The sequence below is a fragment of the Ananas comosus genome, linkage group 22 (genome assembly GCF_001540865.1).
Source record: "Ananas comosus cultivar F153 linkage group 22, ASM154086v1, whole genome shotgun sequence".
NCBI classification, from domain to species: domain Eukaryota; kingdom Viridiplantae; phylum Streptophyta; class Magnoliopsida; order Poales; family Bromeliaceae; genus Ananas; species Ananas comosus.
Window position 1 is genome coordinate 7465951 of NC_033642.1, and position 66479 is coordinate 7532429.

At 34.6% G+C, this 66479-nt stretch overlaps 4 protein-coding genes and 1 pseudogene across 7 annotated transcripts; 1 reads left to right on the forward strand and 4 right to left on the reverse strand.

Annotated features, from left to right (window-relative positions):
- LOC109727483 lies at positions 2384-11182 on the forward strand. Its single transcript, XM_020257622.1, has 12 exons — positions 2384-2710; positions 3893-4218; positions 4721-4813; positions 4896-4986; positions 5892-5985; positions 7397-7491; positions 7732-7801; positions 8228-8340; positions 9071-9187; positions 10177-10253; positions 10334-10378; positions 10475-11182. Exons 1-12 carry the CDS (start codon positions 2540-2542, stop codon positions 10998-11000), a joined length of 1818 nt encoding a protein of 605 aa, XP_020113211.1. The 5' UTR covers positions 2384-2539; the 3' UTR covers positions 11001-11182.
- On the reverse strand, positions 12338-20305 carry LOC109727452 (DNA-(apurinic or apyrimidinic site) lyase 2). 4 transcript variants are annotated; one of them, XR_002220777.1, is made up of 11 exons: positions 20083-20305; positions 18564-18675; positions 17169-17405; positions 16939-17024; positions 16317-16432; positions 15602-15682; positions 14877-15077; positions 14651-14802; positions 13388-14154; positions 12946-13105; positions 12338-12735 (listed from the first exon to the last, which is right to left on the reverse strand). XR_002220777.1 is itself a non-coding variant. In XM_020257586.1 (10 exons), exons 1-10 carry the CDS (start codon positions 20188-20190, stop codon positions 13028-13030), a joined length of 1938 nt encoding a protein of 645 aa, XP_020113175.1. In that variant the 5' UTR covers positions 20191-20305; the 3' UTR covers positions 12338-13027. The 4 variants fall into 4 exon arrangements, 1 of the variants encoding a protein (XP_020113175.1); XR_002220776.1 differs by having other exon boundaries at positions 12338-12780; positions 20083-20304; XR_002220778.1 differs by lacking the exon at positions 15602-15682 and having other exon boundaries at positions 12338-12780; positions 20083-20304.
- On the reverse strand, positions 27235-29806 carry LOC109727433 (annotated as a pseudogene).
- On the reverse strand, positions 45259-46138 carry LOC109727039 (chaperone protein dnaJ 11, chloroplastic). Its single transcript, XM_020256899.1, has one exon. It carries the CDS (start codon positions 45986-45988, stop codon positions 45458-45460), a length of 531 nt encoding a protein of 176 aa, XP_020112488.1. The 5' UTR covers positions 45989-46138; the 3' UTR covers positions 45259-45457.
- On the reverse strand, positions 49458-55767 carry LOC109727261 (endoplasmin homolog). Its single transcript, XM_020257304.1, has 15 exons — positions 55611-55767; positions 55367-55493; positions 55099-55252; positions 54929-55009; positions 54731-54842; positions 54506-54632; positions 54250-54388; positions 53138-53264; positions 52838-53025; positions 52383-52598; positions 52125-52290; positions 51900-52041; positions 51659-51809; positions 50444-50848; positions 49458-50024 (listed from the first exon to the last, which is right to left on the reverse strand). Exons 1-15 carry the CDS (start codon positions 55675-55677, stop codon positions 49758-49760), a joined length of 2469 nt encoding a protein of 822 aa, XP_020112893.1. The 5' UTR covers positions 55678-55767; the 3' UTR covers positions 49458-49757.

Here is a 66479-nt window from a genome sequence, read left to right on the forward strand (position 1 = left end):
GAGAGGATCTGCTGATCTTTCAATAATTTGGAATCTTTAAATGTCAGTCTGAACATAAAAAATATTTCACACCTGCTTTTCCCGACCTGCACCTGATTTTCAAAAAGCCAGACTGCCATCCCCCACGCGCCTACTGGGCCCAGACTGTCGTTCCTGATAAAAACGGTTTCCGTGAACCCGGTCCACCACATTGTTTGTTAATAATTATATCCCAAATTGATCTATTACCAGTATCTGAGAAGGCCAAATGATTAAATCCTATAAATATGCACGTTCAGAGCTATTGCGCGCAGTAGAGCATGGTTCTTACTATGAATCGCATTTGTTTAAAACGTAATATTAAAATAATAAAAAAATAAAATGTTGGCTGAAATAAATTATAGTATGCTATTCTGTGGCGGGAGGCCGGATTTGGTCGAGTTACATTCGATATGGCGTGAGACTGATTGGACCGAGTCATAATCGAGATCCTGAACGTTGTGTCTGTACGCATTAAATAAATTAATTGTATATTTCTAATAGCTCGAGCTTTTGAATTAACGGTTAGCACCAACGATCCAATACAAAATTCTACAATAGTTATGATAATTTGAATCAATAAAAAAAAAGAAATTGAAGGTTATGTCCGTTCATTTTACTATACATAAATTAAATTCATAAAATTGAGTAACACTAAGTTAGAAATTAATGATCGGATTTAATAAATTTCTCTATATAAAAATTATTTAAGGATAAAATATTATTAATAGTATTCTAGCCTAGTTTTAAAAGTGCAAATGGTTGTAATATTAATTAGCCAATTTTGTGTTTTTTGTTTTGCTCGGTCTATAGACCTGGTCCAGGGAATACTCTCTTTTCTCCTTGGAATATAATCGATTGGTCGTGTGGGTCCCACGTCACAACAGAGACTTTCTTTTTTTCCAGCTTTGAAAAAAAAACAAAAATTTGGTTGGGATTGTCCAAAACGTCAAATTGTCTCATTCATTTTTCATACAGCTTTGAGATTCGTACTATTTACATGATTAAGATAAATAAAATAGTCCATATCGGAAAGTGGATATATATGGTCGAGACCGAACCACATCCGAAACCGCGAGTACCGTGCACGGATGATAATGGGTTGGGTATGGATCCGATAGCATTCAATTCATATGCATATCTATATCTATATGTTTAAGGAAAAAACTTCAAATACCACCCTGTGATTTCGTATTTTTTCATTTTAGTATTCTGTGGTTTAAAGTATATCAATTTAGTACCATGTGGTTTTGTACTTTCTCACTTTAGTATCCTGTGATTTAAAGTGTATCAATTTAGTACCATGTGATTTTATTTTTCACTTTTCGTCGGTTCCTCTGTTAATATTTCATTAAATTATATATAAAAAATTTCAGATACCCTACCTAGGTTTATCGAATATTTACTTTAGTACCATTTAGTTTTAATTTTGTTACTGATTTTTTTTCATCCGTTAATATTTCGTTAAATTATATACAAAAAACTTAGGTACAATATATAAGTTTATCGAATATTCATTTTAGTACTCTTTGATTTTAATTTTGTGACCGATTTAACGAAAAAAATTAGTGAAATGAATAATAAAAAGAGAAAAATAAAATCACATGGCACTAATTTAATACACCTTAAACCACAAGATACTAAAGTGAGAATATGCGAAACCACATGGGCTAACTTAATACACTTTAAATCACAGAGCACTAAAGTGAGAAAGTGTGAAACCACAGGGGATATTTATAGTTTAATTTATTTTTAATTCCAATCCGAATACGGATTTAGATATTAATTAATGGGATACCAAAAAATAGGTTAAGATTGGATCAGATACTCGGCGGGTACAAATATAGATTGAATATTTAAAAAATATATATAGCACTAAGAGCAAAAGATATTTATCAAGATATTTCAAAATCTATAAAAGAATCAAAAAAATAATACATCAAAATATGAATTTAACATGGACATTGCATATTAAAAATATACCAAGTTCGGTGATTCGGGTTTGGATAATTCGAATCTGAATCCGAATCTGAATCCGAATCCGAGCGGGATAATAAAATTTCAATCCGTATTTAAATATTTTCGGATTTGGGATCCGACCCGTTTAAACCCGCGGTGCCGTGCCGCAACGGTTCTCGGGTCCCTTTCCCTCTCCGTGGGGCCGAACACCGTATCACGGACGGAGGGGCAGAACCGTAAATTATTTGAGGGTGAGGGGGTAAAATCGTAAATTCCCGCCCGCCAAACCCGACCGCGGATTCACACCGAGTCACACAACTCGGCGCGCGCGCGCGCGCGCGAAATGAGTCAATTCTAAAGCACGCAAGATGACGGAGACGAGGAAGAAAAAAAAGGAAAAAAAAAAAAAAAAAGGTGTCGAAGAGGGTGTGAAGAGGGGGGCCGCATAATGCGTACATAAAAGCGGACCCCAATCGGGAGCGAGGAGGGGGAATTTCTAGGGTTCGATTTCTCGGGGAATTAGGGTTTCCTCTGCGAGTTCGCGAGAGGAATCGCGAGAGGAATGGGGTGCGTTTGCTCGAGGCAGAGGGAGGCGGCGGTGGAGGTGGAGGGGGCGATCCCCGCGGTCGAGGATGGATCCGAGGTCGGCTTCGCGGCGACGCGGAAGAGCGCGTGTCGTGGCTACGACTCCGGCGAGCTCGCGATCAAGCCGGCGAAGGCCGGAGCCGGAAAGGTGGTTCCTTTTTCGCCTTTCTTTGTGCTTCCTCTGTTTGATCTTTTCGTTGTGCTAGGGATCTTTTGTTCTAGTGCGATTTGAAGCTTTGGGGAGCTTGGGAGATGATTTGAAGTATCTTTTTCTAGCTCAATTATGGAGGTGGGATAGAGATGTAAGCTTAATTATCCGGATACGGTTTATCTTAGTGAAATAGCTATGGTTGGATTGGATTGGATCGCCATAAAGTTGAGAGAATACGAGTTGTTAATCCAACATGGAAGCCAAAAAAGGGTACCGGAGCTTGAGAATTTAGTAGCTTTATTGATTAAGGATTCATGGTGGAAAGAGTGAGAAATAAAGCACTCACTGATTAAGGATTCATGGTGGTAAGAGTTTTTCAATTGGTGAACAAAGCATACGACATCTATGGAATTGGCCATAAAAGCTTCTATTTTCATTTAAGGAAGTTCTTTTGTCACTTATTTGTGACTTGACTATGGATGGAAGCCAGGTACTAGAGCAAAATAGTAGGTATCCTGAGATGTGGAAAATTGGATTTGGGATACTAAAGGAAAGTTGTTCTTTTATGCGCTCTGGTTTTTTCCAGGTTAATAGGATACGGAACTTGGTGGCTAAGAAGCATGTGATAATGAAATATCAAACTATATTGGATGGACCAGAATGTGCCTTGAGTTGAGAAGATGCTAGATGCACACTTTTTTTAGTTACTTCACTAGAACTTGTAATTCCGCCATGGCTACCTTTCCGAGGTTTTGAGTTGGACGAGGCAAACACCATCACCTGGATGCTTTTGCATGCATGAGTGTTATTGCTGAAGTACTTTTAAAAGGTGCCTTTGAGAGATTTGGACAAGTGCATCAAGATGCAGCTTATCCAGAATCTATTGAAATCAGTAATGTGTTGAAATCGTTAGATGGATAGCATGCATGAAGTTAAAATATGCAGAAGGATAGCATGCAAGAAGTTAAAAGTACTTAGATGATAGCATGCAACAAACATCTCTCAACAATTCCTCTTGCTATGTGGAACAAGACTTGATTGGATTTACTTAACAATCCTACTGAAAATTATGTTGTTCTTTTAAATTATGTTATAGTTACAACAAGCAATTTGCAATGTTTTCAGCAAATGGAAAGAAACTGTAATTTCACAGGTACTAACATGACATGTTTTGCTCAGTTGTCAGAAACAACTTCAATTTTTGGGAGAGCTGGAATTGCTGGTCTCGAGAAAGCTGTGGACGTTTTAGATACGCTTGGGAGTAGCATGACAAGTTTGAACCATAGCAGTGGATTTGTCTCTGGAATTACTGTTCGAGGAAATCAAATATTCATCCTGGCATTTGAAGTTGCAAACACAATTGCTAAAGCTGCCAGTTTATGGAACTCCTTTTCTGATGAGAATCTCACATACTTGAAGGAAGAAATATTGCAATCAGAGGGAGTACGAATATTGATCTCGTCAGACGACAACGAGCTACTACGAATTGCCGCTGCTGACAAGAGGTATGCTTTGAATTTGGACTGCAAGGTTTTTTTTGTTTCTTTAAAAGAATCGGTGTTTCTGCATCTATAATTCTCATAATTTACATGTATTTGCATATGCACCGCCAAAGATGAATACATGGATACCCTTAAAGCATATGGTATTGGCGTCTTTACCCTCTTCCTGCATTAGTAATCCTTAAAGCCACTGGGTGTGAAAGCTTTTGTCCAAAGGACATTAGTGCAGACTATTTAGGGCCATAATGATCTATAACAAATTTTCCATTATGGTTCCAATGTTTTGTAACAGAAAGTTGATTGGAAGAACATCTTTGCTTATGTGGGCTATTTCTAAGCAAAGTATAACAGAAATCTTGATTTTAGATGGATACATGTGCAAATACATGTATTGAGGAGTTTATGTGTAGAAATCCCCGCCAAAAAAATATTTCCATTCTATTATCTTAATTGTGTGAATGACTGCTAAAGTGCTAATATGGCCTACAAAATGTCACTTTTACAGGGAAGAACTAGCTGTTTTCTCCAGGGAAGTGATCAGATTTGGTGACCTCTGTAAAGATCCTATATGGCACAATTTAGGGCGTTATTTTCAGAAGTATGTCATGTAGTGCAACACTTACAGTTCTCCTAAATTGACAACAGTTCTTCTTGATTTGATATTTTTATTTTATATTCAGATTGTGCTCAGATCGTTCACCTCAGGACCATTCAAAAGAAGAGATTGAAACAACAGTGCAACAATTGATAAACTTGGCTCAGAATACCTCTGTACGTATACTGTGAGAAACATAAATCTCATTGCTTAGTGATTCTTGAACTTTTGAATTGAGCTAAATACTGTAACATATCATGACTTGCATACTCTTTTCTATTGTCCTTTGCTGCTTGTTTTAGCAAATTATACTACAGTTAGTTACTCACAGAGATGATCTTTTCAGTCCGATCTCATTAATCTTAGGACATTTATGACTTGTAGAGCTATTAAAATGGTGGGCAGCCTATAGAAGGATATGAGGATGCACATCTTTGGCACTTCAATCTGGAAATCTCTCACTTTAGGAGTTGATAATTAAGTCTTTTATCTTCCTGCTTAAACATATGTTCTACCATATGGTCATTAGACTATGGCTTTGTTGTCTATTCTGCACCCATAGTTTGCCTTTTCAGTTAGAAACTAAAATATGTTGTTTTGCGATTTTCCCTTTAGTTAAATAGATTTGTTGAGATTTTTTAAGCTACAAGCTCTGAACATGTTGCATCAATCAAATTGTTCTCTCTGCGAAAGGCAAGATATTTTGTTATTGGTATCCTCTCCTTAGTGTTGTTCTTGTGGCTTCCCCTTTATGTACATCAAAGCCACTCAAAGCATGATTATCTGACAAAGACAACTAACTAGTCTGGTAAGCAATGGCCAGAGAAAGTATTCGTTTATTTAACTATATGCATAGGCTTTAATAAAACAAAACATTTAGGAATAGTGAGATTTAATGGCTGATTACTTACTTTTCATGGAATTAACCTATATTTAGCACACTTAAATTTATAAACTTCATAATGGCCAGTGCGTGCACTCCTGTTCTCGAGCTTTCCGTATAGGCCGTAATGAATTACAATGAGATTATCCTCTTTTTGCTCTTTTATTTCTTGCAACTGACTCATCTTATATGCAATAGGAGCTCTACCATGAGTTACATGCGCTAGACAGATTTGAGCAGGATTACCAAAGGAAGTATCAGGAGGAAGAATCTCTACCTACAGTTAGAAAGGGTAAACATAATTTTTAATATTCGGACTTTGTTAAAAGTTTTTTTTTTTTTTCTTTTCTGTTGAAACATTAAAATGAAACCTTAGGGCCTGCCAAGGACCAATTAAGAAACGGTATTGTTAATAGAAAGGACTAATAATTCTGCAGTCAGGTTCCAGCTCAATATCACGTGGTCTATACTGGAAATCCGTGGGTTGCGTTAGAAGAACGAGTTTAATTCCCTTGTGTTGGTTCTTTTACTTGTGCCTTCACACATGCACAGCAAAATGACTCTTTGACTAATGAATATTTTTGTTTTAACTTCAATCATTATTGATTTCTATACTAACCAAACTACTGTTCATCATTCACCACTATATGCTTTACTGTGTTATCATTTTATGATCGAGAAATTAAGTAACTGATTTTTCTGCTCAATTTTAAATTCTTTCTAGAATCGTTTTCCCTAAAATTTCAGGACTAAATTGGATTTAAAATTTGATGTCATTAACCTCGAGGACTTAGATACTTGCTATTGGAATTAAGAGGTGAGATGGTTCATGGAAACTGGACTACACTTGATCTTTTCTATGCATCTTTGAAAGATTGTTCCTTGGACAAATACAGGCATGATTAATCTTCATTTTCAAAGGGTGTATTATGTAGGGACCAATTCAAAAAGAGACTTTAGATAAAATTTAGTAAGCTCTTTCTTTTCAAGTCAAACCTTTTTTTTTTCTCTTATGACTTTGACAAAAGATTTTAGACATGAGTATTTTCAATGCCTGCCCTCTTACTTACATATTAACTAAGGCCTTCTTTTAAAGATTATATTTCTTGTAATAGAAGGTGAGTTTAATCAGATGTAAATTTCCCTAGAAAGACACCTATCTTACGGAAGGAATTCGATGTCCAAAAAGCATTTTCGTTTCAGATGAAGGTTCTCATAATAGTCAAGCTTATGGTGCTTTGAGGTTCAAAGAGTTGATAATTTCGGGCATGAAGGTTAAGTTGCTGGCTTCAAATCACATGTATATGATTAATCCAATAGAAATATTTACTGGTATATTTATATCAACCTTCGCTTTTCTCAAGCGAAGCTTTTTCTTAAGCTTCATCCTTACCATAGACTAAATTTTCTTTTTTACTCTTGGTTCTTTGTAGCACAATGTTCCTCCTTAAGTTAGTGCTAAGATGGGCCTATACTAAAATATCTATGGATGACGCTTTATTCTGATAATTATCTAATCCAGTTCTTCTGTATAACTTGATAGAGGAACTTTGTCTTTCGAGTACTTTTTATTTTTCTTTTCTTTTTTTTTAATTCCATATTTGCGTAGATCATAATTCATGTCGTAGTGGTTTTTCTTCTTTTAATGTATTCACTACTTATCACTGAAATTAACTCATTTCCTTTTACTTTTCTTTTGGCAGAAACTTTTATGATATTGCAAAGTGAACTGAAACGCCAAAAGAAACTTGTAAAGAGTTTGAAGAAGAAATCTTTGTGGTCAAGAAATTTGGAGGAGGTAATTAACTAGTATGGCGGTAATTATGCCATGCCATTATGAATATAGATTTAGTCTTGATGGTGCTCTTATTCATTTGCACATTACTTTGATTTTTCAGAAGTTATTAACTATTTATTTGTCTGATTTTTTCCACTGTTAACATTTTTTTAATTACTAAAGTACAGAATAAATTGAACTTGGATGTCTATATTTCTCCATGATACTAATGTCAATTATATTGTGTGGGATTCTCTGCAGGTTGTGGAAAAACTTGTTAATATTGTCATATTCTTACACAAGCAAGTTACAGAGGCATTTTGTAATTCTGGTGCGTGTGTCAACCTTCAGTATATGATCCTTAGATAAATATATTTTAGTTTTCCTGTTCATTGGTTATATGACTTTATAGAAGCTGACTTATCCTTGTAGTCAATTTATAAATTATTCGTAGGTTGTACTAATAATGCAAACTGTTGACTGGGTATCATACAGAATGTCTTCTAGCTAGTTGTCTTGTCATGAAAAACTTTGCAAAATATTCTCAATTATTTGATGTTTGCCAAACACCTAGTGAAAAAAAAAACGACATAGCTGTTCTATTTTCTTACAATACTGGTAATCCTTATCTCAAGGTAGTTTTGTGCTTGAAAATTTAGATTATAGACATATAATGTGTGTTTTCCTTGTTATAATCTGTATTATACATATCCTCTATCTTCCTAAAAATTTGGTATTGTATCATTTAACTGGGCAGGTATTTTGGCAAGTGCCAACTTTCTTGACAATGAGCCAGTTCAAGATAGACGATTAGGTGCTTGCGGCCTTGCATTACATTATGCTAACATCATCAACCAAATTGATAACATAGTAAGTATCAACGCAGCTGTTTGATTAAAACATAATGTTTACTAATTGTTTTCTTTCATTTCTGACGTCATTACATAGTTTCACTTGTAACGGGATTGTGTTGTTTATTCAATTGTTTAATATTCATGTGTTGCTTCGCAACTATTTGAATGAGGGTGATGTCTAATAACCTTACATTGATAGATTGGATTGATGTCACCACTTTTCCTGCAATGATGTTTATTTATTAGAGCAATAAGGTCTAATTGCACTTGTATTACTGTAGATTTTAAACTTCATATCTTAGTTCTGAATTATAATAAAATTATTTTCATGTTCCCCCTGTAAAATGGTGAAATAACAGATAAGAGGGTAATGTTAAGGCAATCAACATACTAAAGTCTTACTAGACTTGACATGCTTCACATAAAACTGTTTTGTGCTGGTAGAATCATCCTGGAATACCATCTTTCTAAAATAATTTTAATTGTTAATATTCTTGTTATTGAGGAATTTAGAGAAAATATGGTGTTCTTGAGCTCAAATACACTTGCATGTTCTGAGACATGCATAAAGTAGAAAATGCATACAGGTGCATATATGTCTACATTGGATTGCGCATAGTTCTGCTGGATGCACACTTGCCTATAATTGCATTATGTAATTTGAAGCATCTATGTCCTCTTTTTTTTTTTTTTTAGGCAAAAAGCTTTTTGTTTGATATGATGGTCCAAATTATTTCCTCACACAGGTTTGTCGACCACTTTCCCTTCCTCCTAGTACCAGGGACAACTTATACCACGGTCTACCGACAGCAGTGAAGTCAACTCTGCGTTCTCGGTTGCAATCGTTTGATGCTAAAGAGGAGGTATTGTCACGTAATCTGTTTCACATTCCTTAAAGATAATATTCTCGCTTAGTTTTTCTTTTGTTTTTTAGTGAAAAAAACAAATTTCAAAGCCCATTTGCTTACGCATACAAATGTCACCATACTGTTGCGAGGTGTATATACAACAAATCCTAACCATAAGAGCAGTCACTACTTTTATAGCATGCCTTAAATGCGTGCCAAAAAGCCTTTCCTTGCCGAAGCCCAATAGACTCTGGAACAAGCACATGAAACACATCTAGAGTCAGTAAAGCACTTAGCCTAGCAATAAAAGGTAAATATATAAGTTTTTGCTATCAAACATTTAGTTGTCTAGTAGTTTTACAGGGTAAATTAGGTCGCTAGTCGCTGAACTTTTTTACTTTACTCGACAATCTTTGAAGTAAGCGTTCACCAACATGATCTCTTTATAGTTGTTGCCATTAGCTTCAGAGGGGTTTGCCATAATGCACATGTGGCTTATCATACACGATGAAACAGTATCAATTGATGTCAAACTGCAAAGAGAATAAAATGACCATCCGAACATGAACATAGAATTTGGGTACTTGAGAAATTTATCGTTTCTGAAAGATGTACACCTGAAAATTGTAGGCAAAGACTAGTGTTTCCAGGACCGTTTGAAAGAAAGTATTTCTAGATTCAAGTAGGAAATATAGAAAGTTTAAGGCTTGAATATTGTGGTATGGATTTCAAGGATATCTTACTGCTTTTCGTTGAAAGAGAAGCAAAAAAACAAAAAAAATATCTTGAGCACTGTCAGATTTGATAGTTTGACAGTCTGGTGGTTGTTCGTTGATCAATATCTTGCTTAAACTGGAAATATTCTGCGTACCTTTCTGTAATATTACATTGAACAAATTTATAACATCTAAGAAACTCCGAGTGCATGGGTAAAGAAAGTTGAAAATGTCATTTCTGGGATGAGTTCTTTTCATGATTTATAACTTGCAATTTTCTTTCTGCAGTACACTGTTGCTCAAATCAAAACCGAGATGCAGAAGACTCTTCGTTGGATTGTACCTATAGCAGAAAATACAATCAGGTAAGTTGTACCCATAGCAGAAAATGTCATTTCGCTTCAAGTTTCCCACTTCCTCATGATTTTTCATCTGAATTGGACAGAGCACATCAAGGTTTTGGATGGGTTGGAGAGTGGGCGAACATCGGGTGAGTTTTAAGCCTTCTCTTACACTTCCATTTGATTCCTCTAATGAATTAACACCGGACAGTATGAGTAAATTACTGATTATCTCTTATTTGCAGGACTGAAATAAATAAGAAGCCCGTCCACCAAAGCACTGTTACTCGCATCCAGACGCTTCATCATGCGGATAAGGAGAAGACGGAGCAATACATACTCGAATTGGTGGTATGGCTCCACCATCTTGTCCTCCAGGTCAAAACGAGGGGATATGGGCTCAACTCCATAAAGCAAGCTTCGTGTCGGCTCCAAAAGGGAGATTCGCTGCCTGAAGAAGCCAACGAGGGCTCATCTATGGTACGCAGCACGAAAGATGATTGCGGTACAAGTCAAATTTGCGAAGGGGAGAGAGAATTGTTGGAATGTATTGGTGCAAACAAGTATATACACAGAAGAAGCAGAAGTTTCGAAGGTACGAGAAGGGAAGCCGAAAGAGCGCATAGGAATAAGGGTTTAAGCAGGAGTTGCGGGAATTCTCCAGCAAGAGAGTTCATTGAGGCCTTGAATTCGCACCTCGAGAAGAGGATGGTGTTGGATGTAATGGATGGGCTGGATACTATGAATCCACACTCCGCCCCATTTTGTTAGAGCTCCTCATTTTGCCTTTTCTCCCCACTTGTAACAAAGTGATGTATTTTTTATAGTTTACCATGTATATGTAATATTGCCGCACCTTAGATTTCTTTTGCTGTACATATTACTAAGTACAGAGAGAGGTTTTGTTCATAATTGGAGCTAAGGCAGCATTCTACAGCAGTCTGACATCCCTATTTCTGCAGTCTCCTGCATTTTTCTGGAACTAGGTCGTGCTTTATTTGGTAACGAAATGTAAGATTAATGGTTTCAGGTTACACATGCTCTTACCCGAAGATAGCGTCGAACTACCGGGCCTTAGATTGGACGTCGGCCTTTCTAAAATAAGAGATGGATCCAAGAAGAAGATGAAGGAAAGGCCAATGTAAGCTGCTAAGTTCGTTCCGATGAATTTAAAACCCTTCTGATCCTGTAGGAGCTTGCAGGATAATGATGTTTGAGTTGGTTTTGTGTAAACGCGTGCACATGCACACACAAACAAAAGAAAAGAGACGTATAGACCAATGTAGGCCATAAAGTTGTTCGAATGAGCATTTGGACACTCATGGCTCTATAGAAGCTTTTGTGCAGAGCTGTTTAAGTAGAACAGTAGAGTTGTTCGGTAAAGAAAAAGAAGCTTATTTTTCTATAGAGCTGTTTAAGCAGAGTTGTTCGTTAAAGAAAAAAAAGCTTATTTTTCTATCGAACTCCATTGCGCTTTCAAACTAGACTTTCTTTAAAAAATTAGGCTAATCAAAATTTATATTTGTAAAAACAGACTTGCGCCTTATAAGCAGTCGATAGTACCAGCTGAGTAATGTACAGCGTGGTCAACACGGTAACGGTAATGTGAAGATACAAAAACAGTAAATTATTTACCGCATTCTAAATAGACTACACTACCAACACACAAATGCATCTGCTTACATTTGCAAATTAAAATTTCAATAAAACCTAATCGTAGAAAAAGCCCTTTCCAACCATTCTTTTTATAACTTCGTACTCAAAAGAGTACAAAGAATTTCAAACTCTCTATGCCCTATCTCAGTAAGCAGCTACAGCGTCCCTCTCTTATTTCTAAATCAACGGCACCTTAATAGAAATTACTTGTTAAAATCTGAACATCTCTAAGTTCACAGGAAACTATTTGCAACAAAATGCTATGTTTAGAATTCCCTAACTACTGATGGAATACATGAATTATTTCCAACTGCTTTTGATTGCAAATATATACGGCTGCTGTATAAAAATTAAAGTTTATTTAATATTTCGACACACAAGAAGAAAAAGAAAAAGTGTGGTGTAGAAACGAAGTGAAAATACACTCACTATGAGACAATGGAGACAGATAATAATTCTCGGCCAATGAGTAAACAAAGAACAGCTATAAACACCAGTAAATATATAGTGTCTACTACTACAAGCTATTTTGCAATCAATACATAGTCAAAAACTAACAGCAAGGGAAAAAAAAAAAGAAGGAAAAAGACAAGCACTCCTCACAAGTTCTTTCACTGGAGGAATTGGGTAGATGATTGCCTACATTTTTTTTGTACAGAGCTAAAATTATCGACTGTGGGAGTAAGCTACTCCCACTGCAATGAACTTCCTGATTTCTTTCACCTCACCATATCTGTTTTCATCAAAATTCGCTCTATTGCCGATGGTCGCAATTGATAAAGAGATGCAAACCCAACAGAAGCAGGGAGCTCTCAGTATCTTGGCCACATATTGGTCAGCCTGAAATATTCTGCACAAACCCAAGAAATTGTCGCCGCGATGGTAATCTTTTAACCTAATGAACAATATTTACCGACAGTTTATTTCAACAGAATTTACAAGCATTAAACAAAAAATACTATCCTCATATATGTGTGCTCGATGAAACAAAGGGGCAAACCATACAGGTGATGTTGTAGAATACATATAAAGTTGAAATAAAGGAGTGATGCTAACTTACTGGGGCAATTGAGGCAGCGAATTTATTGGTGCCATTGAGTTAGCAGTGAAGAAATTGTGAAGAAATAAATCCGGCAAATCGTTCACCTTCGTTTCTCTTTAGATTTTAGAGATGCCCATTGGAAGTAACCACAATTTGCTTCCGGATTAGATGCAGGTCCCTGATACAAGGCATTTAAATCATATTACTCATACAATGTGTGGTTGAAACAATCAAACAATGGTTAAGTACATAAAAGCATGGCAAGTATGAGGCCGACCGATTCTCAGTCGGATGCCTAGTTCCAATGGCAACATCATGATGACGAACTTAAAGGGAGTTTATTGAGTTAACTATCGAATGGGCAAAATCTCATCCTCGTGATTTACTTTCTCTCTTAATTCCTAGTTAAGAGCTAATAAATAATAACATCAAGCACTGCACCAAGTTATAAGCCAAGTACCTGAGCACGAGCACAGACGTAGAATAGGCGACCTATATTGGGACCTTTCTTGACGGATCTCGGAACACAAGGCTCACCATGTCGTTTGCAGAGTGGCAAGCTCATCTTCATTTTATCTTGAATTCTTTGCCACTCCCTACTAGCATAATTATCCTTCTCCGTTTTCAGAGAACAACATTGATCTCCATTCCCCTGATCTTGAACAGTTGATCCATTGCTATTGTCCTTGCGCATTGAACAGCTACTGCTTTCAATATCTTCCGGATTACTTTGATTTCTATTTGGTTCTATTTTGCCAGGTGATTCATCACCCTCTTTTCTAGAATCTGATGGAGGAAGTGAAGCACCAGTGTTCTTGGGTTGCTGAAAAAAGGACTTAATTGTAAGTTGAGAAGATGCAGTTTTTCTAGCCCTCTTATTCACTGTCAACTTGCAAGGAGATAAGGAGGCTTCTTTCTCACTTTCCACCATCACTTTGGTTGTTTCAGAATTGCTAAGAATGAGGTTTAAATCGTCATCGATGCTTGGATCAATTCTTAAATCGTCATCGATGCTTGGATCAATTCTTCTTTTGTAATTTGTGTTAGGAAGTTCTTGAGCTAAAGAGAAGCGAGATGCACCAGGTACAACTTCATGCTTGGATGTTATTCTACAATCTTGAGTTGATGTTGGGCATTCACTGCAATTCTCAGTTGCTGTGTTCTTGACTGATGATGTATTTGAAGTTAGCTGATGTTTGGATGTTTGTCCTTTCACAAGGAATGACACTGCATGCACAGAAGGAAAATAAACTGAAATTAAAAAGCAGAAAATATTGATAAAGTATTTATCAGTCTGGCTCCTCTTACACAAATAACACATCAATAATGACATGGGTAACGTATACAGCATGCTAATTAGTATATTCAGAAAATGAGATTGAGCTTATCAAAAATTTTATCTTTATCATGCTTCATGTAATAAATAAGATAAATGTGTAACGAATAAGAAAATGTAAATGGCAACTACAACGTACAGCTTAACAGAGTAATACCAAAATATCAAGTTCCTGGCATTCATAGGAAAAAAACTGTAATCTTTCCTGCAAGACTACAAGATTGAATACACCTACAATTAACTGTTTGACCTACTAAATTATAAATGTTTTGACAGTTCATTCTTATCTGAACTTCTCACAAAATCCTTCGGCCAGACCAATTTACTCAGGAGTCAAAGTCATATAAAGTTGGTTTGTTTTGAGAGATACATTAACAGTTTTCTCACCAATAGTTTGTTGCCATCCGCGAACCTCAGGGATATATCTCACGGCTAGAGGCGGAGTGTTGTGCACTGGAAGAAGAGGTAGACCACTCAATACAACATAAACAGGCACATGATCAGATCCTTCTAGTTTGGTAGTCCTCCCACCTTTCCACCTGCAGGTAGCAAGGAGTATAATAGACAAACCGTGGAAAACTGCACACATTCAATATATCGGCATTGACTTTACTTTGGGGTATTGTCGGAATTTCCCCTTTTAAACTGAGCCATTATGTCACAGTCTTTCACATGGCAATTTAGAATGTTATGGCCCTCTAGATCATGATCTTGGTGCAGGCACGGTCCGGCCATAAGAATATGATCAATTCTGGAACCATAATTGAACTCTTCAGCTCCAATGCGTGGCGAAAAACAAGTGTACGCTCCCTCTCTGAATCAGATTAATGGAAACAGAAACATTTATCATATTTTACACAATAAGAAGCGAGATGGTGATAAGATTGCATACATGATGGTTACCTATTGAACATAAAGGTTAAAGAAAATCTAACACTTCTATTGAAATGGTAAAGCTAGATTTAAGGTACATTTAAACAAGAGGAGCTATAACATAAAGAGAAACAAGACCAGAGTTCCTGATAAATTCATTTTATCAACTTTTGGACAGGAATATATTGCTAAAAAGAGCACAAAATGATTCGAAATAGATGATGAACTGCAGAGCCACAAGCTCGTGTGGCTCGAATTGCTCAATTGGTGTCCATATGGACAAAAATGTCAGTAACTGTATATAGTAGAAAGTGGTGAAAATTCAGTTATTACCATATTAAAACTTCATATTAGAGCAAAATGACATTAAGTTGGTCACATGGTGACAATACATTACTCCTTTCTATTATCTTCTATAGCCACAAAAAACAAAACTACACTTCATGAGCAGGTAGGACACTATACCTGCCAGGATGTTTTGATCTGAAAATATCAAAAAAGGAACCTCCATAATCTCTTAGCAAAGATCTTAACCATTTCCGAAACCTAGAATGTGGAAGAAAATGCTGTTACTCATCTAAGGTGAACACAGTATTGCAGGAACTGGAATAGATTTGAAATTAACTTGTTTGACTAAATATATTATAATTTACTAGCTAATGTGATATACTAAATATCAAAAGGTTAACATTTGATATTTCAAATGAAATAAAAGCATATTCTCCATCACCATCTGTGCAACAAAGAAAAGAATCTTCGTAATTATATAGATATATGTACAAGAATCAACTCAATTTTCACTTCCACTACCAGCATGCTAGGCTTACAAGTGTAACACCTACTCATTGTGATATAGATAGGCATTTTCATTGATTATTATGATCTACTAGTTGAAGGCTTTACAAGATTCATGTATTTTGTTTGTTTCAAAACAAACATTTAGAAAAACCATGTATTGAAAGACTGTATCTACCTATATGTTGATGCATAACTACTCCACATCAAAAGGTTTCCCATTAAATGAAAGATAATCGAAATGTATTAGATCATCATGAAGAAATGATGTGATCTTCAATTTCGATGGTTTGTCTTCAAATACTTGACTTCTTATGGTTGACAGCAGATTAGGCATAAAGTGACTAGACTAAAATGCCTGTACAGGATTTAGAAAGAAGCTTACATGTTGTTCTCAAAGCCTGGTTCTGCATCACACCTATCTATAGCAGCAGGAGCAATATTGAGATCACCAACAACAAAAACTCTCTTTCCCTCAGCCAAGAGAAATTCCCATCTTTTCTAAAATGAAATGTTACAAATGTCCTTGTTAGAACTTAGAACTAATGTCTAAAGAAACTGTAAAATCAAAAGAAAACCTGCACTCACGTGCCAAGCAACATGAAGAAGATATCAATTGCCTAGAAGTCCTTGATTAATTTAACTGATCTGCAATTATTTCTTTTAACATGCTTTGTTACCATTATGTGAAAGCTGTATGTGAAAGCTGCATCGTAGGAGAATAACAATCTTGACAATGCACTTCCCCCTTATTTTGGACTAAGTTCATTACACATATCCATAAGTAAAATATGTACGCAAGAGGAAGGCATACGAAAGGCTCACGACCAGAATGGAAAATATTTAACAGCAGCCTACTAATAATTTAACTTGTAAGAGCAACTAATAGGGCGGAACCTTTTGTGCAAATTCACAATATTCTAACCACAACCAAATAGCAAATAATAACAAGTCGGTCAGTCCTTTATCATTTATGCTACAAATTTGACTAGAAACAAGAAGATTACCTGTAATATCTTGTAAAATATCAATTTGAAACGGACTCGTTCATCATCATCATGTTCCGCTCTCGGGCCATATATATTAAAAATTACTGCAGAAATAGCAGAAATAAATTTCAGGAGACATTTGATACGTGAATAATCAAGCCTAGATGCAGAGCATGGAGTCTATAAGACTTCTAGTTTCTGTAGTACAGTAAGTATTATATTTCTTAGTTAGGCAATAGCAGGCTCACCAAAATATCCATGATCGGTGATGATGCAGCGCCCCTCACTGTCCGCCTTTAGTAAATCCTCATTTGTTATATCCTCAAGATCCTCCAGCTTCTCTGCTGTTTCTAGGAGGAAATCCCTTGTTATCTCCCTATTTCTTAAACGCTCAAGAAGTCCTGTAAAGCCCTCTTCTGCCGCAAGTGGTAAAGCTACCTCTTGGCTAGAAAATGCTGAAGTGACTCGGCAAAATGTTGCAACACCTATAAAAGCTTCAATCTATTAGAAAGCAGATACTATAACTATTGGTATAGTCATTTTAAGCAAATTTTACAAAAAAAAAAAAAAACATGGCTGTTGAACTTACATAGTAGACAGCTATACTTATCAGCATGGTTCAAGAACTGGCTTTAGTCCTTAATCAAAAGCATATGTTTCAGTGGTTTGATGGTTTCAGATTACGTTTCTGTAGTTTCAGATAAGAAACTTTACAAACAATGGAAAACAAAGATAATGAATAAAAAAAATCGAGATAAGTATGTGGAGATATTGCCAAAGTTAAAGAAATGTCTAGTGTTACAGGCATACAGCTATAAACTAAGGTGTTTATTAGGTAATACATACAACAAGCCATAATTTTAGATAACATATGTCAATGATTGATGGAAGGATGATAAGATACTTATATCAATCACAATGACAGTATGGCATCAATTGTATGTGTTCTTGGCTCCTTAGCATCATCAGGCAACACCACGTACTGCAACAAAAGGCAACACAGAGAACTCGGGAAATGCAATACAACCTATAAAACCGCTATGTGCACAAACTGACAAACCACTTTCCTATACAACAATTTTTTTGTCTTCTCCTAGAGCTTTTGATCTCGGAAGAGAAGAAAATTTTACTAGAACCTGGTTATATCCAAGTAATCAACATTAAAGTTCAAAAGTTATTCCTTTTAGAATTGCATCGCTGAGTAGCTACATGTAAATACTCAGAAAATTAAGCTACTAAATAGTTAGTTCTAATGTTCAACCAGCTGTAGTACTGAGCAATGCATGACAGAAGCAGCGCAAAAGATTGATACTAACGATCAAAGAAAAATCTAAAGAGGCTTAAAAGTCTTGAAAAATGAAAGAGAGATCATAAAACGATATAAAAAGAAAAGAAGAAGAAGGAATTTAGAATACGAGAGCATGCACTAAAAGAGCATGAAGCATGTTTCAAAAAATGAGCAAGCTTTACGTTTTCCATGCAATTACTGGATTGTATAATTATAGGCTTGCATATAAGTTATATAATAATTAATAAACCTTTCAAACACATTGTTTTTGAAGGAAAATGAGTAGAGTGGAGTACAAAGATTCACCGGTAACACATTATTCGGAACATTCATCAGATAAGAAATAGCGACTGACCAGAATATCCTGTGCGTCCTCTACAAGAAGCACGATTGCAGGAAACGAAAGCTTCATATCCCTCGGCCATTATCAAATCCGCAGACAAGTCTTGTCTCGACAATTTTGTCTCCTGTAAAAAAAATCACCTTCATACAACTAGAGCAACGAAAAATTCTCAAATAGATAAAAAGGCAATAATTTTCTTAAGAAAATGTGGATGTATCAATTTGTGTTACAGATTTGGACTTTGCAATTTTAAAAATCATCCATTAGAAGAAAGTGGCAAACTTTTAAGAACATTAACCCCCCCAAAAAAACAAGAAATATAACATCACCCATAAAATATTAAGCCATAAAAGGGCCTTGTTTGGCAATCGTTTCCCATACTTTTATTTTATTAAAATAGAATTCCTACGTGAAATAGTGTAGGAGTGAATAGTGGATTTCTTACCATTTTATGTCCAAAGTATTTATTCGGCAACCAAAAAAAAAAAAGGCTCTAGAAGCAACTCTTCTTTTTTTTTTTCCCCCTTTGCGTCCAAGATATATGTTCCAAATTAGTTGTCAAATCCATCACTTAGCTAGAGCACATTGCATGACAACAAACCACCACAACACAGTGAAAAGTCCTTTCACCGTACACAAATTGGCCTAGGCTGGAATACTATTAATAGCACCAAGCTATTGGTGCTATTAGGTTTTCGGCCCTTGGATGAAAAAATATACGATTAGGATGATATGGGCCACCGAGGGTTGAATGAATTATTGATTTAATAATATAATCTAACGGGTGAAAATAGTCAGAGGGTTAAATCTAATGGCGGAAAACTTGATAGCACCAAACGTTTGGTGCTATCGATAGTATCCTAGCCGGACTCATTATATAAAATTATTAATTTAATATTGTAATAGATAAAAAAGGGATTTTTTGAGCGACTAGGTTTATAGAATTTTTTTAAATAAGAATAGCCATCCGATATTTTTATTTGTAAATCTAGACCTAAGCGACGAAAGATTTACCATTTTTAGAAAGTGGTGAATCATTCACTGCATAGTGAAAGCGATAAATAACTTATCGTTCTTACCAAACTTATATATTTTATATATCAAACTCCGAAAGATGTAGAGCATTAGACATCAAAAGTAATTACAATGCTTCGAAACGATGAATAATTTGCCGCATTTAGAAAGCAGTGATTTATTCACCGATAAGTCTAATTTTATACATACATTTTTGGTACAGGGCTATTTTATTAATTATAATATTATTTGTCTATTAATTAAAAAAATTCCAGAAAAAAGGGAAACAATGCCAAATGCAACCTAGATCGTTTAAACCAAATAACAAAAGAAAGAATCCAACTACGGAATCCACTCAATTCCAATTGAATTCGGTGGCGCCAAACAGAGTCTTCACTACTGTTGCTGCCACAACCTCGCGAATTCATGCAACAACAACTGAACCCTAGAAAACGTTCCGACCTTTATGGATCAAATCGAGGAGGAGACGGAGGGGGGAAAAGGGGCGAATCGGAACCTGGAAGCAGATGATGTCGGCGTCGAGGGAGGCGAGGAGGCGGCGGAGGGAGCCGTGCTGGGCCACACGCTGCCGAAGCCCGTTCACGTTGTACGTCACGATCTTCATGGTAAAAACCGGAAATTCTAGGGTTAGGGTTAGGGTTAGGGACTGGTTCGAAGAGAGACGGACGACACAAAAAACAAAAAACAAAAAAAAAAAAAGTAGGAGACGAGGGGTAGTGTGTTTTGGGTAAAGTCGAAAAGCTGATCTGTGTACTTTTCAAACAAAAAGGTGAAATGCATACATTTGTATGTAAACATAATAAATTACAAATATATTTTTATAAAATTTAATTTTTATATATTATTTTTGTAAAAATTTTAATATTTTTAAATATATCCTTCTGATTTATTATTATTAAAAAATTATTTATATTTTAATAGCAAGTAAGTGAAATATCAATTTTACCATCACAAATATATTTCTTTAAAAACTACAACAGGATAATATAATAGGGGTAAAAACATCGAGTTATCTCATAAACTAATCAGATTTAAATATTTAATCTATTATTAGCTAAATTTTTTAAACGGATTCTAAAGATAGGGATATATTTTAAAATATTAGAACTTTTACAGAAACAAATATAAAAATTAAACTTTGTAGGAATATATTTGCAATCAAGGATCTATATGCAATTAACTCTTTTTTTATGTAGTGCAATTATTATTATCCGAGTTAGCACGTAAAAAAATAATAATAATTTTTTATAGTATAAGATGTACATATTATTTTTGAGTGTATCAGTAGTATTGCTCGTGTCATTTTTTTAATATTATTTTTATTAACTTAGTTTTAAAAATATTAAAAATGAAAAAAAATGGTGCCTAAACATCTCAATGGAGAAAAAGTTTTTAATGTAATACTTACACCGTATAAAATATATTTTAAGCCAATTATATTGTACCATATAGGACGATAAAAAGTCTAATTAAGGATGGCGAGGTAATTTTACAATAACATAATATTTTTTTAAAAAAATATTTTACTTATAAAGAAGCCCGTACTTTACAGCAGGTAGAAACTATAGTAGTAATTAAACATTAATTCTTTTGTGTATCCCATTTGGTATATCCACCAAAAGTTACAGCGGAAAGAGAAAGTGGGCGTGCATTAGTGAGAAAGAGGGAGGAAGCGAGGGAAGGAAGCGATGGTGTATAGCAAAAGATGAAAAATAGAGAATTGATAAATAAATTGGAGATAAAAAATTAAAAGTCCGGTGGAGAGAAAGAAAATGACCATAATGAATAATTAGAGATAAAGAGGTTAGGATTGTAGATGGTAGTGGGACCATTTAAATATACTAATTAAAAATTTGATAGTGGAATCGTTTGTGTTAATTGAAAATATAGCGGGATCATTTAAACACACTAATTAAAAGTTTGGTTAGTGGAACCGTTAAAATGTATATTGAAAGTTTAGTAAAAGAAAGAAGAAGGGTCATATGCTAGTGAGGGTGAAAAAGAACTTACCACGTAGCAACAAACATTGGAGATTCATATAAGTTAATAGATAGATGATGCTTGTGCGCAGTATAAAAAACATTATTAATTCTGTAAAAAAATAACAGCTACAGAAAAAATTCTCTCAAATGGAAGGGTGTAAACTTCCACCTAATTTTTTGGTATACAAATAACATTTCTCCTTTAACTCATTTGGTAATATGGTGATTAAAAGCATCATTTTTTGTTTTGTTTTTAGTAGTGTTTGTTTGTAAATACTTAAAAAAAAGAAGAAGAAGAAGAACAAAGTGATTGTAATGCTTGTACATACATAGAATTAATTGAGCCATTTTGAGCTGAGAACCGGCGAGCCGAGATTAGTTAGATCTTAACCTGTTCAAAAAATCAAGCCAGAATTTCGGCTTAATCTCAACTTGCTGACAATTTTGTCAAGTAAATCTGAGCCCAGTTCATGCTGGTTTGATTTTGATTTTGATTTTGATTTTTTAACCATCTCTGCGTATGGTTTCATACTGAGGCAACACAAACATACAACTAACAATTACCTCTGACATGTACCATTGAAACAAGCTGTTCATAAGTATAAAGATCACCATAAAAAACTAAAATACCAGATAATCGAAAAAGCTCTCGCGTCCGAGCTCGAAACTCTGAGCAACTGCAGGAAATTACAGTTCAGTAAGGCATGATACTTCTGATTTTAAGTATTCGGTTTTCATAATTTGTCAAACACCTCAGAGACGGAACATTGCTGACTCAAAAAGGGAATAATGATCCATGCAGCGAGAAATAGATGCGAATTCAATTGATCGATCTTCTCGGCCCGATGCCTCCAAACCCGCCCACTGTATCTCTTGTATCTCAAGGTAAAGTCTCTTGTTCTGCGTCGAACACGCACGACAGAGAATTTCTGACAATGTTGTTCGAGTTAAATCAGTTTATTCTAGGGTGATTCAGAAACAACTACTTCGGCAATTCGCTGAAGTTATGTCGTTTCTGAATTTGAACTAAATTGTCTTGCATAATCTTTTCAGTTAATCTTTTCTTACTGCACTTGCAGTAACTCTAAGATAGCAGAATAATTCAGAGGCCAAAGTTATTCTCTGATACAAATGCGCAGCAAATAGCATATGCTAGATACTACATCTTTGAGCTGTAAGAAAGGTTATATGTTTAGGGTAAACTATTGGCTTAAAGAGGTCAGTATTCTGTCTTGTGACAGAAGGCTAGATTGTGCCGAGTCATGTTCGAAATGACGTAGGCTAGGTTGGGCCGAGTGATGCTCGAAGTAGCGTGAGATTGATTGGACCGAGTCACAATCGAGGCACATGTTAAGTACCGTGTCAGTACGATTAAGTGAATTAGTTGTATCTTTCTAATAGTGCGAGCATTTGGGATTAATGGCTAGCGCCAACAATCCGACATAAACTTCAACTTTAAGAAAGGTTAAGTCTACAATCTTTCGATTTTTAGTTTAAAAAAAAACTCAAATATGGCACCTCTCCCACCTCCACTTTAATAATATTTCATGCACCGGTCTATTAAAATGTCACATGTACCAAAATTATTTTATAATTATTAACATGTTAAAATCAAAATATAATTTAATAAATATAATTTACATCATATAAAAAGTCCATGTACAAAATATTTCAGAGTTTAAATTTCAATGATAGAGAATTATCAATATGGTGTATAGAATATAAATATACACTCAGTGCATGGAATGATTTCTCCTCTCAGCCTACTCCTCAATTATAAAAACTTGCATGTAAATATTATATACAATAAAATCTAATTTAATAGATACGACTAAGACTATATAGAAAGCCAATGTATAAAAAATTATCAGAGCTTAAATTTTTATAAAAATAAAGTGCACAAAATTTACTTATGCACCTAGTATACCAAATAGTATCCTCCCCTTTCATGGAGGTAAAAATATATAAATACCTCCCTTAACTCTATATATATATATATATATATATGAATTGAGACCACCCAAATTCTAATTTTTTTTAATTTTAGTTTTTATAATTAGTTAAATTAAAATGGCCAAAGGTAACTAAAATTATTAAATTGGTAAAATTATCGATGAATTTGATAAAATTTATAAAGTTTTTTGACTAAAATTATTTAAGTCCAAAAACTAAAAGTTTAGGAGGCCTCTATACATTTTTTACCATAAAACATTTTGGTAAAAAATATGTGAAGACTCCATCAACTATTAGGACTCTTTGAAATTAGACTCTTCAAATTTATAATTTTAACTGATATTTATAATTTTTTATTTTTTTACTCAGTAATTTAATTTTTTTTGAAATAAAATTAAATAACTAATAACTAACAGTTACTATATCAATTACATTAACTAAAATTGTTATTTTTGTTAAATTTTTTAAATTACTTTAATATTTTTTCCTGATTTTTTTTTTCATATATACCTTTATAAATTAATTTAATTATTAGTAAGTTTTTATAAAAAATTTACATCACACGTATACCAATTTAAATTACTTTTATTTAAATTAATTTAATAAATAATCATGCTAATAAAATAATATAAAATTATAAAAAAATATTAACTAAAATTTATTATTAAAATATTTTACATCTACAGTATCATGCGGGTCCTTCACTAGTATGTCATAGTTCTAAAGGAGCAAATGTTAAGGAGTAAAACTAGTTAATAAACCAAAATTTCATTTTCAATCATCCTAGACAAATTTAGAGTATCTTCCACAGTAGTATTGTTTAAGTTATTCCAAGAAGTAAAATGTTAAAAACTTAATATGAGGCTCTGCTTCAAGAGGGTTATTCATCTTATAATTATTCTAGTTCTAACACACTTAGTCCTCTTAACTTTTTGAATTATAAGGTATTACATTTAACTACTACTGCTTCTTGAAGTAGAGAAATTATTTGAGAAACAGATTTGTTAGATTTGACTCGAAATTGATAATCGACTCAAGCTCGGATTTTCGACTCGCCAACAGTTTCGCGGTGCGACCAAATTGCAAAATAAAATTGTGAAGAAAAATTGAATGTCTATGGTGGGTAGTAGAGGGCTCAGGCCGACAGGCCCAAGCTCGTTAAGAGTGTTCCTTTTTCGTTTTTTGTCCTAGAAGCGTGTGATCGTGGTCGGTTGTACTATCTGAATATTGTATTCCCTTTTTCGTTTGATAGTGAAGTTCTCTTCTCCCTCACCCGTGGTTTTTCCCTGCAAAGAATTTTCTACGTAAATCTGTGTGTTTTTTCTTTTGTTTCTGCTTATAGTTTGTTTATTTTGTGTTCGTCATTTTGTTTTCGTTCGTGCATTTGTCATAACAAGATCCAAAGAGTCGGCTAGGATATCAAATTCCTGCTTATGAGGTTCTTTTTGTCGCCAAGGATACAACAAAGGATTGTGCTCTGTGGCTTTGGTAAAAATGTTATCAACATGATACAGGCATTGCAGAATCTAATGTTGTTTCTGATGTTGTTGTGCAAATGGGATACACATTGTGCACAATTGGGTTGCACAATTTGGCTTTTCTTTGGCCTCTCCACATGGAGAGGATTAAGAACACACACAAAAAAAAATCAATAAAAAAAACCTTGTCATGGCTCCCACGTTTTGGGTATTATGAAATAAAATATGAGTACCAGATTTATTATGTAGTAGTAGTTCCATGCAACAAAAATGGTGGTCCTAGTTTAAGAACCCTACATGGTTTTATTTCTCTACTTAATCTTCTAAATAAGTCTTGATTTTACCACCATTACTTAGAACAGTTGATCTGTATCTTTCTCGACAAAGTGTTGAGTCGCAAATCTTACTATAAGGGGGTGTTTGGTTTTTTATGAAAAAATATTCTTTTTCAGATAAAATATCCGGTAAAGAAAACACTTTTTTTTTTCATGAAATTCGAAAAAAAGTTATCAAAAACCTATTTTTTTAGAAACTAAGAAGTCAAAAAATACTTTTCCAACCAGATTATTCTTTTCGTTTTTTTGGCCATTCACAAAATTGTTTTCCTCACAATTATTGTTTGAACTGCAACATAGAACAGCTTATGTAGTCGAAAATGCAGTAGCTAAGCATTTCGCAACCAAAAGTCTCTAAGTTATTAGAGCAGAAGAAACTTGAAATAAGCTTTCTGGTTTCAGAAGCGAAAGCTCTAATTTGAATAATCTACTTTTACTGTACCCAGAATTTCTTTTTCTGGACGAATTTCATTAAAACAACTTCGCTTAAACAAGCAGATTTACCCTAGATGGGTCAACCACAACTACACCAAACAATTGCCCACAAATTTGTCTTTAACTTCTATGTAGAAGGGATAAAATTAAAATAAAAGGGTAGGAAAAGTATTATATATTAATTAATAAAAAAGATAAGGTAATGTTGCCCTTCAGAAGAATCCAATCTGTGACAGAGCTATGACAGTTGCTAGAAAGGCATCTATTGTCACTTTTGGCTTGTTATTTGCCATTCAAAGTCAAGTAGAGAACAAGGACAAATTAAATAAGAGAGACTCAAAAAAAGTCATGCTAACCTACTAATTTTGCCAGTAAACATTCAACTAAATATATCATTATTGTAACAGTCACTGAACTAGTCATATTTCCTCAAAGGTGTTCATAACATAGCAAACCATCCATTAAACAAATGAAGCACAAAGCAAAACCGCGAAGCCGTTACGTATGTATCTAGATAAATTTACTAATCTACACATATAATACCCGAGTTCAGCGTATCAGAAAGTGTATTTCTTAGAACGTCAGGAATGCGCCTTATGCTTTATTGTCTAATAAGTTTGCATGGAATTATTCGATTGTATCCATAATCAAGATATGATGATGCAATCAGTTTATGCTAGGAAGAACATCCAGAAGAGATTTGGTCTTAATAAACACAGTAGCAATAACAAGATCTGTCCATATCGATGATGAATCGAGCGATAAAGAACTGGCAAAATGTTCAGAAAATAGGAAGCCTCGCAAAGTTGAATTCGCTGAAATCGGAACGACGAATATCGATTTCTATAGAATAAGAGTGTGTACAAATTGGTCACGAATGTTCTGACACACTGGATTGAACATAATGTTAATTAATAGTTTGATGTAGCTTTTGATGTCCGACAGAAGAAACAAAAGCGCGAGGCCAAGCCCTCAAAAAGCTGCAAATGTGCGAACGCTAAGAAGAATACCAGAATAGAAACTTGTTTGTATTCAAGACACCGAACAATCCAAACAAGATTTAATACATGTTTTGGCATGCTGCATTGAACATAATGTTGATTAATAGTTCAACATAGCTTTGATGCCGACAAATGAAACAAAAGCATGAGGCCAAAGCCTCTCAAAAGCTGCAAATGTTGGAACGCTAACAGCGTGAAAATGACTTTTCTGGAAGAATACCAAAATCCAAACTTTTTGGCATTCAATATATGCTGAACAATCCAAAAAAACACCTAAAATAGTGCTAAGCACTAGCATCCGATATACCCCAATCAAGAAACAAAGGTATTTGCAATAGTTTTAAGACCATCCAACACTGAATTGATGTTTGTTTTCGCATATACTGAAGCATAATCAAGATTACATTCAGAGAAAATATAAAAGCACACCCAGTTGAGTATTCGATATGATTTAGACAAATCAATTCCATGAATGCTCTTATAACTCTCGTGTTTAATCGAACAATCTAGTGTCGATACCAACGCTGTTTCATTTAAACCTACATCCAATATCTAATTCGAAGTTCTACAGCAATAGAAAAGAAGAAATCCGCATTTTGATAAGGCTACGAAAACAAAACGAGGAACAACTTGGGAATGTCTTAAAAAGCACTTAAAGAAGCTGACCACTGTGAATTGAAGCATTTAACCGAAATGAATGAAAAAGCAGGACAAGTAAATATACATTATCAGGCTAAAAAGAACAGGAATTTGCTAACCTCTCAAGCTCTACTCCACCAGCCGGAGCAATCAAAAGCCGCGCAACATTTTTAATCCGACGAAACCCAAAACAGATAACCTCTTCGATCGCTATATATATGAATTATTGGGGAATTATTGGGGAATTATTGGGGATGTAGTATATTTATGTACACTGGTTTTTTTTTTTTTGTTCCGAAAACGTTCCCCAACTAGAATTCTCCCCCCGCAAGTCAATTATAACCTCTCGAGCTTCTCGACTGATAGAGCTCCAGCCTGATCTTCGCCTCGGGCAGGAGATTTTCGACGGTCGGATCCTGCATCATGTTGCCCTGCTTCGAAGCCCACTCGAGAACCGCCAACACCTCGGCCTGCGCCAGCGCCTCGCTGTCGGGCACGTGGAGCGCAATGTAGGACAGCAGGGTGAGCGCGGCGATCTGCACGACCTGCTCACCGAAATAGACGAGCTGGACGAGGTGCTTGGCGCCGCCCGCGGCGATGATGGCCTTGGAGTGGTCGAGGTGGAGGTAATTGTCGGTGCAGGCGAACTTGGTGAGGGCGGCGGCGGCCTCCTTGGAGACGATGCCGTCGCGCTCGTCGAGGAGGCGCACGAGGGGCCCGATGATGCGGGTCTCGGTGGCGCGGAAGGTCCTGGAGAGGCAGCCGAGGGCGACGACGCAGGGGACGAGGAGCTCGTCGTCGTGCTCGGCCTTCTCGACGACGCGGAGGAGCTGGTCGACGACGGCGCGGGCGGCGGGGGAGGTGGGCTTGAAGGCGGAGCGGCGGAGGTCGGCGTCCTGCTCGGCGACGCGGCAGATCTCCATGAGCGCCATGGCCGAGTTGTACTGCACCTCGTCGGGGCCCTTCTCGAGCAGCACGGCGAAGCAGAGCAGCGCGCGGGACTCGGTGATGCTCTTGCACACGCCCGGGTTGCCCTTCGCCAGCTGCCACAGCGCCTTCGCCGCCATCGCCTTCAGGTGCGCCTTCGTCTCCGGGTCCTCGAACTCCCTCCCGCCTTTGATGCTCGACCCCGACAGCGACACGTGATGCTGCTGCTGCTGCTGCTGCTGCTGCTGCTGCTTGGCCGCCCCATTCCCATTCCCATTCGCGTTCCTCCCTACAGAATTGACCTTGCCGGACTTGGCCATGGTGGACTGGACGACGGAGTGCATCTGGTTCTTGCCAGCCGGGCCTTGGCTGCCGCCGAGCGGGTGCTTCACCTGGCTCTGCTGATCCGGATCGTCGAGACCACCGGCGGCAGCGGCGGCATTGCTGCTATGGCTGTTGTTGTTGTTGTTGTTGTTGGCGCTAGTGGCGCTAGTGGCGGTGGCGGTGGCGGTGGTGGTGTTGTTTTTGTTGTCCATGACGACGGAGTGGAGGGAGACCTTGGAGGGGATGGCGTACTTGCTGTGCTCCTGGACGGTCTCGAAGGCGAGGTGGGCGACCAGGAGGCGGACGACGTTGTGCTGGGCGAAGACGTCCTGGCACTTGGGGTGGCTGGCGGCGAGCTCGGAGACGGCCCAGGCGACGGTGGCCTGGACGTTCATGGCGCCCTCCTTCAGCACCTTGGCGAAGGCGGAGCAGACGCCGGCCAGCACCATCTGCTCCACGCTGTCGGCGTCGCGCGCCAGCAGGCCCACGGCCAGCGCCGCGCTGTCCTGCCCCTCCACCCGCCCCTCCTTCACCAGCCGCAGCAGCGGGCCCACGCCGTCCTCCTCGATGATCAGCTTCCCGTACCGCTCGTTGTCGCGCGCCAGCGAGACCAGGCTGGCGGCGGCGTCGGCCCGCGCGTCCAGCGACCCCGTGTGCAGCGTGGCGATCTGCTCCCAGATCAGGAACAGGATGGGCTCGTTCTGCGCGATCGGCGGGAGCCCCAGGTGGACGTCGTCGTCGTCGTCGCCATTGCTGCTGCTGCTGTTGTTGTTGGTGGTGGAGACGCGGAGCAGCCAGGAGACGTCGCCGAGGGAGTTTCGAAGTGTGGACGATGGCATTTCTTGAAGGCCGCGGCCGGGGATGATGTGAAGACGCGCTTCACGAGGCCTGGCGCGGCACTTGACACGAGCGCCACGGCCTTGTCCAGCACCTGCCCTCCGTGTGCGTCCATGATGCGCCGCGCCGGCCGTGTACAGGCTCGCCCGCGCCGCTGCCGCAGCAGCCCCGCCAGCCGCTCGCCTTCGCGTTCAGCTCCAGGCACTCCTGCGCGAACGAGTGCGCGTCGTCCGCCAGCTTCGTCACCTGGTCGCCAGCTGGATCGGCTTCGCCAGATCTGCTTCACCCCCCATCCCCCATCATCTTCGCTCCTCCTCCCTTCCCCTTTCCCCTTCCCCTTCCCCTTCCCTTCCCCCCCCTATTCTTCTTCTTTCTTTTCTTTCTTCTTCTTCCTCCCTCCCTTTCCCCAAGTCTAATTCTATCTATAGATCTGGAACGCAACCCCTCCTCCTCCACTCTTCTCTTTCCCAGTAATAATGGAAACAGCAAAGGTTTTTTTTTAATTTTTTAATTTAGGTGAGGGTTGGGTGAGCGTTTCTTTTTATTTCATTAAAAATAATAATAATAATAATATTATTTTTTTTATTTCATTTTTTGTCTGAGCTGGAAGGGGAGCTGGAAAAGGAGAAGCGAGGCCAACGGCCTTTGTTTTTTTTTTTCTTTCTTAATAAATATAGGTTTTATTTTAGAGGGTCAAACGCGTTTTTCTCTCCGTCCGCCGTTCGAGGTAGCCACTATTATTTTCTCCTCCTCCACCTGCCTTGCCTTTTTTATTATCATGTTTGTTAGTGTGGGTTTACTGCTCGGTTAAAGACTGCCTTCCGTTGTATGTAAAAAAACAAGGGTTAATTTCATACCTGTTCTTATAAATATATTTGGGTTAATTTCTTCTACGTTTCTATAAACATAATGAATTATAAATATATTCCTGCAAAGCTCAATTTTTATAAGTTATTTCTGTAAAAATCATAATGTATTCAGATATGTCCTTGTCTTTAGGATCCATTAGAGATATTTAGTTAACCACGGTTAAAATATTTAATCATAATTAATTAATAAAGTGAATTGACAATTTTATCCCTCTTCCTCTTCCTCTGCTTGCTGGAGTGGTCATCGTCGTCGCCAGCGAGGGAGAAGGTGCGGCGGGTGATCGCGGCGAAGAAGGAGGAGCTACGATCGTCGTCTCCGCATGGGCTGTCGCCACGAGCGCTTCCGATGGCCTCGGCGCCGTCCTCGCCACCACCAACCCGCTCAACACCCCCGCTGAGATCGTCAAGCAGACCGCCAACGCTGCCCCCGCCGTAGCCTTCGCCCTATGCGCCCTCATCCCCAAGTTCTGTGAGATCCCTGGTGTTTGACTGTGGAGGCTTGTCGACAGCTCTGGAGAGTGTCAGAACAAGTCCGAGTCGCGTTGGCGTCAAATAGACGTAAAACGGACTCTGTGCGACGCGAGGGCAGCTTATCGCGAAGAATTCTGCAAACAGCAGCATTCTCTGCTTGCTGTACTGGTACAAGCTTAGTGGCTGTACCGGTACAACCAGCGCGAAACAGCTCAACTGCTCTCGGGTTGGCTCTTGTACCGGTACAGGATCTCGTGTACCGGTACAAGGGAGTAAGTAGAGGGCTAAAACAGTAAAATCTCACCTCGTTTGTATCTCCCTCACCTCCCCTCTCCTTTTAAGTGTCCGAGCAGAGAGAGAGAGAGTACTTCCTGCTCTTCTCCATCTTCTTCTTCTCCTCTCTCTCTCTAGGTGTTGGTGGAGAGTCCGGTTGGGGATTTCGTCGCCGACGTCACACAGAAGGAGCTGAATCTAAGNTTACTAAATCATATTTTTGGTTCTTAAATGCACGCAAAATTTTGCTTCTTGAATTTTTATTTATTAATCTAACTTAATAATTAACTAAATATTAAAGAGTCGCTGATATGAAAGTAATGAGACATTAGTTATTATCGCATCATCAATCACACATCACGTTCGTATTTTCGAAGTATCGTTATTTAGTCAACTAAATAAGGTTGTAGCACTTAATTACAGTAATTTAGAAAGCCCAAATCATGATTTACAATAAAATTACAGTTAAAAAACTAAAATATCACGCAATTCATAGTTTGAGGACCAAGTGTGTTATTTAGCCCTTTCTCTAGGCTTTATTTAGCTTGTTGAGAGAATACATTATGTGTGAATTTTGTGATAAAAAAATATTTTATTTATTTTTTATACAATATGTACGTAATATTGAATTTTACGTATTATAATTAGTCTGTTATGGTATTCTTTTATATATTTTTTGCTCACCTCTATTTTGCCGGTGAGAGGCGCAGAGTTACGTAGGATAGAAAAATATGTAGGAATATTATGTGTGTTTTGGTGTAAATAAATTTTATTTTCTAGTAAAAAATTGTCCACATAAAAGATTGTTTTATTTGTCTAAAATTTATTTGTTTTATAAATAATAAATAATTTTGATTTTTTGTGAGTTTGTTTAACTATAATTGCTACACCTAACATATAGATTTAAAATTACACCCTAGCCCCTCAACAGTTAGAACTTACATATCTTATCAAATTTTTTCTCTCAACAGTAAAAAATTTAAAATAATTTCTAAACTCTATAATTATGAGATGTAAAATTTACGCACTATAATAAACTAATAGTGTTTGTTGACGGGGACAAAGTATTAAATATTTGAATACACTCTATTAGGGACAAAAATTATATGAACTTCTTCTCCAACCTACAAGTTTAAGGACAATGCAGATGGACACCGTGTGGGCCATCAGACGAATGAGAACGAGCCCTTTCTCTGCCCCCCCCTCCCTCTCTCTCTCTCTCTCTCTCTCTCTCTCTCTCTCTTTCTAAAAACTCAGGGCACATGATTTTTTTTTCTTTTTTCTTTTTTTTTCTGTTCCTGCTTGTCTGATGGACCACGTGGCGTCCATCCGCATCGTCTGCCCATAAAATTTCTGTTCCATCTTAGCACTATTGGTCTTGCTAATACATGCCACGAACCATTTGTAGTATGTGGGAACCGGTCAAAATCGTAAAACCAAATTGAGAGAACTGGACAAAACCAGATAGGAATAGATCGATGTAGCCAAATTGAATTGGAGTAATGTTTTGAGTCCTCCTCCGCTCTAGAGTACACTAATATATTGTCGATGTATTAGTATACACACGCAGAAGGATTAGGGTTTAGGATTTAGGTTATAATGACGGTGCTTAGAGTATATAATGATAGTGTTTGGAGTTTAGTAATTAATGTTTATGGGTAATAATTATATTGTTATGTTATTAACAGTATAATAGGGTACTTGTAAGCTGTAGCAGCACTCATTGAATTAAGATTAAATCTAAAATTGGGGTGAAAGAGAAGTTAAAAAGGAGAACGAGCTCAAAGAGATATATAACACAATAGTATATCAACCATCTTTCTCGCGTGAAATTTATTATATGTTGAGCAAAGCGTAAACTCGAAGATACCAACTAATTAGTTAACCAGTCAATGGCACTTAAGCCTATAGATTTTTTTTTTTTTTGAGAGAGAGAGAAAGAGAAAGATAACAAGCTATTTCCTTCACTTATTTTTAAAAAATTAAATTAAATTATAAATATAAAATAATTAAGTTTCGAATTTGGAACCTCATGCACTAAACATTAATCCTTCAACAATTTGTACTTGATATGGTGGTTAAGGCTATAGATTTAGGCCCAATAGCATGACTAGATTTGGGCCAAATTGCATAACCTAGTTTTCTTTATATTTATTAAACACATAGTTCAAACAATGCTTATTTCTCTAGAATATATAATTTGGCGGTTCGCTGAAATTGAAAAAATAGTTTCTAAGAGAGTAACGGTGCCAATTAAGGTATGAACCAATAGAAGTTTAACATATATTTAATAAAAATTTTGAATGTACTGATTGCACTGTACACCAACTCTAAAATATGCATCAAAAATAAACTTATGTAGTACAATAAATTACTTAAATATTTTATAATATATATTATATTATATATTATGTTTTACATTATTAATTATTAAATATTCTATCAATTATCTAATACTGTGCGGTGTATGGAGCATTAGTATGCACCAGGTGCAAGCCAAGGTCTCTCCTCTCTTTTGGAATTATAAGTACACCCTACTCAATATTCTGGTATATATTTATTCATACAATACATGTTTAAAGTATTTTAATAAAAATGTTAAAAGTAATTCATCAAATATAATTTAAATTATTAGACTTTGTAATCATATATTTTTAATTAAATTTTTATATTAGAATATTAGACATCTAATATAAATTGTGATGTATGAAATATAAATATATATTAGGTGCATGAAATAATTTCTTCTTTTTTCAATCAATCTTAATAAAGTAAGAAGCCTCAACTATTCTTCAGTCTGAAATAAGTCATCTAATTTTAACCTTGTAGTAAAAAACTTTGTTTATAAAATATCTATTAAACCTATTAATTTGATTGAATTTTTAAATAAAATTATTAGAATAATTTAACTTTACAAATACTGAAAATTAAAAAATAAGATGACCATCAGGGAAGTGAGACATCACATTAATAATAACTAACTTTAATCTGTTAATATATTTTACAAAATTTTATAATTGAATTAAACGATCATTCTAAATACTTAGATTTATTTAAATAATGATAAAGTGTGGAAGAATAATTAATATACTTTTTAATACAAGGGTAATTAAGATAAGAGTATATATGTAAGAAAATGGCTTATAATTTAATCTACATATAATATAATGCAATAAAATTAACGTAAAATATAGAGTTCAGCTACTATATTCTTATGAGTATAAATCTCTTTATACTTATAAGTTTTCGACCATCAGATTTATCCTTTTGATCATTTTCACCCCTTAGGTCAAATTAGTCAACCAACCACCTACTCAATCCTAGTGTTCACTATCATCCAAACTGCACATTTTTTAATCCAATGGCCAAAAATTTATGTATATATGGAAATCTATATTTATAAGAATATAGTAATCCCAGCTAAAATATATATTATATATAGAAAAATTTTCCTCTATACCCTTCTACAAACATCTAATTTTATAAATATTCCTTTAAAAATTAAAATATCATGTATACCCGTAAATTTTAAGAAACTTTCAAAAATAACACTTCCATGAAGTGCCCATCCATATTAAAGTTAATAATATTTATATTCCAACTTTACCACTCTTAATTATTCAATGTTCGATTACTAATTCTATTTTATAAATACCCTCTATTATATTTCAAACTTAATTAAACTCTCTCTAGATTAAAAATTTAGAAAAATTCAATTGATTTTAGTTTAAAAAAATTATTCGTTTCAATTAAATAAATATTTCTATTTGGAATAAATTGTAGTTAAATTAAATTTTATTTTGCTTTATTGTTGGAATGATAAGATAATTTATTTTAGTTATATCTATTTTTTTACTGCATCGATTGTAAAGTAATAATTTTTTTTTATTTGACTATTTAATGTAGAAAAAAATTGTTGCTATAAATACATTATAACTAAGAGCAATATATTAGTATAAAATCCGACCTCAAATAAAAAAAATTAGTTGTATTATGAAAGGACAAACTAAATTCTTGTAATCAATTGACTTTGCATAAACAAATAATAGTTTTAAATAATAAATTGAAAAGATAAAAATTTTAGGTAATGAAAAATTTTCACGAAGTAAAATAACTATTCCATTAAATTTAACAACTTTGACTAATTTTCAGTTGTAACTAATATAAATTCATCTAATAGTTAATTATCAATAGCTAATTAATCTATTAATTGAATTTATTTATTTAACTTATTACAATATTTGAAATCTGGATGGACAAAAAGAATTTTAAAAAAAGGACTACATGTATTTATACACCCCTGACCAGTTTAGGGGTAAAATGGACAGTTTTATTCTTAACTTTCATTATATTATGGCATAGCTAAGATTAAAATGAGTTGAGTTGCGGGTATTTTTGAAACAAAGTTGTAGGGGTAATTTTGATATTACAAATTATGTAGAGACATTTACGATAATTTTACACAAGAATTGACTGATTATTTCAAAGTTTTATACTTATTCAAACTGACAATAAAATATAATGCGGTAATTGATACAATTTTTCAGAGCTTATTAATTTTACTACAACAGAATTAGATTATAGGGATACATTTTTGAAATATTTTTGTGTAAATGTCCTATTTATACCAAAATTTTTAAACAAATCGAATAAGAGTTAAATATAAAGTCCAATCCAATCAAAAATAAAAAGTTCCTCTACTAAATCAACACCACCCAGCCCACGCGGTCCGATTACAAATAGAAAAGGAAAAAATAAAAATAAAAATTGATCACCATCGCCCTTTCTTCTTCTTCGTCACGGCAGTTGACGAGGTAGTGCTCCGACGGCTGGAATTCGGCCGCGAGGATCTTACAAGGACCATAGAGGACTACGATTGCTATGTGTCTTTCCGGCTTTCCGCTACAGATCACTAAAGGAGTAGGTGCCAAACATCAAGACGACCCCACATATAGCGACTCCACAAATAGCAACACCAGCACTTTTTTTAATTTGTATCGACATTTAAAAGTATAGCTATATACCGTTTTTATTGTAGTGTTTTATTTAGTTATAACTGTATTACAATTACAACTATATACGAATTCAAATTCGGTATTTAGTTTGATATATTTGAATCAACCTGCACCCATTAAGGAGAGTAACTTTGAACCAAAAAGGAGCTTACATTCTTAATTACTTTTTAAATAGAAAATATATTTTTTTATATTGGGGTAATCTCAATACCATATATATAAAGTGATAAAATGTTATAAACAAATCATATATATATATATCTAATTTTCGAAGCATAGTTTCCAGAGTAAACCACAAGCCGCCATGTGGCGCATTTTCATGAGAAGTTCTAATCTAACTTGATAATAGTATAACTTATTGTGTTCCAATATTATAATATATAAAGCAGTTATGGAGTAGAAATTTTATATATACTTGCATAATAGCTATAGTTTATTTGTTTCAATTATTTATATATATATAGTCATTATTTTTGTTCATAACTATATATATAACAGTTTTATGAGAAGTTTCAATATGACTTGACAATAAATTACTTAAAAACTATAACTAAAAGTGGGTAACAACACTCCCATGCATCGCATGGGTCAATTGCTAGTTATTTATAGTTACAATGTTTTCTATTGCATCTAACCAAATGAGATATATATAGTTGTAACTGTATGCATATCCAACTATATTGTATTTCTAATTACATCCAACCAAACGGTCCCTTAATACAGAAAGACATCACTTAAAATATAAAGCAATTTTTATAATTAAATCTAGATAAAAATATACGAAACTTATTTGAACTTTGAATCATTTTGAATTGACTATCTAACTTTTCAAAATTTTGATTTTACTATCTAACATTTCAACTTGTTTACTGTGACTCAATAAACGACTTTTTAATTTTAAACATTGAATGCGCCGTTCATCTTTACAAATTTAAATTAATATATTTCATGCAATTTTTGCAACTATGAATTTATTAAAATAAGAAATTAGCTTAAAGTTTGAAGTCACAGTGTCGTTGACTGTAGTTGAATAGTAAAATCAATTTTTTAAAAGGTCGGCTAGCAGATTTAAAATAGTCCATAATTTAGGTAAGTTTTATTTGTTTTTACATTAAGAGGCATGGCCTTCTGGTTTGAGATTTATAATATTTGAAAATATTGTGTATTTTATATTTAAATAACAAGTTTGTTATTAACTTATTAAGTCACTTAGCTTGTGAGTTTATTGAGAACTAATATATTTTTATTAATAAACTCTCTACTAATGATTTAATCAAACACTAAAGTGAGTACAATTCCACATCTAGAAATCTACAATAGAAAATCACTGTTTTACTAACATTTTTAACTTGAGTTACATGATAATAATTTAAATATCTTCAATAAAAATTATGAAGGGTTGCTGAACTATTATAACTCTTGAACCACGCGGCCCTAAATTTAATAGGGGCTTTTGCTTATTTATTTCTTACTATTCGTCGAAATTTTTAAAGTTACTCTAAAATTACCAAAATACTTTTTTAAAACTCAATCCCATTAGTAAATTTTAAAAAAAATTAGAATATTTAAAGAAATTTTTTAAAATCAACAAGCATATTATTTCAATCTTTCAAAAATAAATAAAAATAATTATATGTTTGAAATTTTAAAAAACATATTAGATATTATTCCAACATGCTACGAATTGGGCTAGAATATTTTTTACAGTATTTAGATACTTTTACTACTAAATTTATAAATTTTAGATGAAAATTGTAGGGCTCTAGGGTTTAATGGGTGACCGGTAGAATAGCATAATTTAAGAGGTGGAATTGATCAAAAAATAAATATAATGGTGGAAAACTTAATAGGACTAAGATAGTGTTTGGTTCAGGGATAAGGAGGGAAATAAGGCCCTATTCCTTTCCTTATACCCAAACACTATTTTCGGGGTTGGAAAATTATAATTCTCCATGATTAGGAATAAGAGAGAATTAAGGGTGGAATAGATGTTCCACCCTCTCCCTGGAACAAACGCTTAGTTAAAGTTTAAATCTAATTTTAATTATTGTATTAACTTATTAATTAACCTAATCAATGTATTTAAGTAATTATTTATTCCTTAAATAGTTAAATAATTTATTAATTTATTATTTATTGTTAATTAACTCATTAAGAATTAATTATATAATGTGTTACCTAATAACTAATATTTATATCAGTCAACTAATTAAATTAACAAATCATCTAACTAATTAAATAATTTACTAATTAATTAAAAAGTTAAATTATATTTTATAATCAATTAAACAATAATTAATATAATTAACTAATTTAATATAATTTCTTTATTATCGTATACAATATTCAAAGCTAATAAAATTTTCAATTTATTCAATTATGTTTAATTAATATTTTGATACTACTTAATTAGATATGTTAAAAATCGGAACGGCGAAAAATAGATCCAGAAAATAATTTAATACAAGAAAAGAAAAGATAAGGAAAGAACACACCGATATTTACGCGGTTCGGCCAACGGCCTACGTCCACGGGCGAAGACGGAGTAAATAATTTATTAATGTCGAAAAGGCGGAGTACAAAAAAATCTCTCAAAAGACCAAAACTTAATTTGATCCAAAACGCCGCAACAAGCAACTCCGAAAAGAAAAGAGCTTCTCTAAACCCGTACGGACAAACCAATGCGCCAGGCATACAAGAAACACTCCTCCTCAATTAATTAGCAACACTCCTCCTTAATTAATTAGCATGGTGGGTTCTTGACCGTACGGAACACCATGCTTGAGGGATCTTGCTCCAAGAGGCTTTAATTAATTAGCGGACAAAGGAGAGTCTCAGCCGCACCAACCCCTTAATTAATTTTTCATGGCTTAATTTTCTCGCGGCTTCATTAACTTGGCCTAGCATGTATATATAATACATGTCTCCTAATTAGAGTCTAATTCTAATTCAATTAGAATTATACTCCTAATTATAATCCATATATGCCAAATTAAATCTAAATAATATCTAATCCCAATTAGATTAGGATTTATCCTCAATTTAGATAACTACAAATCTAAACCAAATATAACAAGATAAAATATTATTAATTTAAAAGTATAATTATTTTTTATTCCTCCTATTCCAATCTAACTATTCAAATACTATTACCTTATTTTCTGAAACAACCTAATTTTCATCAAAACGAAACCTATTCTAGTTCTTGCTTACATTTGAATTTATACTCATCCATGAAATAAGCAGATAAGCAGTTTTTATTTTTTTTCAAACCAAACGAAACCTAAGTGCTTGGAGCAATTAGACGTTTTTCAGTTGGACTCGGTGATATAAAAAACAAGAAGCTTGGATTGGCGTGTGTGAAACAATCGTTGTACTCTAATGGATTGTTTGGTTGCATATAGTTGTAACTGCACTGCAATTATAACTGCATACAAATACAAATTTGATGTTTGGTTTGATATATTTAACTTTAACTGCTACAGTAGAATCTGCAGGAGGAGGCCCAATTGCAGCAGTTCGAACTACGTCCAAATTGGCCGTAGTTCCAACTGTAGTAGTTCGAAAGAGTAACTTTAAATAAAAGGTATGCTTATCTGCTCAATTAGTTTTTAAACAATATTTTTTATTATTATTTTTTTTTTACGTTGGAGGTAATCTCATCATCATGTACATAAAATGATAAAATTTTAAAAATTATTTCTCAACTGCATGCAACCAAACAAATTATTTATACTTGCAATGCTTTCTACTAAATGCAACCAAACATGATGCATGTAGTTGTAACTGCTGCAGTTTTAACTACATGCATATCTAATTACACTGTATTTATACTTACATCTAAGCAAACAGTCCCTAAAAATTTAAGCACGTCTGGGCCCATAATATGCGCTAAAATTAAATAAAAAAAAAATTAATAATATTAGAAGTGTGACGTATTTTAAATTCAAAATATTCTGCTATGATGCCGTGTACTTTAAACGTGTAAACTATTAAATAATAGTATTTATATATTTTTATATTTAACCGTACAGAGCAATGGCAGGCGCCTGCGCCATGTGGGTCGTCTGCAGAAAGCGACAAGATGGTCCCACAGATGAAGTCAAAGTTTGGGTTGCAAGCACTGCAGGGGGGTGAAACGTGAGAGGACGCATACACGCATCCGAAACAGAGTACTAATACTTGAGACGAGGCTCTACGGCCCAGTCAAGCCTGCAAGTGCAAATTATGAGTGGGGGGAGGGGGACGGCCGTCTGCACGACAGTTAACAGGAGCAACCGCAACTGCTGGCTGCTGCTGGCGGCTGCTGCTGCTGCACATGCATCCGGTCCCAGGGAAGACAGCCATGTGCAGCATGCGGTCCCAGGGAAGACAGCCATATGTTTTGTGCATCTCGTGATGTCACTGCTGCTGCATGAATTTGTACTTCGGTTCGTTTATTTTTTTTTAGCAATTACTTATATATTCCTGAAAATTTTTTGACTTTTCAATTTATCCCTCTTAGTAGGTTAATATTAAAAATATCATTTTTACATTCCAACCTATTTCTAATATATTTTTAGAGTTAAAATCTGTTAATTAACTCTGTTATCTCTGTAAAATTACTATTTTACCCTTTCAAATATACTCTTCCACTATCACTGACTTTTTTATTTGCCCTTAAAGTCAGGGGCACAAAAAGTATTTTGACTTTTGGTCTTTTTCAATATACCCCTCTACCGTCACCAACATTTCTTATTTGCCCTTAAGATAAGGTTAAAATTGACATTTTAATTTTTTTTAACTGTGGTAGATATTTAATTCACGTTTAACCAAAGTTAACTTAACAGGAGATAACTGCGAGAGTATTTTGCAATAACGGTGGAATATATGAGGGGCATTTTAGAACGAAAAAAACGTATGGGTAAATCGGATATTTTCGAACATATGAAGGGTATATGGGCAATTATCCCTTTTTTGTTAGAAGGAAACTTAGTTAAAAATGTGAAATAACTAGACTTCGAACTTAGAATCTCAAATATCAACCATCAAACCCTTTGCCACTTGTGCTAGAAATAGATCAATGCGTACGCTTATTCTACTGTCAGTAGATAGGGCTGAAATAGTTTTTAGTCGTAAGCGGTCATTTTTGCTGTTTTTGTTTACCGTAACAAAGAGGCTCTTTGATTTTTTAGAAAAATGTGAAAAAAAGTTTTTTTAAAAAATATTCATGGAAAATTGTTTTTCTAATGTTTTGCCCGTTTGGTTTGCAAGAAAATAAGTATTTTTTATTTTTTTTTGTATTTTATGAAAAACTAATATTTTCAATTTTTTATAAAATATGAAAACAAAGTTTTAACAAAAACTTCTCTTCCTTAAAATCAAATAGATGGAAAACTGAAAAAACGATTTTCATGAAAGAAAATTTTTTTTTTCATACTTTTCGGAGAAACCTATCATCGGTCAAAACTCAAACTTCCAAAAATAGCATTAGGCTGAAGTCAACTACAAAAAAAAGAAAAAGAAATATTAACTTATTTCTCACAGATCCAACTTTTACACTATTAATTACTTTCCACCAATCAAACAGAAGAATTAAAAGAATTAGTTTCACAGCTATACAAACAAATAGTAGAGAAAAAATAATTTTAATCTGAACTCTAGTTCACTCGGAAGTTTGTTTTAATCTGACTTTTACCTTCAGTAAAAAAATAAGGCCTTTCGCCTTCTCTATTAATTTTTTTTACTACAAAAATAACACATGTACATACGTGTAAAATCTTCCATCTCTTTCATGGGAGAATTCAAAAAAGTTCTTTTGGATTTTTAGTAAAAAAAAAAAAAGATTGAAAAGAGTAGTTCAGAAATAAAAACTTTTGGATGAATAGATGTAAATCTTAGCTTTAGCTTCTACATTATATATTAAAAAAAAAAGTTAAATAATATTCAACCGAATCCGGATAAATTTAATCCAAATTGTAGATGAGATCAGATAGGGACGCATAAGATAATATTCGATCCGTTTTCATACCTACTCTAAATCTTTGTTTTGGTTTTAAAATAAAAATATTTTATAATATCTTATCAATATAAAAGTTTTCTTTATTATATGATTGAAAGTTAAAAGTTTGATTTTACGCCTTGAAAAATTTTGGCATTTATAACTTTGAAGAATAATGTATTTTATATACGAAATGATTTATCTTATTCAGAAACAACGATTTGCATACTTAATATAGTACTCATTACAGGCATTGTATCACACTCCTTACATATCAAATACTATATTCTCATTAAATAAACTAAAGTAATATACCAAATAAGATATTTACCTATTCAAGTAAAAGTCGAATTTGATAGATGAGGGGTGTAATCAAATGTCTAAAGTGGATATCGTTTTAGTTATATATTTTTTCTGTATAGAATAAATAATTTCGTACATAAATATACCTTCTTACCACATTATAGGTGTCAGGACTTTTAATTTGATGAGCAAAAATCACACTCCAAACTATCAATCACATATAAAAAATTATTATACTAGATAAGTTATTATCAAATATTTTATTTCTACATCCAAATATGGTCTAAAAGAAGCCAACGAGAGAATAGTGTTAATATACTTTTCACGTGTTTCTACAACCATACAATACATAGAGCTGTGAGAATATAATCCAATGTAAAGCACAAAAGCAAAGTAGCACATTAAGCTGATAAGTTATAGAGGCTCTATTTCCTATTAATTTTCTAATCTCAATTATCAAAAAAACTTAGAAAAATTTTATAAATTAGACGCGCACCGAATTCTGATACCAACTGTAACGATCCAAGCCACTCGAACTAATAATTTGTTGGGCCTGCAACGATCCGACCCACTATAATAACTCATTAGATCAAACCACCGGCCCAAAATACTTAAGTTTAGTTTTTATCACTAGCGTGTAGGTCTCATATATTCTAATCAGAATTATTTTTCCACCCGATATGCAATTATTGGAGCGTTATACCGCTAATTCAAAATAGTACTTCTATAAAAAGCATGTTTATTTCATGTTTTTGGATTTTTTTCATACCGTATTTTGTTGTTGTTGTTACTTTTTGAGATCATAAAACTTTGAGTTCTATATTGGGATTAGCGTTCTCGAAGAAAATAATCTTTCACCTTCTTTGTACTATATTCCTCTCTCTATAGAGGAATTTTTTTTTTTTCTCTTCTGTTCCTCTTCGTCCGTGGACGTAAGCAGGCCTGCAGCCAAATTATTTTAAAACTCTTCATTGTCTGCTTCCTTCTCTGATCTTATTATTGTCCTGCAAGTTCTTTTCTGGAATCTGTAATTTTGCAAAACAACTTCAATGTGGTTTTGACCACCACAAATGCAACATGGTATCCAACTTTAGTGGGAAGTGCGGTGCTTATAAAAGCCTAAAATTAATCTTTTTTGGGGTTATTAAAAAGCTGGGACCTGTTACCAGTACATTTTGAGATGCTCAAGTGCTTATTAGGATGATATGGGCTTTTGTTTTTGGCCCAAATAAACTTGATTGGGTGTCCAAGAACGCGGCCGATCTAAAACGGACCGATCTAAAGCCCATTAAAAAGCTTAGGCGAAGCCCAATTTTCTCTTTTTCTATCGAATTGTATATTATATTATTACTGGTGTAGAGCTACTATGCTTCCGGAAGTATAAATAAGTTGATACTTTCGACTTTTTGGCCCTTTAATGAAAGATTGCGGGTTTGGAATCCTGGGACCTGAAGAATTATTCAAACCACCGTAACTTAATGCGGCAAGGAGATCTTTTGATTTAGAAAAAAAAAAAAAAAATACTACATGTACATCTCTTATAGAGGGTGTACATCACACACCATAATAAACTTGCGATCTCTGATACCAACGATCGTGGCCTTTGCCACTTGCACCATTATAAAAGAGTTGATAGTCTTTTTTTTTCTTTTTTTTGAGGTTTTAGTTGAAAAAACATCAATAAGATAAGTGAGTTAATTTGTTGCCGAGTGTATGGATAGCATTGGTCATTTATTAGAAAAGAGTAGGAGCTACAAATTAAAACAAAAATAAATACAATAAAGTGGCTTAATAATATGCAATTTTAGCTACATGAGGAGAAACACTTATTAGATATTAATAATGAGCTTTGAAGAAGAAGATCAGATAACCTTATAAATAGGCTTAATTTACTCTACTACACTATACTTCAGTGCTATTTTTATTTGCTATATTGTACTATTATTTGTTTAAAAGACGTCATTGTATTATTATATTTTATTAATCTCTACGCTGTATCTTAAATTTATTTTTATTTTTCTATTTCATACTTTTTTCTGTCATAGATATTGCTGAATTATTTTTTTTTCTTTATCAATCTCTACATTATTATTAACAAATTTATTATTTTAGACAAAATCCAACAACTTTAGTAAAATATGCGTATTAGATAGTAAAAAAATGTACAATAAATCTCCACGAAAGGCTCACTAAAAGTTTCCATCAAGTTATTTTTAATTATTTTTTTGTCATTTTTATATATTTTGTTATGTTTATGTTAAAATGAGTTAAATATACACTCTATCACTTTTAACAGATATTTTTTAATAGCTTTTATATCAAATTATAGGTTTATTGCTTATAGTGTAATGATTGATAAAAGAATAGTTGAGTGGTGCCTTTAGAAAAAAAAAATACACAGCTAAGGACGCGAAAAAATCTGTAAAATACGGTTTAATACAGTATAATTTGCTCATTTGTCCTCAAACTATGGAGGTGGATATTTTAGTCTTTAAACTTTAATTTGTTATAATTTCTAACTCAAACTTTCCGAATTACTGTAATCTAAGTCTTAGAATTCAATTTAGTTGACCAAATATTGATATATCGCTGGTATAAAAGTGATGTAGCATCTTAACTATTGCTGAATCACTAATCACATCACTATCACATCATTTTTATATTAATAATATATTAATATTTAGTCAAATAATTGGGTTATAAAAATTAATTATAATAATTCTGAAAGTTCGAGCTAGAAATTATAATAAATTAAAGTTTGAAAACCAAATTATCAACTCTCACATAGTCTGAGGACCAAAGGTGCAGTTCACCCTAAAAAAAATAAAAAAAAAAAAAGAACATTAAGAGTTCCCAATTTCACTAATAATTAATTATTGTAATAATCATTTCCAGAATAACAGACACTTATATTAGGCGAACATTAATTATACAAAGATTACAAGATATAAAGTAACCGTGACGGACTAATATTTTACAGACACATCTTTTTCTATCGTTGGATATCGAAACCTTTCTATTCTTTAATTGTGCGCTGAACCCGGCACGCCTACCAGCACTGGTCTGTCTCCCACGACCGGCGCGGCATTCGTCTGGGCGTCGGGGCCTGCGACAGCCCACCGTAAGAGCAAACCTGCCTACAACCGCCCGCCCGCTGCCGTATCACATCGCGGTCGTACTCGGCGCGCTTGTTCGGATCCGACAGCGTGGCGTAGGCCGCGTGGATCCGGATGAACTCCTCCGCCGACCCTCCGCCGTTCTGATCCACCGCCGCGGCAGCCACGTCGGGGTGGCGCTCGCGGGCCAGGCGGCGGTAGGCCGCCTTGATATCGCAGGCCGCGGCGAATGCAGGAACGCCGAGCACGTCGTAGAGCGTCGCCGGATTCGAACTCGGACTCGAACTCGAACTCGAATCTGAACCCGAATCCGAATTCCAGTTTCGCACCCGCGCGTTTGGGGCCGCGGCAGCAGCGCAGATGAAGTTTCTGCTGCCGCGGCGGCGGCGCGGAGTCCGATATCCGAGGAAGGATTTCGGACAGGAGGGGGACTGACCTGCTGCTGCTGCTGCTGCTGCTATCATGAAGTAATTTTCTCACACCTGGAAACGAGAATTTCAACTGTGAATTATTAGAATTAGAATTAGATTATTAGAATCATTCATTATTTGTTAATAATAAAGGGTGGTTTTCTGTACATGTGGATAAGGAGGAATAAATGTGATTTGGAGGATAAATGTGCTGAGTCAGCAGTTAAGTAATGGGATTCTTTGGAGGCGACATCACACGTGGCGACATTGCATGGCTCGGGGGAATCTTAGTCACATGTTATCACACTCTTGGAATAAGTATTCCAATAAGATAAAGTTTGAATCCGGATAAGGTGTGGGAGGTGAAAGATACCTCTGAATTTGAAGAATATAAATATTAACAATGCTATTTTATGAAAATTTAAGTTTTTTAAGTAATTTTTTTGAACATGCTGATACAAAAAAAAACCACGTAGAAAATTCAAAACTTGTAATAGAGGAAGATAAAAAAAAAAAAAAGCAACTCTCTAATCTAAATAAATAGAGGAGGAGAAGAAGATCTAAATATTGATACTCAAATTTACACAAACTAACAAGTTCATTAAGTTCATGGTATGAAGCTCAAGAAAAAGAAAACCTTTAACAGAGAAGAAACCCATAGAGAGGTACCAAACCAAAATAAATCACCACAATTGAAGCTCTACTCTTGTACACCAAAGCTCGATCCGCAACCTAAGCAATAAAGCTAAACTACTGTTTATAGCTCTGGCGAGCACTGTTTCTAATTGGTATGTAAGCTTAAGCTATCAGTAAATGGTGTTGTAATATGTGTGAATTTTTATTTTGCACAGAATTAATTGCTTTCAAGCATGCTGTTATAATTTGATTTGTACTTCTTTTTTTTTGGTTGAACTACCTTTTTTTTTCGGTTTTTCTTTCTATTAGATAGATTAGACTGGTTTTAATTTTTCCTCAACTTTTAGATAGTGGTCGTTATATATTTCGATCACTTTAATAAATTGCAGCAAAGAAAAATCATAATCATAAGGGAAAGAAACTTGTGATTCATCATTGGACTTGGGTTTTTTTTTTTTTTTGTTGGGAGAATGGCATAGGGTGATAATTTTATAAGGATATTAATTCATAGCTTGATTTGGACTAAGAGATTTGGATAATGATGAGACAGAAGAGTCCACCTGGGGCAAATTTCTACTCCGAAAGATGCAAATCATAGGGTGATAATTTATAAGGATATTAATTCGTAGCTTGATTTGGATGAAGAGATTTGGATAATGACAAAGGCAGAAGAGTCCACCTGGGGCAAATTTCTACTTTGAAAGATGCAGAGCTCTTAAAAGATATTAGAACGTATGCACCCGAATATTGCAACGTGGCGTATATAGGGGTGGAAACGAGCCGAGCTCGAGCAAGCTTACCTCGGCTCAAATTCGGCTTGAAACTAATTTCGGACCTAAATTTAAGCTCAAGCTTGGATTGAATTAATTCGAGCCGAGCTCGAGCGAGCCTAATTTCGAGTCGAGCGAGCTCGAGCCCTAAACGAACCGCTTGAAATTCTCAACATTATACCATCAATAGTTTAATTTGTATAGAATATTATCTATAATTTGATACAAAAATATGTCTAATAGTTCAAAGTACAAAATAATTATATAAAATATAGTATTATAATATGAAGAAAAATAATTTATGAGTTAAATATCTAATCTTTTCAGCCTCACATGTCTTCTCTTCCGCCTTCAATCTCCATATTATTTATTTCTATTTATGCAGTCAAAAATAAATAAATTATATAGATAAATATTGGATTAAACTATCCAATCATATATAACTAAAATTAAAATGTGATATGAATAATAATTTTTTATTTTAAAAATATTCTGTATATTTTCTCAAGCATACAATTAATAGTAAGGTAGTCAATGATGGGCATATGCTGTTAGTTGGTAACTTGGAGGGCTTCCGGCTTGGCCACTTAGGGTGAGAGACAGAAAAAGAGAAAGAGAGAAACATATTGAAAATTTAGAGCTCTGTGAAAGAAAGAAAGAAAATGATATAATTTAGTGAATTTTGCTCTTTATATTGTTTATTGATTTTTTATGGAAAAAGTGCAAATTTTAATAAACGAGATATTATCGCCTAATATATAATAAAATTATATTATTTATATATTTTTAATATATATATATATAGATATGAGAGATTAGAGATTGAGAGAGAGAGTGTTTAGAACTACTATGTATCAAATAATATAGAGATTTGATGTTTTGAATTTTTACTATTTGATAAGAATTGTATGTGGATGATTCGTCTTTCTAGGTTTAATATAATCTCTATGATTGAGTAGGTCTATAGGTAATTATTATATTATCAGAAAAAATGTTAAAGGGGTTGATCTAAGAATAAATCCGAAGCCCAGTCTCTATATTTCGTAGGTATAGTAGCTCTAATAATATAATATATATATATATTTAATATATATTATATATATATTATATATGATTAGGTTGAAATTATTAATTAGTAAACTTTGTTTTACTATCAAGTTTTTAAACCCTGGATTGAAATTGCTAGGGTCAAAATTATTATCGTCTTAGAGGTGAGTAGTACCCTAAGGTTGTTGGCACCCTATGAATTATAGTATTTATATAGTTGAAATAATGAAAAGAGTGATCATGATAAAAATAAAGTACAATGTTTGGTACTTTAAAAGCATATGAAGCTATTTAATATATATATATATATATATATTATATTTATTATATATTATATTTATATATTATATTTATAATTTGAGTTTTCGGGCCTGCGACGAACCGAGTATAAAAAAAAAAAAAAAAAAGAAACAAACAAAAAAAAAAATTCTCAAGCTCGGCTTGAAATAAATTTCGAGCCTTTTTTTTGGTTCAAGCTCGGCTCATTTAATTTTGAGTCGAGCTCGAGCGAGCCAAATATCGAGTCGAACGCGAGTCGAACGCGAGCTGGCTCGCTCATTTGCCAGCCCTAGGCGTATAGCAGTGTATGAGCTCATGTTGGCATAGTTCGTTTTGACCGGGACTTTTATTAAAGATAAAGAGCTCGGCATCGAAGTTTTAGCCCAAATAAAAAAATAAAAAAAAAAATTAAAATTAAAATATTTTGTTTTAGAGGAGGAGGGTGCTAAACATTGTATTTTGTTTATTTACAGGATAAGGCCATTCAATTGAGTATAATATGTAGCTATTCCGCAAGCTTCCTTACTGTAACGAGGTACAGAGATTTGCTGCAGTAAGATCTGTTTCGCGCTCTTTGAGAGATTTTAAAATATGTTTCTATTGCAACAATCCCACAAATCCCAAACAAGAACTTTGGTCTTTGGCAAAGAAGCATCAGAGCCGAAGCTCCTGAATATCATAAACTTCTTTAGTTTTATGGCTGGCGAGCAACAGAGCCGAAGAAGCTACCTATTTTAGGAAAAGCATATTTCGAAACACAGGATAGCTTGCCGGTAGTAGTTACAAAAAAGAAAAAAAGAGAAAAAAAACATTCATTCATCAGAAGCTTAAATCTCAAAGATGGTCTAATCATTAATTAAACCCAACTCATGCTGCGAACCAGCATGAAGCTTTTTCCAAACAGTACTTTCGTTTGATCAAACTAACTACAATACACCTCAAAAACCTATTCGATTATGCGCTTAATGCATAAGAATTTGGATAGCACTCAACTTGGTCATTTTCTGGGTTTAGTTTCCTGATAAGGTTATATCAAAACCTATGGAAAAAAACGTAAGGGTTCGAACCATCAAAAGCACGATTTAAAGAGTCTACAATTCGTCCTTTTCAGAAGAATATTCAGCCTCCTCGTTTGTAGAATCGGCATCGGTCCCCTTTGTGGCTGTGTCCTTCTCTTCGGCCTCGGCTTCCTCTGTGTCGTCTTCCTCCTCAATGGTTGCGTCAGGGCTGATGTCGAGGCTCTTCTGCACAGACTTGTAGATGCTCGAGGCGAACTCTTTGGGATCATTGAGCGTGAAACCGCTCTCCATCAGGGCTGTTTGGTATATGAGCCGCGCTGTCTGCTTCACACTTTCATCCTATAGGTATTGCAATGCAGTTCTAATTAGCTAAATTCAATTCAAGTTAATGAGAAAACTAACAGAGTTTTCAAGTTGCCAGAAAATAAGGGGAAAAAAAAAAAAAATTGCAGTGACAACAAGTTGCAATTGTTGCTTCCCCTCCTGTAAATCTGAAGTTGTGGAGTTGTCCAATTTATCAGTTGGAAAAGTCAGGTTCTCAGTTTGGAAGAGTTTTTTAAGAGGACCGCTTTCGTAGGGTATAGGGCTATATGCATTACCAAATCAAGTTTTTAACAGCATCTATGAAACTTTAGATTCTGCAGGGATCTATATAGGTAACTTTGCAAGGTCATATATGTATCTCATGAAATTAATCAGGAGGCGACACTGCAAACTGTAAACAGATATTAGAAACCAAATTCTTATAGACTTAGTACCTCAGAGTCCTTCGCGACTTTATCACGAAGCTCCTTGATGATTGGGTGCCTAGGATTAATCTCAAGAACCCTCTTGCCGCGCATGTACGCCTGCTTACTAGCATCAGAGAGGGTCTGCAACTGCATGATCTTCTCCATGTTTGCACTCCACCCATACTTGGACGTGACAACCACACAGGGAGTGTTGTCCAAGCGGTTGCTTATCTTTACAGAGTCAACATTCTCACTTGAAAGAGCATTCTTCCACCAGTCAGTCAGCTCCTTGAAGGACTCCTTGAGGTCCTTCAGCTTCGAGTCCTTGCCAAGTTTGAGACCCTCCTTGGACACGTTCTGGAACTTCTTGTCCTCATAGTCCATCAAGTATTGCATCAGGTATTCGTCCACAGGGTCGGTGAAGAAAATAACCTGCAAAGTTGAGGAACAGGAGAGTAAGATACTGAAATCAAGTCCCAGTTGGAAGACAGGACCAGCCTGCATCAGCTAACCACAAGGGTTTAGCATGCGCATGCTGACAGAGTATCTAAAAGGTTTAGAGGGATATCTAGAATACCGTCTATTCAGCTCAACAAAAGTTTATTCCAAGCAACATTCAAAATTTTCTTATCTAATATGAGATTGGGATGGTTGCTAAAACAAATTATCTTAACTTTTCTCTGTGAAAGTAATTTTGATGTGATCTAATTGGTAAAGAGTTGAAAAACTGGCATTATTGCAGCAGCATGCAGAGGGATATGCCTAAGTGTGCCGCATTGCACGATCCATTGTATTCTACATGCGACAGTGCAGATCCATGAACAAAATATGCCTGGAATGATAAACATTTAATACAACAGATAACTATACATACACTTTTTCTTCAATAAAAATAAAAATAAAAACAAGCATGAAGTACAAGAGTTACTTAAGAGAGCAAATATTACGTAAACTTAACAAAAGATTAGGACACTAAATAATCATGAACTATTTATGAATTGCTCGTCTTTGAGAAACTTCAGGATAATGAAAATGCTAAAGACAATTCATGGAAGAAGTTGGGAGGCAAAGAAATGAAAAATGATCTCTGGATTCTAAGTCAAAGAATAAATTCAGCAAACTTAGTAGGTACTACTGCCTTGTTTGAACATATATGAGAACCAAAATGTAAAATGCTCTATCATTCACTCGAAGATAAAAGACTTGCGGGCTGCAAACAAGGGTATCATGAATCCATCTTACCTCATAATTCTTCTTGGTGAGCCTCTCAAGGAATGGAGATTTCTCCAACTGTTCCTTGCTTGTACCCGTGATGTAGAATATATCCTTTTGTGCTGGCTTCATTCTTGAGATGTACTCGTCAAGCGAGGCAAGTTTACCTTCAGACTTCGTGCTGAAAAGTCACAAGATCGCTTAACATTCTTCTCACTACAACCAACCATAGCAAAAAAAAATTAACCAAAAGTGCTCGCTCAGGACAAACCTCTCAAATCTAAGGAGCTTAGCAAGACGATTCCTGTTAGTTGCATCCTCAATAATGCCAAGCTTGATGGATTTACCAAATTCATTCCAGAACTTAGCGTATTGTCCCTTTTTCTCATCATTTTCACTAGATTTCTCATCATCTGGTTGTCAATGTGATCACTCGAAATCACAAATAGAAACTAGCAAAAGGTTGAAATATTTGAATGAAAGCAAGTTAGAATACCTGTCTTATCTTTGTTGCTAAATTCATCAGGATCTTCATCTGCAATCTTCCTAATCATGTCAAGAGCCTTACGGATTAATTTCTTCTTAATGGTCTTAAGACTGCTGTGTTGTTGAAGCATTTCACGTGACACATTGAGCGGTAATGTGTCTGAATCAACAAGACCCTATATAGATTTATGAAAAGAAAATGTTAATGTAGGCAAGCTCATTCAAACATATAATATTCCCATAATCTAGAAACTAATGCACCACAGACCTTCAAAAAGCTAAGGTACTTGGGAAGAAGCTCATCAAATTCGTCGGAAATGAAGACTCTTCTGACATACAGCTTCAAGTTGGACTTGTTGGAGTTGTAATAGCTCTCATAAAGATCATGAGGAGCCTTTGGAGGCACAAAGAGAAGAGCTTTGAACTCTACATCACCTTCAGCTGTAAAGTGGCTCCAAGCTAGAGGTTTTTCATCACCGAAATCCTGAATAGCAGTAATGTATATGTTTAGCGAGGCTGCAAAAGCTAAAAAGGTAATTGATACTTCAAAAGGAATATATAAAATGTATAAGCACATAAGATTCATTTTATTAGCGAGAGTAAATAAAATAGCACTAGAGTGGACAAGAAATCTCGCGCCAAAATTTTTAGATGATAGAGTTCAAAAAAGGTTGGTTCTTATGATAATTCCTTTAACAGGTATATGAGTGTCCAAATGATTACCTTAGCTAGAGTGTGATAGAATTTGGAGTATTCTTCATCAGTGACCTCCTTAGGATTACGGAGCCATATAGCCTTCATATCATTCAGAACTTCCCATTCATAAGTTGTTTCCTTCACAGTTTTAGTTTTGGGCTTCTTGTCAGCACCTTCCTCTTCGGTTTCTTCATCTTCTGAAGAGGTGGTTTCCGCTGGGGGAAAAAGAGAAGAAGAAGAGAAATGGGGGTAAGACATTAGTCAGATAAAATTGAAATTGCGATTTGCCTTAAATAGAGTGTTTGAAAAGTAATCACAAGGCTTTACATGATTCCTCTTCCTCGCTGGATTCAGTAGATTCATCTTCATCAGACAGCACTTCTACATCCACCTCTTTGCTAGCCCATAAATAAATGGGAAAGTTGATGAATTGAGAATACTTCTTGACCAGTTCCTGCAATAAGAATGATCAACTATTAGTATAAATGAAATAAATACACTTATTGGCAAACCTCTCAACAACTGCCAAGAAAGCATATGCTAGATATTAGATAATTAACTACAATATCTACATGATTCAGAATAAAGCCAGGAATGACCAGAAACAAAAAAAAAAAAAAGAACAAAATGTTAACATAAGAACATAGAATATGGCACCTCAATTTCACCAAATTGGTAGGCAGGCAATAGAACCAAGAATTTCCTAATTCAAACAGCTAAAAGATGTGCTACAACACTAATCAATGCGTAGACTCTTCTTTATTTTAAAACAGTAATTTCTTTTCAGCAATCATTCTTACTTATCATTTTGTCATCCAAAAGAATGACAAGAAGTAATTACCTTATAATTGGAATGTTTGAATTTGGCCTCTTCATCACTAGTAACTGGGAAGAAAGCAACGCACACTTCAACAAATGACAAACCATCTTACACGGAATAACAATCTGCAAACTACAGTTCATAGATTGCATTCTGGTTACCCGCAATTCTTTTGTTTGACCAAGTCTTTGACTGCAGATTCTAAAAGAGTTTAGGTTTAACACTAAACATGCACCGCAATACTGGCAAGAAACTAAGACTGGTTTAATAATACTAATGAGTCTCACAACATGACTATCAACGTGATCCAAGAACTACTCAATAGACACACCACCAAACAAGGATGAAACATGAAGGTTCACAGGCATAATAAACAATTTATAGCAGTAATCAAGCATTAAGAAAAATGACCATTATTGTCACAAAATAGTGTAAATTAAAAAAAAAGACAATTAAGAGCCAGCAGAAATTAAATCTAGTGAATTGGTGAATGGTAAACAAAAGATACTAATATTCAGGGACATGGATACTAATATAATCATGAGAAATTAGGTAGCATTGGAAAGTATTATTTCCAAAAAACAAATAGAGTGCACAAGAATTACAATCATGTATGTACCTTCAGTTTGTCTTCTTCCAAATACTCCTTGGCTTCATCTCTAAGATGCAGTCTTATTTCAGTTCCACGTCCTAGGGGCTCATTCCAAGTATCCTCAGATATGGCAAAAGACCCATCAGCCTTAGACTCCCATACATACCTACCCGAATCATAGAGTAGGACAACATCAAGTTGTAGTTTTGGTAATGGCAAAAAGAGAGCAAGGCGAAAGTGTTGATGGTATGTTTTGGAAAGAATACTATGCAGCATTTCTTACTGTATGTCATCATTGTGCTTGCTAAGAACTTCAACATAGTCAGCGACCAAGTAAACTGAGTAGAACCCAACACCAAACTGCCCGATGAGATTGAGGTCACCCCCTGTCTGCATCTTTTCCACAAATGCTGTAGGTAACGAGAAACAGAAACACATCTGAGCATATACTCTGCGTATATGACGGTATCATTGGGGTAGCAAGGAGCAGAAGAAAGCATAGTTGCACCTGAAGTTCCAGATTTGGCAATGGTCCCCAAGTTCTTAATGAGATCTTCTTTTGTCATACCAATACCTCGGTCACGAATGGAAAGGATCTTCTTCTCCTTATCCAACTTAATCTACACACAGCAAAAATCACATTGTAAGCCAACTGAAATTCACTCAGAATAGAGCAAAAGAGCATCAATTTCGTAACACGCCTTACCAGGATTTCAAGCTTTGTGTTGTCACCTTCACCTAGGATCTCCTTATTAGTAAGGGACAAGAACCTGATCTTATCTAATGCCTGTTTTAAAAGCCAATAATAAGCAATTAACATATAGGATCAGAAACTAAAATTTAAAATGGATGATTAATATAGTTATAACCACATACGTCTGATGCATTGGAGATGAGTTCCCTCAAGAAGATATCCTTGTTACTGTAGAGCGAGTTGATGATTATATCCATCAAACGGGAAACCTCAGCTTGGAACTCAAACTTCTCAGCATTACTCCGAAGAGTCTTCCTCGAGATCGATTCGGCCTCCCTATTATTCCAACAAAAACAATACAAAAAATCGCATCGTTTACATCCGAACTAACACATCACCGAACAACCAAAGCAGATCGAACAGAAACCAATAAGAATCGGATCAATGAACCTGTTGGCGACATCGGAATCGGTGGACAAGCCACTGGGGACGGCTCCGAGCTTCTCCTCGACCTTGGGGGGGTCCGCGAGCTCGTCGGAGTCGCCGCTCTCCTCCGCATTCGCGTGGAGCTTGCGCCCTGCGAGATCCGCAACAGAACGATAAACCCTAGCACGGAGCGGGGTTCTAGATCGCAGATGCTACGGAAGAGAACAGAAACCCTAGCGTCGGAACCCTAGATCGGAGGGGGTGTTACCTTGATCGGGGATGGTGGAGAGGAGGAGGAGGAGGAGGAGAGCCGAGGGGATCGCCCACTTCCTCATGGCGCTCGACTTCGACTGCGTTGGATTCGTTCGAGTGAGAGAGAACGAAGAGGGCGAGTGGGGTTGTGGGGAATTATAAATGATGCTCAGAGCTTCGGGAAGTGGACTTACGACGCGGAAATCAACTTCATCGAGCCAGCGTGGAGGATCGGACGGCTAGGATTGCGCATATCGACACGTGGCGCATTTCTACTGGCTTCTAGTGAGCCCATGACGTGGAATGAACCNGGCTTCTAGTGAGCCCTTGACGTGGAATGAACCAGTGGGGGGGTTAGCGATCCATTTCTAAGGGGGCCCACTGGTACCTTGCGCACGTGCCACGTGGCGGAAGGCGATTGGGGGGCCTGACGTAGAGGTACTAGAAGTCTAGAACGTTCTCTCCCGTCTTTTAGACGTAATGGGCCGGTCCAAACTTATTGGGTAGTATTGCGTAGACCAGTTTCGTAGACCAGCCAATCAGAATGAGGAGAACAACGTAGGAAAATTGGAAAGTTTTATTTGATTGGTCCTGTTCGAGATGATGTGTGCAACACGTCGAGTCAAAAGTTTCCCTCATACGGACTCAATTTACCGGGCCGAGATTTTAGGCCCAGTAGGTACTTTTTCACTAATGAGGGCCTGTTTGCGCCGCGCATGCCACGTCTAAATTATATAGAAACTTTAAATTAGAGCTTCTGCATTAACGCGGTACTACATAGTGGGCTAGTTCGTACTACCAAGCCAAATAAGCCTTATGATTAGCTTAAAATTAAAGCCTTAAGCTAATGGTAATTATGAAATATAAAAATTTTTAACTATGAATATAATGAGCAGTAATTCCATCTTTCCAGATATTCCAAAAGCCTGCAAAGCTCTTATATTTTGAGTTCATTTTGTCCTCGTTCTTTATTGGCGTAATTTTAACGTGTTTTCTCTTTTGTTATTTCTCCTGTCAGTGCATGTTGTGTCGTTCATATAATTCTTTTTCTTTTTCTTTTTTTTTTTTTGTTAAGTAACACTCCAAAAAAAGAGGGGGATTTTTTTATTTTTTTTTTCAAAAAGGCACTATAACATCTGAAATGGGGTTTCCTAATAAGAGTCCTGTGTTGCTGTTGATGATCTGTTTCTCGGCGTGAGCTGGGCCTCACCTTCTTGGTCCGGCCCACATTGTAATGCGGACCGTGCCGGGCCACAAGGCCAAGCCCGGCCCGTTATGGCCTGGTCCATTTATGACTGGGCCTAAGTACCAGATCGGTCCGTTGGTTTTTTTAATTTGCTTTTTTCCAAATATGTTTTTTAGTTTTTCGTATTTATTCTTCAAAATTAATTTAAACTATTTAAATTTTAAATACTCTTTAAAAAGGTCATATAAAACTTATTTATTTAATAATATATATATATATATATACATATATACATATATATATATATATATACATATATATGTATATATATATACATATATATATATATATANGACATGATACATAGAGTATACTTGAATAAAATATTACTTTAAATATATTTAAATATATATATATATATATATATATATATATATATATATATATATATATATAAATCAATTGAACCGACTGTGTTAGGTTACAGTCCAAAAAAAAGTGGCCCGACCCGATTTTCTGGCCACCTTGTGGTCCTTTTGGGTTATGCGAGTCGTACACGGTTCACATTACACCTCTATCCACAGAGTCCTTGTTCTGAAACCCTTCCGAAATACCTAAATATATTATAAAAAAAAAAATACTTTGTCCAGATACAAATTTCATAATTTTTTACATATGTTGACATGACGCAATCTCATTTTTTTTTTCACACTACTAGAATTACCATTCAACCAATAAATTAAATGCATATATCATCATGATTTGTAACTGTTTTCCAAATAAAATGTTCATCCTCACCATTTATGTGGAATGGCATAAAAATTGTAAGTGGGCTCAAAACATGCATGCTAGTAATATTCATAGCCAAGAAACATTTATTAAGGATCTTCCAAGTACAGAAAAAGTGGCATAAAAATATTAATGAAGTCATCTTTACAAAGAATAGATTACATTTTAGTTAATAAGTATTGTGACAATTCGAATAACTATCCATAATATTAAAATATGTTATATCAACACTAATTGTAGCTTAGCAGCCTTAGCTACTGAATATAAAATATGAAATTACTAATCTTTGATAATTTAGTTTTTAGATACACAAACAGTTATTTCGCATACTATTCTGTATTCAAATCACGTCAGACTTTTAGTTTCATTAAATTTTTTATTCTAGTTTATATCTTGGTTGTTTTACAGTAATCTTAGCTATTCTTATCTAACACTCCAAGAACAAAAATTGTCAATAGTGGTGTAATAAGGTCAAAATCCCAATCAAAGGCTTGTTCACCCTATTTAATGATTATTTATACATCACATGTATAGAGTTATTCCCTGTTGCATTCAATTGATGGGATATTCCACCAATAGGAGAAAGTACAATCTCTCCTCAATTTTCATTGCATTATTCAACAAGTTGTACCCATCATCCCTTCTTTACTATAATAAGAGATTTATGATTTTGTCCCTCCATTGAGCCATTGCTATATAGGAGCATTGCTGTACATACACTGTATGATATGTTTTATCAAACAAAATATGTTTTTATTTAAACCATTTTATAACTTTATCCACTCTAGATGCAAAGATATAAGATGTACACAGATAGCATTTTTTTTAATGCTGCTGCAGTTACACTTTAAGACACCCTGCATTACTATTGATGGCATGTCAATATCATTGTTATATTCTAAATATTAATTAGTAAATCCCAAATATCATTGTTAAATCTTAGGTACTGTACCAACCGTCCCTAGAACGGTGAAGGGCTTGGTGGTTGGTACCCGAGCTCCCAAGTTTGAATCCTAGTTGATTCACATTTTCAGCAAAATTTATTTTTAAATGAAATAAACAAAATGGATAGCGTGCTACCTATTTCTCCAAAAAAAAATAAAAATAAAAATCTTAGGCACTATAATTATACTCTTAAATTATAGTTTCTCAATATGTGTATGTCATCACATTAATAATGTTTTGAACCACGTGGAGACCCAAAGCATATTTAATATTTAAAGTATATATATATATATATATATATATATATATATATATATATATATATACTGCTTAATTACTAATATCTTTTGGATCGAACACTATTTCACCTGCTGGCACCTACCACGATCATCTTAACCCTACATCTTTCCATCCAATAACTAAAAACTCAAAAACACCACCCTTTCGTGCTTTTGAGAGTATTCTAGCTCATCTCTCTCTCTCTCTCTCTCTCTCTCTCTATATATATATATATATATATAATTAATTAAGCTAGAATACTTTTAGAAGCACCACCTTCTTGGTGCTTCAAAGTTTTTAGCTCTTGGATCCATTCCTTGATTATTAATAGCCTCTGGATCAAACACTATTCCGCCTATCACCATAATCCCAATCCTATATATATTTTTCCATCCAAAGACTAAAAGCTGAAAAGCACTATCTCTTTGGTGCTTTTAGAAGTATTCTAGCTCAACTCTCTCTCTATATATATATATATAAAACTATAGTAGGAGAATTATTTTTATTGAAGGGCCACATCAACATTCCCTCTCACTTATTGATCTATCACATTTGTTTATTTTTATTGCCCTGTAGTCCAATCATGGACCCAAAAGTTTCCCAACATTTTGCCCCACACCTTTTTTGTGTCACATTACTTTATAAGATGCTTGTGTACAATAAATATTATCATCCAATTTCTTTTTTTCTTTCATCTAACCTTTGCTCACAATTTTGTAATCAATGGGGGGCCACTATTTGCTGTATGTAGTGACTCATAATTCCTTTGTGATTATTGTATTGAAGCAAATTAAACTCTTTGTTTTTGCCTTTTTTGGGGTCTACTAAACTACTTGAATTTTTACATAATTTTTCAAAAAAAATACACTTAGAATGTAGTTACAAATAAAAACCCTAGAGCCTATTAACCTCTTTACGAGTTTATGCAAAAATATTATTTGAATGAAATTATTTATTTGAAATTTTACAATAATTTTATAGCGAAAAGGTTAAAACAAATATTCAAACTAGAGAATTATTTCTTAAGCGAGGAAGTTGCTTTTAGTTCCCCTTTTACAAACTTTTTAGTTCAGGACCTAGTAACTAACATTTCAAGAAAAAATACATAATAAAAATGTACATAACTTATCTGAACTATATACCATTTTGAGTTAGTTATCTAATCTTTTGAAATTTTAATTTTACTATCAAACATTTTCAATTTACTTGATTTAAGTCAATCAATAACAGTAAAACTTCAAAATTGAGCATGTCTTTTATTTTTTATCAGTTTAGTTAGTGTACTCATACAATTTTCGCAATTATAAATTTACTAAAGTAAATAATTATATAACTTAAATTTTAAAATAATGATAAATGCTAAATTTTGACATCTGTATTCGTATTCTATCAAATTCGATGTCGAATTTGATCGGAGTTTATCTTAACCACTTCCCCCTTATAAATTACTCAGAAATAATGGGCCATGGTCTATAAGTATCTTTTGAAAGTAAATTTTTTGTTTGAGAAACATAATTAATTAAATATATTTAATGAACTTTCGCATATTTATTTGGAGATGTGTTTAATGACATTCAAATTAAAAAAAAGTAACTTAATTTGATAAGATTGTATACTTTCACATATAAAGTAATTTATTTTATTTTGAAAAAAATAAGATATGTGTTCTAGTTTAGATATTTGATCACGCTCCTCATTTACAAAGTAACGTGAGCCCTGTTTCAATGCCTAGATGAGAATTTTCTTATGTGTTGGAATGTTTCGAATTCGATTTTTACATTTTTGAAAGATTTTAGCATTTATAATTTGAAAGAATAATATTTCATCAATAAGATAATTTATTTATCTTACTATAAAAAAATGACTTAATGTTAAATATGATATTCTAATTTAGATGTGTGATCACTCTCTTCATCTACAATCCCGTTTGGATATCGAAATAAATTATCAAAGGATAAATGATTTGTAACTTAATTTAATGATAATTTTCTATTATGATTATAAGTAAGGAGTTTGATTTTTTTACTTATTTAACGGTCTTGTTATTAAATGATTTGGCAGCGTAACATATTGCACATACGAAATGATTTATTTTATTATGAAAAAATAACTTAAAAGTCCAAATATGATATTTCATTCTAAATATTTAATCACTCTCCTTATCAATCAAATGTACAAATTTTTTGAATACCTAATAAGATATTCATGAATCCAAACAATGACTATTAAATATCAATGTAGGTAAAATTATATGCAACTAACCTAAATTTTAGGTCATTTGAAAACAACTGCCTAATGTTTAGAAATTTTAATTTTACAATGTGATTTTAATTGTTTACTAGTTTTGAAAAACTATCGTGTACACCCGGTGCATTTGTTCATTCATAAACCACATCTTTATTTTGGTGATATATTTATTTGATTGCTTGATATCTAACATCTAAATGTTATATATTTGTTTAGTTAAAATTAAGTAATTGAATAAATAATATGAGATGCATTTAGAAAAGGAAAAACTTCAAATACCACTTCACACTTTCTCCATTTAGTATCCTGTAATTTAAAGTGTATCAATTTAGTGCCTTATGGTTTCATTTTTATTTTTTTATCATCGATTTCGCTAATCATTTTCGTTAAATTTGTGACACAGTTAAAACGAAAATGTACTAAAGTGAATATTCGATAAACCTAGATAAGGTATCTGAAATTTTTTGTGTATAATTTAACGAAATGTTAACGAAAAAACTGACGAAAATATAAAAATGAAACCACGGGACACTAACTTGATATACTTTAAAGCACAAGATAGTAAAGTGAGAAAGTGTGAAATCATAGGGTGGTATTTGAAGTTTACACTTTAGAAAAACTAAGCTATAGTGTAAAAATAATATCTGAATGCACCAGATATAGACAGTTCATTTTTTTAAAAAAAAAAAAAGTTTTAGGGGCAATTTTAAATGGGCCCCTCTAAAGCTGCAATATATTATAGATTTTTCTCCAAAGTTGGAGTTATCATCAATAACCTTGTAGATATACAAATTTACCATCAGTGCACCTCTAAAAATATATAAAACTACTACCAACACCCTAAACTTAAAATTCTTGTGTCACCAACACCTCTAAACCCTAACCTCTCTTATATATGCAAGGATGATCATAATATTTTTTAGAGTAAACTAAAAATATTAGCCCTATGGTTTCACACTTTCTCACTTTAGTACCCTGTGGTTTAAAGTGTATCAATTTAGTGCCATGTGGTTTCATTTTTATCTTTTCATCAACTTCTTCGTTAATATTTTGTTAAATTATATACAACAAGTTCAGATACTCCATCTAGGTTTATCGAATATTCACTTTAGCACCTTTTAGTTTTAACTTTGTCACTGATCTAATGAAAAAAATTAGTGAAATTGATAATAAAAAGAGAATAATGAAACCACAGAGTAGTAAAGTAAGAAAGTGCGAAACCACATGGGTGGTATTTGAAGTTTTCAGTATTTTTTAATTTAGAAGGCCAAAAGTTCGAACTACTAGAATATACAACTAATTTACTTAAAACTATAGATACAGCAGGTATAGGTCTCGGTTGTCACTTGGTCTAGCCAGCCTCCCGTCACATCGAACGTGACTCAGCGCAACACCTACCTTCCGTTATTTCTAACGCGACTCACTCAAATCTAATATTCCGTCATAAGACAGAATGCTAGTCTATTTTAAAAAAATTAGTTCATATTTTTAAGGCTAAGTTACAGAAAACTCATTTATAAATACCAATTTTTTTACTTTACTTTTCTAACTTTCAGAAATCTATATTTTATTCCTCAACATTTCACGTCGTTGCATTTAGTTTCCCTCCGCCAGGGTTCCATTACTATTACGTCAATTTCTTATAATTTATACTAAAAATATTTTTCAAAATGACAGAAATATATTTAAAAAATTATTTTTTTATAAAAGAAGTAAGAACAATTTGATCATTTCGCCATTTCTATTAACATCGTATCCCTCTGAAAATATTTTTAAAATTTTAAAAAAATAAAATATAAAATTTTAAAAATTAGAAAAATAAATAAATAAATAAATACTAACGGAAAATTTGGGAAAAACTTTAAAAACCCCCCTGTGGTTCCGCACGTTTTCATTTTAGTACCCTGTGGTTTAAAGTGCATCAAGTTAGTACCTTGTGGTTTCTCACTTTATCACTTTAGTACCCTGTGGTTTAAAGTGTATCAAGTTAGTACTCTGTGGTTTTATTTTTGTATTACCATGTGGTTTTATTTTTGTAACAAGTTAGTATCCTGTGTTTTTTAAACCACATGGTACTAAAGTGATAAAGTGCGAAACCACAGGATACTAAAGTGATAAACTGCGAAACCACATGTTACTAAGTTGATACATTTTAAACTACAGGGTATTAAAGTGAAAAAGTGCAAAACCATAGGGTACTAACTTAATACATTTTAAACCACAGGGTACTAAAGTGAAAAAAAGTAAAACCACAAGGGGGTATTTAAAGTTTTTCCGTAAATTTTTCTTTTATTTAACTTATTTTTTAAGTGAGCCAAAATTTAGATAAGTTGGGTACAATTTTACCATTATAAAATGTCGGTGCACCAACAAGTGTACGGACGCAACGTGCATGCTTAGCATGATAGCACCACCGGCCTTGTGCCCACCGACAACGAAGGATCCACCGACCGAACTCATCCAAGTTCTTAACTCCGCTATCGGGCGCGCATCATCACACCCGAAATCGACGTGGCGCTGTTGCATGACTAATACTATAATGAGATGACACGTAGAGGTTGCAATTCAGCCCACTGTTCGTGAGTCTTCGCGAGTAAGCTCGTATTTGGCTTGAAATAAGTTTTTTTAGCTTATTTAATAAACTAGCCGAACACAAGATAGGGTTACTTTGCTGCTCAAATACATATATTTGTGTAGAGCTACTATACTATCGGAAGTATAGAAAGTTTAATACTTCCGACTTTTTGACTCTTGGATTAATAATTATATGGTTGAGATGATTATGGTCTCTTCAGGGTTGAATAGTATTCCTAAGGTTGAGTGGTTTTCACAGGGTAATAATATTAATCTAAAGATTAAAAATGATCAAATGAGTTGATCTAAGGGCAAAAAAGTTGGAAGTACCAGATTCTCTATACGTCCGATAGCATAGACTTAGACCTGGCAAACGGGCGGGTTGGGTAACCCGCGGACGGGTTTTTGTACCCGCAGGTTACTTGGGCATGGGTAAAATTTACCCGCAATTTTTTTGGTAGGCAACATCTTATCCATACCCGCCCACGGGTGGACGGGTGGGTATACGGGTTACCCGCAATTTTTTTTTTTTTGCTCTTATATTTTTTAAATGTAAAACACATATATATAAGTTTAAAAAGCGTAACATAACCTTATTGTTTGAAATATCATAACATACAATAAAAATATTTAAAGTCTTAAAGCAAAAATATTTCATAATATAGAAAACACGCAATAAGAATTTGGATTAGAATTTTTTGGATGGATAAATAAAAAATATATATTAATTAAAAAAATATATATTTTGTAATTAAAAAATATATGTGCGGGTACCCGTGGGTACCCGCGGGTTACCCAAAATACCCATAGCTTAATGGGTACCCACCCGTTTTACTCGTAATTTTTTGGGTTCGAAAAGTTGGTATTCATTCATGCAAATTTGCAAGTAACCCGTGGGCACCCGCAGGTATGGGTCGAGATTGCCAGGTCTAATATATATACATGCCCTATGAGTTCTTACTTGGTAAATATTTTACTGCCGGTCCCCAAACTTTGATCAAATCTNATTTATATGTAAAGTTTCAACTATTAGATCAAAGTCTAATGGATAAGATTTTATAAATTTATTTTTTATATATATTCAATCTAATTTTTTTAATTTATTGTTCGTTGGCCAGCTCATAAGCCAGCTCGTGTTCGGCTCATTCGAACACACAGCTGAATTTTTTGGCTTGATACTTTAACGAGCCGACCCCAGCTCGCTCGTGTTCGGCTCGTTTACACCCCTACCCGTGGGTACCCGCGGGTTACCCAAAATGCCCACTACTTAATGGATATCCACCTGTTTTACTCGTAATTTTTTGGGTTGGAAAAGTTTGTACCCATACTCGCAAATTTGTGGGTAACTTGCGGGTAGCTGCAGGTTTGGATCAAGATTGTCAGGTCCTGCATAGTAGCTCTACTATATATATATAGAGGAAGAGTTGAGCTAGAATACTCTCAAAAGCACCAAGAGAATGGCGCTTTTGGGTTTTTAACCTTTGGGTAGAGAGATGTATGGTTGAGATGATGGTAGTAGATGGTGGTAGGTGGAATAGTGTTTGATACAAGGACTATTAGTAATTAAGAAGTAGATCCAAGGGCTAAAAACCTAATAGCACTAAGGGGGTAATAATTCTAAAAGTATTCTAACTCAATTTTATATATATATATATAAGTTTTTATATTTTTAAAGGTAGCAAATTATTTGTACTTATAAGTTTTCAGCTTTAGAATTAAAAAATATATGGTTAGGATGATGTCAGTCTCTTAGCACCCGTTTGGTTCGGGATTAAGAAGTGGAATAATCCCTTTAACCCCGAAGTTATTTCCAAATACCCAATTTGAGTGGTGGGGTTAGTTAATCCCACTCCCACCCCACACCATTACTCCAACCAAACAAAACACTATTTTATCCATTATTTTTTTTTATCTCACCTACTCCAACCAAACACTATTTTATCTATATCTGGACTAAACCCAATTATCAACCAAACACAAAATTACTCTAACCCCATCTTAACCCTGAACTTAACTCTATCTCTGGAATAACAAATTTTTACTTAACCCTGAACCAAACAGTGGCTTAGGGTTAAGTGGGTGATTTATTGAATAATATAATTTAATAAGTGTAAATGATTAACAGTACAGATCTAACGGCTAAAAATTTATAAGTATTAAATACTTGTTGCTTTTAAAAATATCATTGTCAAACTCTCTCTCTCTCTCTCTCTCTCTATATATATATATATATATATATATTAAAGCGAGCGAGTTTTCATAAAATAGATATGTGCTATGTCCCAATTACTATTCACACATCATTATTGTCAGTAAAGTCATGTCGATTATTATTATTGCTATTATTATTATTATTATTATTATTATTATTATTATCACTCGCTTGAACAACTCCTCGAGCTTACTTACAAGGGAACATGCATGTATCCCGAATTCAAACTTGTTGTTTTCAAACTTTGAAAGTGGTAGCTATTAGGGTAGAAATTTTTTGTTTGTTTTTTTTTTTGAGAAACTAATAAAGCTTTCTCCTTTTTGTCGCTTAGTGATTGATAGTGAGAGAGAGTTAATAGGTGGGGATGAGGTGGGCATGAGAGTGTAGAGTGGCGTGATGCACGATTATTATTCGCTGCATCAGGTGCATTCATAGAATTCATATTCTGCACATAATATTAATAATTAATATTATAAAAATCAAAATGTACATACAAAGTTTTTCTTTTGAGCCATAAGGTAACAACAAGCTATACAACCGCTTTGTTTTATTTTTTAAAAAATGTATTAACTACAAATGTGAAAATAATTATGCTTCAAACTTAGAACTTAAAACTGCATTAGATACTATCAGTATTCTATTTATAACAGTCG

Excerpts from the sequence above, each read along its gene's own strand:
- LOC109727261 (XM_020257304.1), bottom strand. The coding sequence starts at position 55,677 with ATGAGGAAGTGGGCGATCCCCTCGGCTCTCCTCCTCCTCCTCCTCCTC. Across the intron at positions 55,010-55,098 it reads TCATCTCCAATGCATCAGAC|GCATTAGATAAGATCAGGTT; the intron begins GTATGTGGTTAT and ends CTTTTAAAACAG. Across the intron at positions 54,843-54,928 it reads ACACAAAGCTTGAAATCCTG|ATTAAGTTGGATAAGGAGAA; the intron begins GTAAGGCGTGTT and ends TGCTGTGTGTAG.
- LOC109727039 (XM_020256899.1), bottom strand. The coding sequence starts at position 45,988 with ATGATAGCAGCAGCAGCAGCAGCAGCAGGTCAGTCCCCCTCCTGTCCG.
- LOC109727483 (XM_020257622.1), top strand. The coding sequence starts at position 2,540 with ATGGGGTGCGTTTGCTCGAGGCAGAGGGAGGCGGCGGTGGAGGTGGAG. Across the intron at positions 4,987-5,891 it reads ACTTGGCTCAGAATACCTCT|GAGCTCTACCATGAGTTACA; the intron begins GTACGTATACTG and ends TATATGCAATAG. Across the intron at positions 8,341-9,070 it reads TCAACCAAATTGATAACATA|GTTTGTCGACCACTTTCCCT; the intron begins GTAAGTATCAAC and ends TTCCTCACACAG.
- LOC109727452 (XM_020257586.1), bottom strand. The coding sequence starts at position 20,190 with ATGAAGATCGTGACGTACAACGTGAACGGGCTTCGGCAGCGTGTGGCC. Across the intron at positions 15,078-15,601 it reads AGATCAAAACATCCTGGCAG|AGAGGGAGCGTACACTTGTT; the intron begins GTATAGTGTCCT and ends AATCTGATTCAG. Across the intron at positions 13,106-13,387 it reads ACGTCTGTGCTCGTGCTCAG|GGACCTGCATCTAATCCGGA; the intron begins GTACTTGGCTTA and ends GCCTTGTATCAG.